The sequence below is a fragment of the Loxodonta africana genome, chromosome 9 (assembly GCF_030014295.1).
Source record: "Loxodonta africana isolate mLoxAfr1 chromosome 9, mLoxAfr1.hap2, whole genome shotgun sequence".
Taxonomy (NCBI): domain Eukaryota; kingdom Metazoa; phylum Chordata; class Mammalia; order Proboscidea; family Elephantidae; genus Loxodonta; species Loxodonta africana.
The window spans coordinates 119,624,482-119,695,863 of NC_087350.1; the positions used below are offsets into that span (position 1 = coordinate 119,624,482).

A 71,382-nucleotide genomic window follows, 5' to 3' on the forward strand; every position below is an offset into this window, starting at 1 on the left:
TCCTGCTAACGTCCTCAAATCAGTTTAAATATTCCATTGAAGATTGTTCAGAAAATACCTTTGAAAGACAAGGGTAACTTTAAAAAAAATGGAAAGTTTAAAATCCATTTATGTTTTTATTACAAACAAAACTTAATTAAAAGTGTAACAAACTGGCTCCAAACTCACCAAGTGTCAGAATCACCAACAGTGAGAAAAATGGTACTCTACCATCCATTTCCTTATCAGAGTCCTGTTTCACTAAGGGTGGTGCTGGGGTCTGAACAGAGTTTATGATTTCTTTAAAAATCATAACATACAGGGATACCAATGGCCATGCCCCTTCTCTGTCCAGACGTGCTGAGAGAAACAACCCCACCAGACAAAGGGCACCAGCGCCCAATGCCCATGGCCATGACTGCCTCTCATGAGGGCTGGGAGAACTCGCTACGTTAGTCTTTTCTGTGCTAACTATGAGAACTGTCTTCAGGGAAGGAACCTTCCTGGGGCCCAGAGATCCCAGCTCCCATGAACCAAAGTCAGGTCGGGGGAGAGCCTGGCTACACTACCACCACTCCTGGCCAGCTGGCTGCTGGCAGCCCTGGCCGGTCCTCTGGAGGCTGGGGGGGCGAGGTATCGCCCCATGTCCGCCTGGAAGGCCAGCCCTCGCATTCTCGGCCAAAGCGTGATGCCCAGGGCTTAGTCAGGCAGCTGGGGCAGCCCTGCACTCAAAGGCCATTCGGCTGCCTCTGGAAAAGCCAAACCAAACATAACCTTCTGTTAAACTCTGTATATTATTATTATTTTTTTACAATAGAAAGTTAAAAATCAAGACTTAGATTTACTATACACTTTTTTTTCTCTCTCAGATTACAAAGTTTATATTATATAACTGGGGGTTCCCTAAATTGATCTCTTTTAAAACAGTCCTAAAGAGGCCAAAAGTGAGTACAAAAGAACAAACAAAATAAAAAAATTAGAACGTGCTGCAGCTGGAAGTTGTCTAGACCTGTAAGTCTCCAAACTTCGTACAAAAAAAACAAAAAACCCAACGGACCAAAGAGAAGAGCGCGCATACACAGACGTGACTGAGCACCGACACAGGAACAGGAAACGGTAGCACCTATAGGAGAGAAGTCCACCTCAGGTTCACGTCCAAACCACTTCAAAGGCCTGCGTCTCTGCGACTTCTTTTTTTTTTTTTTTTTAATGCATTTCTTTTGCGGTTTTGTTTTTTCTTTTTTCTTTCTTTTTTTAAAAAATGACCAATGATGTTAATAAATAAAGTATTTCTATATACACGGAGCTGGGAGAACGTTCCAGGATGTGCAGCAGCAGCAGCAGACCTAACGAGCTGGGGGCACACATGGGGCCAGACTGTCGTAGAAAATTGCTGAACCTTACAAAAAAGTCTTTTTTTTTTTAATCTTTTCTTCTGTTTTTAAGTTGAGGTAAAAGTTTCAGTGTATGGAAACCTGCACGCTGCCACACAGCCGTGGCGCTCCCTCCCAGGAGCTCCCAGCGTCACAGCAGTCAGGGAAGTCGCTGCTCCCCCGCGTGCCCTGCCCCCGCTGCCCTGGTCTGGAGCACCAGTGACCCCTTCCACTTAAGCCCAGCTGGGTTCCCTGGGGCGGGCACGCCTGGCCTCGCCCCTGCAGGAAGCGCAGACACGTCAGACGGAGGGCTGGAGACGAGGACCCCGCCTGCCCCAGGGCACTCGGCTCTCAGACACAGTACCATTTCAGAGAAATTTCCCGACAGAAGTCCTTCTGGAGCTACCGGCCAGGTCGGGCGTAAGAAAGGGGCTTTGCAGAACCTTCAGGCCACACCTTACGTGCTTTCTACGGTTACCAGGTTAGCTTCGAAGTTGTCATCTCCAGGCGACTGAATTCTGTTAGGAAGAGGACTCTGTGCAGCGCTCAGGCTTTCTCATCAAGTCTAGCGCCCACACACGAGGTCTTTGACCTATGAAAGCAAAAACTGGGAGAGATCATAACACTGAATTAAACAGGAAACCTGCACACCATGGAACAGAAGGAGTATATTAACCATAGAAGGGAACACTGCAGAGGGTTGGCGTGGGCGACGTCCACGTGTCGGGCTGCCTTTTGTTCAAGTCCAGGGTCTATTCTGAGTCGCTGCTGTCAGAGCTGGACCCGCTGGAACTGCTGCTCCCAGACTCCGAGGAGCTGCTGCTGCTGAGCCTGGATGGGCCGCCCGAGGGTGCAGGGCCGCCTTTCTCTGCCGGAAACACACGCAGCATGAGAGGCGCTCACCCGCCTTCACGCACCCCCACGAGCGGTCCTGGGGCAGCTACGGGTTCATGCCACCACGTGCCTGGCAGGGTTTACCCATTTCTTCCCCCCGCCCCCAGCTTAATCAATACTAATCAACATTTGTTGAAATGAATCGATAGAGTAAATTAAACTATCTAAATGTACTGGAGATGGAAAAAATTAAATGGAACCTGCTAAGGAGGCTGGTGGGATGTGGGGGAAGGCTGACCATCAGCAGCGCCCACCATCACGGGGCTGAGGAGCAGTAATGACACGGACACTTGCAGCTGACACCTCTGGAAGGCTCACTGCTCTGGACAAAGTGCTCAGCCCTCTGCAGGGCGATGCAGGGCGCACCCTCCCAGGCATGGTCACGACCCGTCCCCACACTGGCTTCATCCCCACAGCCGGTCACCCGGCCTCCCACACACAGCCTGCACCCCTCCAACCACTCCTTAGACTATTCCCACCGGGTTCTCAAAGGCCCCTCCTGGGGAGTCAGGAACAAAAACATCTGCTCTCCCTCCGGACTCCCTGGGTGGTACGAACAGTTACTGAGCTAAGGTTCCAGAAAAAGGAGGCAAGGAGTCAAATCACCTGCTCACCCAAAAATGAGACCCCAGGATTCCACAAAGCGGAGGTATCTGTTAAGCTGCCGTGGGGTAGTGCTATTGCCAAGGGGAGCAGCCAGCAAGCTCGCTGCAGGGGGCTGCGGCTGGAGGTGGATGGGCCGCTCCAACCGAGGAAGACCCAGCAGGGCTGGATTCTCCTCTCCCAAGCCATCTGCATCCAGCCCAAGACCACACCAAGCTTTTCCTAAGAGCCCTTTCCCACAGTCCACCCAGGGTGTTCTGGAACGTGGCACACACCCCTCATATCTGCACGGCCACCCCTCAAAGCCAGGGTTACAGCCCCAGTTAACAGATAAGGAAACCAAGGTTAAGGGGGTCAGGAGCCTCATCTGAGGTAGCCCAGCTTGTTAAGTGCGCAAGCCACAAGTGCACCCCTACTGCTGACCCCTCCCCTGTGGAGAGGGGACAGCTAGCCTGGAGGCTCCGAGGGCACCGACCACAGCCCTCCCCGCAGCCTCCTCTGTGCCCCGGGCAGGACGGGCAGACAGGTACCTTTCTTGGCGGGCTTCTTGTTGTTGCTCAGCTGCCCGCTGACGTCCTGTAGCCGCTTTTCCAACTCTTTCTTCTTTTCCTGAGCTAGCTCCTCTTTCGACTTGGCTGCCTGCTTTTTCCCACTGGTCGCTGTGAAGGAACGGGTGAGCTCTGAGATGGTGGGGGAGGAGGACAGGCAAAGGAGTGGGGGTGGCAGGCAGGCAAGCTGCCCAGCCCCCTTCTGGGTAGCGACCTCGCTCGCCTCGGCCATACCAGCAGCCGGGTCACACGCTGGCCTGTAGGCTGCGGCAGGCCCTCGGCAGCACCCAGGTGGCCGTGACCCCCAGCACTGATGTCTCATTTCCAGCCCTGCTCCCTCATACACATGACACCTGTATATACGAAAGATGTCGCCTAAATAACAACAATCGGATGGTAGATCTGTCACCACACCAGCTTTATTAAACCCCTGCTGTATGCGAATCCTTTTCTTTAACCCTCACAGACCCTGAGGTCAGATATGCCATTCTCAAGGACGCAGGTACTTGAAGACACGGCCATCAGTAGGCCACGTGAGGCAGAGCCGAGGTGTGAAGGCAGACCTGCGCACGGTGGACCTCGCCGTGGCCGCTCCTCTCCCTGCCTTGGCTCTGCAGCCCAGCTCTCAACGCCTGGACGTCTGGCCTTCACCTCAGAGTCAGTGGGTGATTCACCATGAGGCTAAGTGCGCTGTGACTACAGAAGGGTTACACAGATGCTCCATCCAGGAAAAGCGGCGCCTGCCCCTCCAAGGGAACCCACGGGCCTGTGCTTGAGAGCTGCCTGCAGGTCAAGGGTGCCTGGCCGCTCTGGACAGCCTGCAGGGCCTCAGCCCGTGGCTCAGTGCTGCCTCTACAGCTGACAGGCACACAGGCAGAGGCCCCAGGATCACCCTGGAGTCTACCTTTCCTCGCTCTCCAGGACCTACCAACTGGGAAGGGACCTGTCCTTCCCAGTAATCAGCAGGAGTAGGCCGTCAGCTCCCAGGGATCGTGGGCCAGGCTGGTCCGTCCTGGAGCCTCTGGACCCCCAACCCCTGGCAGGGGGCACTGGCCTGCTCTGGCAGGGTCCTGTGTGGAGGATCCCTACAGCCAAGGCCCCACATGGACCTTCCTGGACTGGGACCTGGATGAGGGACTGGGGTCCTCCCTGGGGTAGGGTGAGGGCTCTGGGCTCACCCTAGGGGCCGGGTGAGGCTGGCCCCAGCTAGGGTATCATGTGTGTGGGTCTCCACCTCCAGTCCGCTGCCCCGGCTAAGTGCAAGCAAGTGCGCCCCGGGGCGGGGGGGAGGAAGGGCAAGGGGAGAGGAGGCGTCCCTGCTCTTGTGGCTCAGAGGTGCCCGGTCTCCCACCCAGGGTTGAGAGGAGCAGAAGTGCGGGGCACAGGGTGCAGGGCAGCAGGGTATGGCACCACGCTGAGCCCAGACAACTTACAGAACGGCTTTCTCTGCTTTTTCTGTAAACAAGACTTGACATATCTCTCCAGTTCCCGTAAAGTGGTGGGTTTCAGAGTCTCAAAGTCAATCTCTATCTCGTCGGGGTTGGAGTCCCTGAGCGAGGGCTCCCGCGACTGAATAATGTGCACCACGCGGCCCAGCTTCTCCCCGGGTAGCCGGTTGATGTCCAGGCTGAGCTGGCGCTTCTCGTCATAGCTCATGGGCAGGCCCTCCTCCTCCTCCTCCGAGTCATAGGAGGCGGACGCCTGCTTGCCACCCTTCTTCGGCTGCCTGAGGCAGGAAACAAAGAGTAACTGGAGTTGAGCCCCCGGCCCCACCTGGCTCCCATCCTCCCTACAGCAGACTGTTCTTTGGGTCCAGCCTCTCTTATCCAGGGTCCCACCTAAAGCAGACCCCTGAGATAGAAAAGCTAGGCAGAGTGTCTGAGGATTTAAAATGTATCTGCCAGAGACATGAAGGTCAGGGGAGGCTGCTTCCAGCTAGGGGCCTGGGGGTGTTTCCAGGCCTCAGCCAGGAAACAATTGTAGTGGTCAGCTCCCCTAAATGTCCCACAGGGCTCTCAAACTCAGGTCAAAAACTCATCTCCATATTTAAATAATACAAAAGAAGGTAGAAAAGGGGAACAGAGAAACAAAAAACAGGGGACAAACAGAACTGATAGAGCTAAGTCCAATTGTATCGATAATTACATTAAATATAAACAGTCCAAACACGCCAATCAAAACAAAGAGATGGTCAAATTTAATAAAAAAGACCCAACTTATATGCTGTCTACATGAACCCCTCTTTAGATATAGTGATACAGGTTAAGTTAAAAGTAAAAAGATGGGGGGAAATACACCAGGCAAACACTGCTCGAGATAAAGCTAAAATGGCTCTATTAATTTCAGAGAAATCGACTTCAGAACAAGGAATGTTACCTGGAAAAGACAGGAGCATTACATAACCATAAAATCATCAATTCACCGAGAAGATAATCACAATCCTAAAAGTGAATGCATCTAAAAACAAATGAAGCAAAAACCGATAGAACTGAGGGAAAAACAGAAAAATCCACAACTACAGTCGGAAATTTCAGCAATTTTCTCTCCATAATTAACAAGACAAGTAAATCAGCAAGGATACAGAAGACCTTGACATTATCAACCAAACTGACCTAATAGACATTTTTTGTCTGTTTGGAGTTTTTAAGATTTTTTTTTTCCTGATTGACACTTACATGACACTCCATCTAACAACAATAAAATACACATTCTTTTCAAGTATACATGGACCATTCACCAAGATAGATCACCTTCTGAGTCATAAAACAAACATTAACAAATTTAAAATAATTAAAATCATACAATGTTCTCTGATCCTAATGGAATTTAACTAGAAATCAGTAACAAAGATATCCGGAAAAATCCCCAAATATTTGGACACTAAACAACACACTTTTAAACAATCCAGAGGCCAAAGAGGATGTCACAAGGGAAATTTGAAAGTATTTTGAACTAAATGAAAATGATAATACAACATATCAAAATTTGTGGGATACAGTCAAAGCAGTGTTTAGAGAGAAATTCATAGCATTAAAATGCTTATAATTAGAAAACAAGGTCTCAAACCAATAACCTGAGAAGATAGTAAAAAGAGAGCAAATTAAATCCAAAGCAAGCAGAAAGAAATGGTAAAGATAAGACTATGAGTAAATAAAATTGAAAATACACAAATAAAACCAAAAGCTGGTTCTCCAAAAAGATCAATAAAATTGACAAATCTCTACCCAAATTCACCAAGAAAAAAGACACGAATTACCAATATAAGGAATCAAAGAAAGGACACGTCACTGTAGGCCCTACAGACGTTAAAAAGATGATAACGGACTAGTATGAACAAATCTTTTTTTTTTTTTTTATGAACAAATCTATGCCTCTAAATTCAACACTTGAGGTCAAATGGACCAATGCCTTTAAAGACACAAACCACCAAAGCTCACTCAAGAAAAAATTGATAACCTGAATAGTCCTGTTATCTATTAAAATAATTGAATTCATAGTTAAAAACATCCCAACAAAGAAAACTCCAGGCCCATATGGTTTCACTGGTAAATTCTACAAATATCTAAGATATAATACCCATTCCGTAACTCTCATCCAGAAAATAACAGAGGAGGAGGGAACACTTCCTAACTCATTTTTTAGGCCAGCATTACACTGAAACCAAAACCAAGCAAAGATAATACAAGAAAAACTGATTTCTGTGTCCTGTTGAAAAAGGAAGGCGGGAGGGGGAAGGAAGGAAGGAAAAAACACGGACTATTCCCACTGCTCGCCAGCTGGATTAACAGCATCACCGTCCACCCAGCTGCCAAAGACCAAACCCAGGGCTCTACATGCTCCCCTTCTCTGTGATTCCAAAAACCAAGGCCTGTTCATCCCACCTCCCAAACAGTTCTCTAATCTACTTCTATCTCCACTGCCCCACCAAGGTCTTTTGCCTAGATAAGCACCATAACCCCCAAAGGTGTCCTTCCTTCCATTTCTGCCTCCCACCAATCCATGCTCCTCAACAGCCAGGACAGGGCCATCATTTTGCTTAATCCCTTCAAGGCCCACTTCACATGCCCTTAGAATAAAATCTAAACACCTTCACGAAGCCTAGCCAACCTGCCCCACTTCTCTGGCTCTTGGTGGGAGCCAATGACCCTGCCTTAATTCCTGAAGGCAACACATTCTACCAGCCTCTATGGCTTCATGCGTGTTGCTCCCCATTCTGGAAACACCCTCCTCGCCTCTTCGGGCAGGTCTCAGCTGAAGCACGTCCTCTGCCCAGAAAAGGTGCCCCAACTCTGAGCTCCACAGCACCTCGCTCCTTCTCCGTAAGACTGATCTCACTTTACGGTCACTGCATGTCCGCAGCATGGAGTTTTCAGGACAGGCTGACATGAAGCATGCGTACACAGAACATTCACCACGTATGGACGAGGAGCTGAACCTGTGCCCAGTCACAGTCTTCCACTCCTGACCTTCTGCCCACTGGATGAGCCAGGAATAGAGTGCCAATGGCCCACGCAACAAGTCCCCAATGCCCCACCAATAAAAATCCCTGCCACAGATCAGGAAAATCCCCCAGAAACTGCCAGAGGCCGTGTGACAGCTTCAATGTCCCTGATCTAGGCCAACTCCCACCAGCAGCTGAAAGGTGCCCTCCAGAGCCCCCAACTTCCCAGGAGAGATCTCATTTGGTCCTCATGGTGTCCCTGCAGGGTGGGCAGGATAAGGACCATCTACCCCCCACCCTGTTCTCCATGAAAACCAGCCCAGGCTCTACATTACCCATGGGAGGGCAAGGCTCAGAGCTCAGACTCCAGCACTCCTTCCATCACAAAAGCACCCGTACTGTGCTCCACACTTGGCTGCCCAGCTCGAGGAGGGCCTAGCGGGCACAGGAGCCCACCTGTTGGCCGTGGTTGTGCTGTTGGCCTTCTTGACAGGAGCCTTCTTCTGCTGGACCTGCTTGGCAGGCGGTGCCACCTTGGCCTTCTTGTCTTCCTCGGACTTGGCCTTGTGCTTCTCCTTCTCCTTCTCTTTGTCCTTGTCCTTCTTCTTCTTCTCCTTCTCCTTCTTCTCTTTCTTCTTCTTTGGTTTGTTTACTGGGGCCTGAGACAGGGCGGCCAGCTGCTCATGCACAGCCTTCAGCTGGAAGAGAACAGCACACCCACCCAGGCAGCTAAGCAGGTGTCCATGGGCATGGCTCTGCACCCTCTGGGCTAGCTCTGGGCCAGAGATTCGGGGATGGGGGACTCACGGGCACCCCGCGGGGAGGGGAGCCCAGAGCATTTGGGCCATGCCCCACCCTAGGCCACCGGGCTGTCCTGAAGCCACACAGCCAGACAGGTCTAGGGCGGACTACTCTCGTCCCAGCTCAATTGCTCATCACCTGGGTGACTGCTGCCCAGTCACCTAGCTTCTGGGGCCTCAGCTTCCTCATATAAACCGGTGGTAAGGTCCCCATCCCACAAGATCAGGCTGGCGAATGCTTAGCCCAGGGCAGGTGACACAGTCAGCCCTCAATAAGCAGGAGCTAGGTTTCATGCTCAATTACTACACCCAGATGAGGAAGCCTCCAGGAGGTTAAACACCCACACAAAGGAGGTTTTCAACAGCCTCTGGGGAAGCTGTTTGGATATCACCCAGGCAGGTCTACAGGACCGAGATCATCTGGTACCAACAGCCAATACTTGCTCAGTGCCTGTGTGTGCCCGACAGGTCCAAGGGGATCTGCGTCTCCTCATTCTAAGCCACTGCCCAACCTCCATACAAGCTTCGAGGTACTGGAGGCAACAGTCCCTCCCAGCATCTATGTGGCCCAGGCACAGTCACACAGCTGGCAGGCAGAAGAGCTGAGACTGGTGTCCCAGGATCCCCAGAGTCCATGCTGGTACAGGGAGACCTGCCTGCCCCACTGCCATCCCTCACGGCTGTCTTTTCCTGCAGTCTGTCATCATCTCAAGACGCTCAGCTCAGGGCCAATGTTCAGGCCCATGGTGGTGACCCCAGGGCCTCTAACTGGACCCTTCCCTCTGACATTTACGTCCCTTCATCCTGACCTAGCTGCCTCTGCTCTCCTACTGCCAGAAATCGAGCCAGCCAGCTGCCAGGTGCTCAGGGAAAACTATTTAGATTTTCCTCACTTCCTCCTCGACACAACTCAGAAGGCAGCAACATCAGTCCCACCTGCCACCAGGGAACATGAAGCAGGAATGGGGAGGGGGCTGCACCAGCCTAAGGCAGAGACGGCGGGCCACCCCCCACCCTACCACAGGACACTGCTCCCACTGCACTGGGGGCTCCAGTAGCCTTCCAGGCCTTTCTACGAGGCATGGCATGGTCACTGCTTGAGCCCTACCCCCCCGGCCCACAGGGCCCCTGGAGCGTCCAGGACACTATGGGGCCACACGTGTGTACCCGCCCATCAGGCTCCACTGCCCCAGGCTGCAAAGGCCCAGCACTCGGCGCTCAGACCCTCCCCATGACCCCCTCCAAGAGCATTTCCATGAAGGAACGCTGCCGGCTGCTTGGGGAAAAGAAAAAGAAGGAAAACGGGTGGATAACTCTCGGGTTGGGGCGCCTGGCCAGTGGCGGTGGGGGCAGGCCTGGGTGATGGTCCCGCCGGGCTGACTGCCGGCCCGCACCTGCTCCTGCAGCTCCGCCAGCCTCGTGGCCCGCTCCTCCTCTGAGTCTGAGCTGCCGGAGTCTGACGAGCTCTCCTCGCTGCTGCGGCAGCTCTCGGCACCCTTGCTCACCACCGGGGCTGCAGGCGCAGGGGGCGCGGGTGCCTCCACGGGCTCGTCCGGCATCTTGGCAAACCTCATCTCGAACACGTCCTATGGGGGAACAGGGGCCGCCTTGAAGTCCTGCTCACCTGCACAGGCCCCCCTCCCTGGGCTCACCAGGCTCCTCAGGGGCCATGACTCCCACCACGCCCTCAAAGATACACCCATGGCTTCTCCAAGATCAGGCTCTGCAAGAGACCAGACCCGGGGTGCCCCATTTGCTCCCACTTCCTCCCTCCCAAGCATCCCCAGAGTCTGCCACGTGTAGGGCAGGGGATACAGGAACATCCCAGCCCCGGCCCCAGCCTTCTAGGAGCTCGCAGACATGTCCTTTACTGAGTACACACTCTTCTCAGCCCACGCTCCAGAGCACCCCCTACTGCTCTGCAGCTTTGAACCTGTATCGGCTCCAGCCAGGGAGCCTGGGTGCCAAAGCTCACTGCCCCATCCCTGCATCCTGGGGATAGTACCAATCTTACTCTGGAGCACGTACGTCCAAAGTGAGCTAAAACTCTAGTCCTGCCACAGCTGGTTCTGCGAAGTCCACAGGCAGCTCCTACGTGGCCAGGATGTGGGCCCCTGACATGCCTTTCAGCAGAGGTCCCTGCCCTGGGGACGAGAGCCAGGCTCATCGCAGGCAGGACGAACAGCCTGAGAGGACGATATACACGACAGGACTCCACTGGCTGGGCTCTAGAATCTGAACCATGGGGATGAAGACACCCCGGATATATGGCAACCCCACAGAACTACTATCTGCGAGGTCGCTGCTCAGCCTGCCCCAGGTCCCTTCAAACAACTTCAGTGCTGGGCTCCGACCTCACAGCTCCACGTACCAGCCTAACAGCGATAATGACTAAACAGTTGTCGGTAGTTCACATCTGCCCGCCTCTGTGGCACTTCCTAAAAACCTCTTTTCTTGCTGAGGAGCTGAGCAGAGCCGTTCACCTCAGCGCTGGCCTCTGCTCGGTTCGCTGCCAACACTGTTGGCTTCCTCACCGGGTTCAGGCGCGCCCCAGGGCAGCGGGCTCAGGACCATAGCGTACAGCAACCACGGTCTCAGTGTAAAACCGGGTCCAGCGGCCTCCCCAGGTGGCTCTGGGATCTCCAGGGCCACCCTCCTGAGCGGGACCCTGTACCAGCACCACCAAGAGGCAGCAAGCAGAAGCCAGGCTGGGAAAGGGCCTTCGCAAGGCCTGCCCACAGGAGGCGGTCAGAAAGGGTAGCAGGACCCAGTGACGTGCCTGCCGCAGCTTCTCACTCCTTTCTGTTCCCCATTTCGGTCCCGTTTAATTACAGGTGGTACTATGAGCTACTTCACAGAGCTTTCGAAATGCTTCCGAGCAAAGGACTCAGAAGCACGTTTTACAGAACAAACGCGCTGGGTCCTTCGAGAAGTCAACAGTCCAAGCTCCGGAAGACGACACACATCCACAGTTTTTGCTTTTTCCTCTGAAGGTCTTTGAGGAATTTAACACTTAGAATAGCAGCCTTGTCATCTGTGCAAACAAACACCTTACAGGACCGAACATAAACAAGAAAGGATGGAGCCTGGAGGACCGACCTGCACAGAAACCCGTGAGGAGCGCCAGGACTTGGGCAGAAAAGCACACACACACACACACACGTGTACATCTCTGTGTTGGCTACAGCTCTACGTTTCCCCAACACACAGCTTGCCGTCACTTTGTAAAGCACCCACAGGCTGTGACAAATACCCCCGGGGCCCAGCGAGACCACTGGAACCTACCATCAGGAAGGTGGCAGGAGGCTGGACTTTCGTCCTCACCATCCCCCACCAGGACAGACACAGGCTGCTCGAGGCTGAGGACCACCAGGAGCACCAACAAACGAGGAACCCTAGGATCAAGCCTGGAGCCTGGCAGGTACCCAGCCCCGCTCAGGAAAGCCCTGAGTGTGAACAAGGCACCCGCAGCCTTCCCTGGCCAATGCTCTCCAAGATACTGGTGTCTCCCAGGGACCCATCCCATGTCAAGGCAAGCTACTAGTCCCCCTGTACCCAGGAGGCCCCTCTCGCCCCCCAGAAGCCTCTCTGCTGATGGTTACCTGCAGCTTCCGGGCCATAGCCACCACCTCGTGGTCTGGAGGGTTGTATTTGTAACAATTGGAGAACATTAACCGGATGTCAGCTGCGAAGCTCTGTGCATCTGGGTACTCGCGGCTATCCATCTTCTTCTGTAAACACACAAGTAACAGCGGTGAGGGGACATGGCCCGCGCGTCTCTGGCACCCAGCCAGGCCCTTCTTGGTGGGCACAGAATCCTCGAGGCCACGGCTGCCACTGCCATGCACGTGATGGTTACACCTGTTGGCCAGGGACCTTGTGCACGGGCTCACCGAGCAGAGGGTGGGAGACAAGCGCTGGCTGGAAGGACAAGGAAAAGCGGTGCTCAGCACAAACACGCGGGGCTCCCAGTAGCTGCCACACGTTCCCTTCTGGGATCAAAGGTTCCAGCTCCACACACTGACCTCTGATGTCAGGGGCCCGGGGGACAGGAGCTTCTGGTGAAAACGTGCTTCATTAACAACTTTTGGGCAGTGCAAACGGGTAAGCACTCGACTACCAGTCGGAGAGCTGGCAGCTGGAACCTATTCAGAGGTACCCTGGAAGACGGGCCCGGCAGCCTGCGTCTAAAACGTCACAGCCTCGAAAGCCCTGTGGAGCAGCTCTGCCGTGACACACACGGGGTTGCCGTGAGTCAGAATCGATTCGGCAGCATCTAACACCAACACAATACCCAGTTCGTAGAATTTTTCCTGTGAATCTCTTATCACTGTCACCAGCCGGCTTCCCACAGAAGAGCCCAAAGGCTGAGCGGCCCCAGTTGCTCTGGAAGGGCCCATCCCGTCCCAAATGTCAGCAGGGTGGAAGGTAGTAGGGCTGTGGGGTCAACGCCAGGAGAGGGATCCTGTGTAAAAACCACCTTAGACTCTATGTGGCTTTGGCAAATGGCGAGTTGAGGCTGAGGCCCAGCGGGAAGTGAGGGGGTCACACAAGCCCCCTGTTTGGGTGAGGCTCAAAGGTGAGGCCCCGTGGTCAGGGGCAGGGGCCAGGATGAGAGGGCAGACTCTGAGGAGCACAGCTGTGTGGCTGCCAGGGACAACTCCAGGCAGCAGGCTGGGCTCAGCTGCGACAGCCTGAGATCCGGCTCACGCAGGGAGCTGCTGGGCAAGCGCTCCCCGCTGCCCGGGCTCAGCAGAGACAGAGGAGGCTCAGTGGCCTGGGGAGGGGGATAGACACAAGGCAGGGTGGGATCGTCCTGATACCTCCTCAGAGCTCAGGACGCCCTAGGTCCAGGTGCAAATGAGACAAAGTGGTGGCTCCAACCCACAGGGTCCCCCACGGTGGAGGCGGGCCTCCGACCCCAAGACCCGAGGGCCCGACACGACATGCCTGGGAACCACAGATGCTCCTCAGAGCCAGCCTTCAGGTTCTGAAAGTTTCCTCACATTGAGGCAGACTCACACTCGTTTCCAGCACAAATGCCCCCCAAAAGCTCAACCTTTAAAATTCGCAAAATTCAGGAGACATCTAAGTCAACTGGCATAATAAAATCTATTAAGAAAACATTCTGCATCCCACTTTGGAGAGTGGCGTCTGGGGTCTTAAACGCTAGCAAGCAGCCATCTAAGATGCATCAATTGGTCTCAATCCACCTGGATCAAAGGAGAATGAAAAACACCAAGGACACAAGGTGATTATGAGCCCAAGAGACAGAAAGGGCCACATAAACCGGCGACTACATCATCCTGAGACCAGAAGAACTAGATGGTGTCTGGCTACAACCGATGACTGCCCTGACAAGGAACACAACAGAGAACCCCTGAGGGAGCAGGAGAGCATTGGGATGCAGACCCCAAATTCTCATAAAAAGACCAGACTTCATGGTCTGACTGAAACTAGAAGGACCCTGGGGGTCATGGCCCCCAGACCTTCTCTTGGCCCTGGACAGGAACAATTCCCAAAAGCCAACTCTTCAGACAGGGATTGGACTGGACAATGGGTTGGAGAGGGATGCTGGTGAGGGGTGAGCTTCTTGGATCAGGTGGACACTTGAGACTACGTTGGCATCTCCTGCCTGGAGGGGCGGTGAGAGGGTAGAGGGGGTTAGAAGCTGGCGAAATGGACACGAAAGGAGAGAGTGGAGGGAGGGAGCGGGCTGTCTCGTTGTGGCGAGAGCAATTAGGAGCATATCCCACTGCTGTTGAGTTGGTTCCGAGTCATAGACACCCTATAGGACAGAGTAGAACTGCCCCATAGAGTTTCCAAGGAGTGCCTGGCAGATCTGAACTGCCAACCTCTTGGTTAGCAGCCGTAGCACTTAACCACTACACCACCACAGTTTCCTAGGAATATATAGCAAGGTGCATATAAGTTTTTATGTGAGAAACTGACTTGATTTGTAAATTTTCACTTAAAGCACAATTAAAAAAATTAAAAAATCTGCAACGTTAGCTTTAAAAGCAACAGGCCGCATGCTCTCTTTTTCTACGGCTTGTCCCTAAGAGAAAAAAGCAGCCGCAATGTCCTGTGACTTCGGAGCAGCGCTTGACACATGCTGACCAGCCGTTTGCCCAAGCTGTGAGAGACCTAAAATGCTGAGCAAAACCAGTCATGACTTCACAGCGAACGACGTCTCTCCAGCCTCCTTTTTCTGGTTTCGGGGCACATCGAACCCTTTAACCAAAATGGAATTAAACTGAACCTCATTGCAGCCCAAACACAGGAAGCCCAATGATGTTTCGGAAGTCCCTGTTGGTGCAGCAGCAGTGGGGACACACAAACCCAGGCTGTGGAGGCTGGAAACTGAGGCTTCCCACAGCTCCTGCGCTGCGTGGCTCCGGCCCTCGGTCAGCCTCCCGACCCCCAGGCAGTCTTGCTGTACCCCTTCCTAGGTGGGTGGCCCTGGGTGAGGCACTTCGTCCCTGAGCCTCACTTCCCCCAAGTGAACAAGGGCTGTGACAGGTGGCCTGGAGCTCCGAGTGGAGGTGAGCCCTCAACAAGCCATCATGGTTAGTGAAGCCTCCAAGCCGGGGAGGAGACCTGAGCTCAGCGGCTCCCCTCCAAGGCCTGAGCACCCAAAGGCCCAGATTTCAGGACCAGCTTTCTGACAACTCACTCTGGGTGGGCCCGCAGCTTCTCATGGCCTCAGTTTCCCTGCTGCAGTCGACAGCAGTTAATAGGAGAGTGCTCTACATTCTAAAAGGCCCCAGTCACTGCCCCACCTACTGCTCCTGTGTCCCTCCTAGGTACAGGGGCTGGGACGCCTCTTTCCTCAGAGAGGGAGCAAGGGGGTATGAGAACCACCACACAGGCCCACACCAAGAGGTGGGTGCATAGGCCTCGTCAGAGCAGGGGAACGGCCAGCCGACAGCTGCAGCCCCAGAGCCAAGTGAGGAAACCACCTACGTGACATTGCGGTCACTGTGCTCCAGGCCACAACATGTGGGCCCCACGTTCCCCAGTACCCTGCCAGGGTCACAGGCCCCACAATCAAAGCTGCCCGGCCACCAGCCTGAGATGGGAGCTGTGCCACAGGATTTACACAAAACTCACAAAAGAAATTACTTCTGGGAAGAGGAGGAGATGAGGGCCACTCCCGGCCGACCTCTGCTCTGCTCCCATCTTTGTGCGCTGTCATGGATTGAATTATGTCCCTCCAAAAATGTATGTATCAGTTGGGGTGGTCCATGACTCCCAGTATTGTGTGATTTTTCTATATGTTCTAAATCCGGCCTCTATGATGTTAACGATGGAGGATGGGCAGCAGTTGTGTTACTGAGGCAGGACTCAGTCTACGACACTGGATTGTGTCTTGAGATATAAAAGGAAAAAGCAAGCAGAGAAACAAGGGGACCTCATACCACCAAGAAAGCAGTGCCGGGAGCAGGGCGCGTCCTTCGGACCTGGGGTCCCTGCATGGAGAAGCTCCTAGTCCAGGAGAAGACTGACGAGAAGGCCGAGAGAGAGAGAAAGCCTTCCCCTGGAGCTGACACCCTGAAAGTGGACTTTTAGATCACTTTACTGTGAGAAAATAAACTTCTCTTTGTTAAAGCCATTCACTTGTGGTATCTCTGTTATAGCAGCACTAGATGACTAAGACACGCACCTACCTCTGTGTTTCGCTCACACAGTTCGAAGATGTCCAAAGGAAAGCTATGGTATTTACTGAGCTCTTGGGGGGCAGGACTGCGGTGGCAGCCACAGGGGATTTCCTAACGAGAACACAGAACTGCTGGGGAAGTGTACACTCTGCCTTCACTGAGTGAGAGCCCCAGAGAGGGCAGGGAGCCTGCTCCCAGCTGCAAAGCCACAGCCCACCCAGGACGGCTGCCCCCAGGGCCCACCCAGGACAGCTGCCCTGAGGCACTCCACCTTGGTAACCAGCTCAAACCCACTCCGTTGGGACCAGGTGAGCTTGACCTTGGCGGCCATGCACACGCAGCCCCAAGGGAGATCTCTGCAGCAGGAAGACCCTGACATGGGGACCTGGAAGCCTGGATGGTCTCGGCTCTGCCACCTCCTCCACCCTCCAGGTACACTCCTATCTGGGGAGGGCGTGGGCCGTAGGAGCCCCAAGCTCTAAGGCAGCAATCGATGGGGGAGGTCAGAGGCCTGGGCGATGGCAGCCACCTGCCCCCATGTGTCATCTCGGCAGCTACCCATCCATATCCTGGGGTTTGGAGGGAGCTATCTGCAGCATGGTTGGCCACGAGGCAGAGCACTGCAAAGGGCCTCCTGGCCAGAGGTACAGAGACCCGCGATTCCACGTGGATGGGCAGATGAGAAGGAAGGGACATAACAAAACAGGGTTGAACTAAAGCAGCTGAGGGTGGAGCCACGGCGCCAGTGCCCAGTGGGCAGGACCACCCCCTCACACGGACCACAGCTGGGGCCAGGGGGCCGGCAAAGGAGGCAGAAGAGAGCAAATGTCAGAGGCCCAGAAGGTGTGTCTGCCCCAGGGACAGGGAGGACACTGTTGACGCCCAGACCTGCTCCCCAGGTCCCAGCACCAGGCAGCAGACCCTCGAGAAGCTAGTGGAGCGGGCAGTGGACTGAGCCCCAGGGGCCACCCTAAAGGGTGGAGAGCCACCCACGGCCTGGCCTGGACGTAGCCTGCTCCCCCGCAGCCCACCGCACGCACCTTGACGGTGCTGAGGTCCATGGGGTGCTTGATGATGTCATGGTAGTCATGCAGCTCCAGGGCCTCCGCGTCCACAGGCTTGTAGAAGGGCCAGGCGTAGGCCGCGTGCTTCTTGGACAGCATCTCCTTGAGGATGCTGTCACAGTAACGCAGGTGCTCTGACAACTTGCCCTTCTTGCCCGCGTGCTGCGGCACCTCGCCGTCCTCCAGGTCCTTCTTGGGCGGCTTGATGGGTCGGCCCCCACTCTCCCGCCGCGCCACCACCTTGGCCTGCTTGGGGTCCGACAGTGGCGGGGGCGACTCGCCCCGGCCCGCAGTGATGGCGGACGTGGTGGGCGTGGTCGTGTCTGCTTTCCGCTTCACGCCCTTTTTCTGTGACAGGGGAAGAGTCAATGAGGACAAGGCACCGGCAGCAGGAGAGCCTGGCCCCACAGGCCCCACGGGGAGCATTATCTCCTGTCAGGCACTGAGCTAAGCGCTGAACATGCACAGGCACGCTCCCTCTGCCCACCACCTGCTGCCGAATGAGGACGCCAAGGCGCGGGAAGGCGCAGGGTCAGGGCGCCAGCCCAAGGTCACACAGCTGGTCGTGGGGGGCTGGGATGTACACCCAGGCTTAACTTGGAAACCTGCGTTCGGACCCTGCCCCCCAGACCTCCAGAGCTCAGCGGTCACAGGAGCGGGGATTCCCTTATCACCTACTGGGCTGCAACATGCAATTTACCAACACTAACGAGCCCCCCAGGCTAGGACCCTGTTAGCGTGACCAAGATGGCACGGTGGCCAGGATATCGCCAAACAGGACCCGGCTCGGGGACAGCAGAACAAGTGGCTTCCTGGTCCAGGGGAGAGCAGACAGTCCCAGGGGACGGCACCCCGGCTGGAGCTCCAAGAACAAACAGGACAGCGGGGCAGCCTGACAAGGAGACAAGCAGCAGCAGGGGCAGGGCTGAGGCCAGGGGTCCAGGCAGCTATAGGAGGGAGCAGGTCTGGACCGCCCTGAGGGCTGTGGGAGCCATAGCAGGGCTAGCTCTACACAGAGGGCAGTGCAACGACCAACAGCTGTCTGCAGGAGGCCCGAGCAGACACCGCCCAAGGGCGTGAAGGCAAGCCTTAACGTGATGGGTCCCTAGCAGGGACTCGGGGGCCGCACCATCAGCCCCCGCACTCCCTGCACCCCGGCACATGGCGGCCCAGAGCTCGGTGTGTCTCCTCATCTTAGCTCAGGTGGGCAGAGGAGCAAACCGGACCCCAGCCCACGGCCGTGCTGCAACCTGCTGCCTCAAGCCACCCACTGCCACAGCCACGCCTCTCCCGGCTGGCAGGGCCACGAGCCGGCTCTCCACAAACACACCACGTGTGCCCACCGGTGCCCAGTGCCAAGCGTGCCTGCAGTGGCCCAGGGGTGCAGGCCCAGCCCATGGGCTCTTCCTGCTATGGCAAATGGGACATGCTCCAAAACCTGCCCGCGCCACGAGGCAGCCAGGGCCAGCACCACCGGGCGTGCAGGCAGTGAAAGCCCCAGAGGCAGGAAGCACCAAAGTGACCGCTTTACCTGGGGACAGCCACTTAACCCTCTGAGCGCCCGAGGCCTCATCTGTAAGATGGGGGATACTGTCTGCCTCAGGGGGGTGCTGTGGGGATCAAATTAAAGAGGATAACACATGTAAGTACAAGCACAGCGCGGCCGGGGGGAGCAGAGCAGTCCTCACCAGCCCCAAACCACGCAGGGCCACCCACCCAGGCGGCGCCAGGCCTGCCAGGCCGGGCCCTGACCTGAAACGCCCCAATCGAGTGGGGTAGAGGGGACAGACGTGCAGGCCCCTCAGTCTACGGTGGGCGGAGGTGGTCCTAGCCCTGGGGGACACGGCGGGGTGGGGCAGGCAACACACCCAACTGCTGTCTACTCCTACCTCATGCTCTCCCACGCCTCTCCCAGTGTCCTGGGAAGGCCAGGGCTCTGGGGCCAGGGAAGCCTGGGCTCAAGTTCAGCCCCGCCCCACCAGCTGTGTGACCTTCAGCTCCCTCAGCCTTGGCCTCCTCATCTGCTGTGAAACAGCAGCCGGGCCTCACTGCTACAGAGTGACGCACGCCAAGTGCTCAGCGAGCGGTTACATTAGCAAAGAGACAGCAGAGCCCCCCATCTGCCCTGTGCTCAGACCCCATGAGCTGGCCCCGCTGAGCGGCCTCAGACACGGGCTCCCATCGCACGGGCCCCAGGGCACTCACCTTGACGACAGGCGGCGTGGGGGGCACCACGGGGATGATGGGTGTCGCAGGAGGCGGTGGGGCGGCAGCAGGGGGGACGGGGACCGACGTGACGTTTGCGGTGATGGTTGGCACAGGGGTGGCAGCAATGACAGGCGTCTGGGAGACAGCAGGAGGGACGTTCTGGAAGGGGGTCGCTGGGGACACAGATGACACGGCCGCCACTTGCTGCGTCCCTTGAAAACGAGGAAGAGAGGTTAAACACACGGGCTCTCTCAGCCAGGCAGAAAGAACACCGGTATGGCCACAGGCTTCCAGAACCGCCCTCCAGAACACCAGGTGCCAGCCACGATGGGCCCAGATCCCCACCGGGATCCCAGGGGCAGGGGTGCCCAGACCCACCACCTCCCCTGAGAAAGGCTAAAGGAGTTAACCAGGACAGGCCACACAGCAGGCGTCCGAGAAGCCTGCATCTAACAGACTCCACTAGTAACTGACTGGGGGAGCCAGATCAGAGCCACTTGGTCTCCTAGGCACACACATCTACAAGCGGGGATGGCAGGCCACCCAGCCAGCCTTCTCCATCTTAACACAGGCCAGGTAGACCACCAGGACCCTGTGACCACCATCACTAAGCTCCCTCCAGCAGATACGCCCACACCATTAGGGAGCAGGTGACACCAACATCACAGAGACACGGGCACTAAGAAGCCAGAGGCAGATGCCACATGCTAGCCCCACGGCTCCACAGACGAGGTGGTCTCCGAGCCAGCTGGACAAGGAGAGGCTTGGGGAGGCAGGGAGCAGGGAGGCGGAAAGCCACAACCTCTTTCCCCAGTGGGTCAAATGACGAGGAACATGGACACGCCCCACCCCCGCCAGCTGTCACTCAAACAGTGCTAAAACTGGGCACCTGCCCTCTTGTGGTGACACTGTCCCGGCTACAAAGGCTACTGCTCAGGGGCCAGGGGCTGTGCCTGAGGGCCCCTTGGCCTATCAGCAAAGGGGCTCGGCCTGGAGTCCAGATGGGCCTGACCCAAAACCCCCTCTGCTTACAGTGAGCCCACCATGAACCCTCCACAGAGACGCCGCTGCTGTCCACCTCCCAGCCCACCTACCCACAGGTGGACAGGTGGGGCAGAATGGTCACCCCCTCATCCCGTCCTCACCTGCATCTGGGCCCTACAGCTGGTTTCCCCACCCCTGCCTCCCCTTACCTGCCTCTGGGTCCCCCCCACCTGCCTCTGGGTACACCCCCACCTGCATCTGGGTCCTCCCACACCTGCATCTGGGCCCCCCCCACCTGCCATCTGGGTCCCCCCACCTGCATCTAGATACACATAAAACTGCATGTGGGTCCCCCCCATCTACCTCTAGGTCACCCCCTCACCTGCAACTGGGTCCCCCCACCATGGGCCTCTGGGTACACACCCCTGCCTCTGGGTACACCCCCACCTGCATCTGGGCCCCAAAGCAGGATTCCCCACTCCTACCTCCTCTCACCTGCATCTGGGCCCCCCTTACCTGTACTCTGGGTCCCTGCAGCCGGCTTCCGGCCTTTGCCCTTTGGAGCGGGGGGCAATAATTCAACTTCCTCTTGGGGCATCTGGGCCACTTTCTGCAGAAAAATCTTCTCTAAGGCTTGGGCCATGAGCACTATGTCATCTGTGGGCTGGAGACAGAGAAGCAACGTCACACACCAGGGAGGGGCCCGCATGCCCGCAAAAAGCAGTGTCGGGTCGAGGGTTAGAGGTCTCGAGGGCGGGAGGGGGCAGAGGGAACACGTCCTCAGTGAGGACAATCTTAGAGGAATCCAGAAAAGCACAAAGAATAACACCACTCCTCATCCCCGTCAACAACTAGGCGTTCCTGCCTAACACTACCTGTCACTACTCCACAGGCCAAAACCCACAGCTGGAATCTGAGGGACCGGTTTGCCCTCCTAATCTGCCCTTCTCACTAACAGCTGTTCTGCAGACGTCCCCCGAGTTGCGCAACGCCGCACCCTTTCTGAGGCTGCACCTGGGATTCAAGACTGGTTAACCCCATCTCCTGTCGCCAGGCACCTGGGCTGCCTAGTTTTCCATGTCCAAGACCCTGTACTAATTTCTCTAGAATTTCTACAAGTAGAGCTTCTAGGTGTGAGAGGAAGCAAGCTCTAAAGCTTGCTATGTACCAACTTCTTCCGAAAGAGGTGCTACAATTCCACGCCAGCCGTAAGAGGTGGGGTTGCTGTAGGGTTTCCTAGGCCACGACCCCTCTTGGAAGAAGTACAGCCAGAATGCTCCTTAGAAGCAAAGATGATGAGACCACACCTCACATACTCTAGACATATCATCGGGAGGGATCAGCTCCTGGAGAACATCCTACTTGGTGAAGTAGAGGGTCAGCGGAAGAGAGGAAGACCCTCACAAGATGGACCGACACAGTGGCTGCGACAATGGGCTCAGCCAACAACAATTCTGAGGATGGTGCAGGCCCGGGCAGAGTTTGGTTCTGTTGTACACAGGGTGGCTATGCGTCGGAACCAACTTGACGGCACCTAACAATGATGACAAATCTTCATGGGAGCAGGTTGCCAGGTCTTTTTCCCTCCAAGCAGCTGAGGACTTCAAACCACCAACCTTTCGGTCAGCAGCCAAGTGCTTGTTTGCTGCAGAACCAGGGCTCCTTCTTTGGGCCTTAGCACTTGTTATTCTATGTGGAATACTCACCCCTCAAATGTCTACAGGAGGTCTGGTTGTGCAGTGATTAAACGCTCCGCTGCTAACCGAAAGGTCAGCTGTTAGAGCCCACCAATCGCTCCACAGGAGGAAGATGTGGCAGTCTGCTGCGGTAAAGACGACAGCCTCGGAAACTCTAGGAGAGGGCTCTCCTCTGTCCTGTACGGTCACTAGGAGACGGAATCGACTTGACGGCACCGGGCTTAGACATCTGCGTATCCTTTGCCATTAAGCTGATTCTGACTCATAGCAAACCCACGTGACAGAGGAGAACTGTCCCAAAGGGCTTCCTCGGCTGTGATCCTTACTGGAGCAGATCGTCAGGTCTTCCTCCCGTGGAGCTGCCGAGGAAGTCTGAACCACGTACCTGGGGGTCAGCAGCCGGGCGCTTAACTACTGCACCACCAGAGCTCCTCGGAAATGCTCCCGCTCGAGATGAGCCAAGCTGGGACTTGTGGGTAAGGACCAAAGCACGAGGGGCCAATATCCGGGAGCTACTGCAAAGCCACCCAGCCCAGCTGGCAGCAGCTGGCCGCATGTGCCAAGGCCAGCCCAGGGCAGCATCCTCTCCCCCATGCCACTTCCCCTGAAGCAGCGGCAGCAAACCCTGTGCCCCAAACCTCAGCCTGAGCAGCTTACATCAAGGGCATTCAGGGCCTGGCACCCCCTTCTCACCTTGTCATATACGTAACATCAAGGGCATTCAGGGCCTGGCCGCCCCCTTCTCACCTTGTCATATACGTAACATCAAGGGCATTCAGGGCCTGGCCGCCCCCTTCTCACCTTGTCATATACGTAACATCAAGGGCATTCAGGGCCTGGCCGCCCCTTTCTCACCTTGTCATATACGTAACATCAAGGGCATTCAGGGCCTGGCCGCCCCCTTCTCACCTTGTCATATACGTAACATCAAGGGCATTCAGGGCCTGGCCGCCCCTTTCTCACCTTGTCATATACGTAACATCAAGGGCATTCAGGGCCTGGCCGTCCCCTTCTCACCTTGTCATATACGTAACATCAAGGGCATTCAGGGCCTGGCCGCCCCCTTCTCACCTTGTCATATACGTAACATCAAGGACATTCAGGGCCTGGCCGCCCCTTTATCACCTTGTCATATACGTAACATCAAGGGCATTCAGGGCCTGGCCGCCCCCTTCTCACCTTGTCATATACGGGCATTCAGGGCCTGGCCGCCCCCTTCTCACCTTGTCATATACGTAACATCAAGGGCATTCAGGGCCTGGCCGCCCCCTTCTCACCTCGTTATATACGTAACATCAAGGGCATTCAGGGCCTGGCCGCCCCCTTCTCACCTCGTTATATACGTAACATCAAGGGCGTTCAGGGCCTGGCCGCCCCCTTCTCACCTCCTTATATACCTAACATCAAGGGCGTTCAGGGCCTGGCCGCCCCCTTCTCACCTCGTTATATACGTAACATCAAGGGCGTTCAGGGCCTGGCCGCCCCCTTCTCACCTTGTTATATATGTAACATCAAGGACGTTCAGGGCCTGGCCGCCCCCTTCTCACCTTGTTATATATGTAACATCAAGGACGTTCAGGGCCTGGCTGCCCCCCTCTCACCTTGTTATATATGTAACAATTTGTAAACATGGTATTGAAGTCCTGCATGCATTCACTGGCGCTCCAGTAATAACTGTTCTCTAGTCTCTTCTTAATAGTCCCCATATCCATCGGGTTTTTAATTATTTTATGATAGTCCTAGGAAAAAGATTTTTAGAGGCGTTACTAAGGTACTCCACACAATTATCTTCACCGTTCCCAAGCACGGCAATCACACACAGAGCAGGCTTTGTGAGCAGGCCGGGGGTCAGGGCTGGTCACCTACGGGCAGGTGGCATGCGGTCTGGGGTGATGACCTGGTAGCACCACACACTTGACCAGCCCCTCATCAGACATGGAGTTGGCAGGAGGGTGAGTTGTCGGGGACACACAGACTGGTGGCTAGGCAGACCCCCGAGCTGGTCTACACTCTGGAGGTGGGGCCAAGCCCCCTCCAGGGATTCCAAAATGCGTTTGAGGCTCTGCAGTCCATGGGGTGCGGGCTGGGCCCACGACTCCCCTCGCAGTACCCCAGGGTTTTTCTATTTGGGCACAAACAGAGAAAACAAGCACACAGCCAGGTGCAAGCCCCTGGACAGACGTGACAGCTCTCAGTGTCTGACTGCAAGGCACAGCCCACGTGTACACAGGCCACTGAGCAGACAGACGCTGGGGGCAGAGGCCCAACCCCTGGACATGCACAGCCCTCCTTGGCAGCCTGCACCTGGGGCAGCTGCCCCATCCTCCCCAACCTAGGTGGCCCCTTTGCCCTTTTGGCATGTGGGTGATGGGCTGATGCCTGTCTGACTCTGGCTTCCTGAGGCTGCATCTGGCTCCCCAGCGCCCGCCCCAGCTGGTACCGCCTGGCCAAGGCTGGGGGGCAGTGTTTCTGGGTCCAGGCCACGTGAGAGACGGCAGGGTGCGTACTCACAGGCAGATTCAGCTTGATGGCATCTACAGGCTGGTAGAAGGGCCAGGCGAACTGGTGCTTCCACAGCGTCTTCACCACCACGTTCTGCATGTACTGCAGCTGGTTGGTCTTGCGGCCAGGCTTGCCGGGGTTGGAGACCTCCGGTGGGGGCGGGTTCACGGGACCCGGGGCCACCGGGATACCCGCAGAGGCGACCGTCGTCGTGGACATCCTGAGCCACGTGCTCACTTCCTGTCACAGCCGCAACCTGCAGGCGCCCGCTCTCCCTCTACGCCCCCCGAGGCAGCTCGGCAGCCCATCTCCGGGCCCCACCGGGCAATGACTGTGGACAAAAAGCCAGTCAGCACCACCAGACCCCCATCCACCTTGCCCGCTCCGGACCTGCCCCTCAAGAGCCAGTGCGGGCCAGCTCACTCATGCCACCTGTCTGCCTGCCTGTCCAGGTACGTCTGTCAGAAAGACCAGTCCAGTCAGCCCTCACCTGTGGCAGACGGCGTGCACACTACTGCCTGCTCAAACCAGGCACTGGGAGATGCCAGGAGACAGCCTGGGCCCCTCGGCTTGTCCCCCCAGCCACCGCCTGCTGGTTGGCAGCTGATTGTCCCAGTACCGGCTACTCTGTCCTCAACCCTGGCAACTTCCCACAGGGACGATTCACGCGCAGAACCAAGATGTGCAGGCCGAACCGGCAGTAAACCAGCTGTTCCCAGAACCACGCGCACGGGAGCTGGGTTGCTCGAGCGAGCCCACTGAGGTTCCACGTCACCACGAGAACCCCAGGGGGTTTGTGATGGCAGCAGGCTGGCTGTGACACATAGCCTCAGCCAATCAGACCTAAGTCAGGCCCGCCAGCAAGGCGAGAAAAAGATAGTGCTGGCGTGCCAGGTGGTGCCTGCATGCCTGCGACATGTCCCTGGGGAGGAGGGAGCCCCGCAGGCCAGGACGATTGTCACAGCTGCTGAGACACACATGCAGAGCCCCAGGAACGTAATGTCTGGAGACACCAGGCCGGGCCTGCGTGGGTCCCACCATCGGCAGGGAGACACACGGCAGTGATATGTACGCCACGTGGTCCATTTGCCCTGCGGAGGCACGAACTTCCAGCTGCCAGTGGGCACTTGCACTTCATTCGTGTGCCTTGCTGCCATCTAAGCTTGATCACGTACTTCACGGGTGCTTTTTACCCATCAAAAAGGCTAGGAGGCTCCCCACCACCACATGGGGGCCTGAGAAGGCCTTCGGGGGGACTGTGGTGTGGTGAACCAGCTTGTTCCAGCTACTCCCGCTGACTTGCATGAGCAGATGGTTAAATCTTCCAGACTCCTGCGAGCTGGTTAACAGAATGTTGGTGGCTTGAAATCTGCCACAGTGGGTGTGTTGACACCACAGAAACCGGCAAATCTACACATCAGGGCTTTCCCGAGAGCTGGCTGCGACACCGTCACTGCCTCCACGGGCCACACCAGGGGGCTCCCAGCAGGACCCCTGCCCTGGCCCGTACAAAGGGTCCCAGAGATTACGGTGGACCCATGTCACCCACTATGCAAAACTGCTGTGAGTGCTCTCCATCCAGGGATGCTCCCGAACACCTGACCGTGTGCCCCACCTGTGCCCCCCGCAGAGCCAGGCAGCAGTGTCGGCACCTCTGGGACCACAAGGGGTTTCACTTTTAGCTTCCATTTCTGAACAGCTGGGATGTTTCAAATAACAAACGCGAGTTGTTTTTGTAAAAAGGAAAAGTAAAAAGAAATTTCTGTTTTGAAGAACTATTAATTAAAATGCAAATAGACAAGCCTCGGCCAGCAGAGCCCGGGGTTTCCAACCAAGCTCTTGGCCAGCAGCTGAGCACCTCAGAGGTCTGGTATCTCCTCCTGCTTCATGTAACTCTCCCAGCCTTCCTCTGGGGGCCAGACACGGAGCTGGGGTCTGAGAGGAGGCATCAAGTCCCCCACCAGAGGAAGGAGCTTGTGCTGGGACACAGGGTGTGAGCCGCCGCATTAAGACCCCTGCAAGCCCACCTCGTGGGCTGCTGGTGCTGGGGTCCAGCTGGCCACACTCGCACTGCACAGCCTGCCTGCGATAGCTGGCAGGAGCACCCCACCTCTCAGGATGAAGGACAGAAGCTGAGGCCAACACAGCTCGCAGGCTTCCTGGGTGTGGGGGGCGGGGGCAGGGCCACCCTCAGAGAAAGAGAAGGCAAGTGCCGCTTCCAAGAACTAAACCACCCGCTGACCCGCTGACCTGCTCCCAGGGCTCCGCTGTGAGCTGAGGGGCAGAAGGTTTTAAGTGACGTCAAAGGCAGCGTGCCGTGTGGTGTCCCGCATCAGCTCCTGGCTGCCTGCGGTCTCTGGTGCACTCAGGGCCAGTCCTCCCAACAATGATGTGACAAGGAGCGCTGTGACATGTCCAGGGGTGGCGGATAGACACTTCCAGCTGGCACCCACCTGCATGCCGTGCAAGGACAGAACAAGCCCTTGCCCCCACCACCCTGCAGCCCAGACCTCACCCCACCCCCCCGGGTGAGGGCAAGTGTGAACACACGAGAGAAAAATCCCCAAGGAATACAGGGACTGTTGTCCACCTTTGCTCAAAGTGAGACACCACCTGACTTACACAACAAACCCACATGATCATCCCATTGTACAGATGGCAAAGCCGAGGCTCCTTTGCGCCTAACTACTTCCCAAGCACACTGTGTCTCTGGGGGTTCAGGGACGCAGCCGTTCGGCGGGGAGTGGTGGCAATGACGCTGGGGCTCTGGGGAGAGGATTCAGCAGCTAAACACCCAGCCAGGAAGGGGCCCAGCACGAGCCTCAGGGCTGGCAGCGTCCTCTGGAACTCAAGGTGTGACCCCAGTAGACCAGGTGCTGAGAGGACAGGTCCCAAGGCCAGGCAGGAAAGCAGCGAGGAGGTGTGTTATGGGGCCCAGCATGGCAGGGTACGAATCCCCCCACCCACCGGCGGCAGCTGACCTCATCGAGCCCAGGGTTCTCGTCAGAGATTAAAGTTACCTTCATTTAACCAAACGCCAGTCCCTGTCAAGCCCACTCCCACTCGGGGCAACCCCGTGTGTGTCAGAACAGAACTGGACTCTACAGAACCTTTAATGGCTAGTTTGGGGAAGCAGACAACCAGCAGTCTTCCCGTCAGCACGCAGCCGCACTCCCAGGGGCTCTGAAATGCCCCGGGCCACCACCTTCAAACAGGTCAGCTCTCCCCCACACACTGCGCCCTAACCCTGGCTCAGGGTCCCACACCCCCTACCCCCCACCCATGAGATCCAGGGGACTGCAGCCATGCTCATCGCTCCCTGCCTGGGCCCGGAGAGCAGACCTCAGTAGGGGAGGGTGGGAGAAGGGACACAGTGAGCAGAGACATCACCAGAAGGGTGACACCCCTTAGGGCAGAGGAACGGGGTGCCAGAGAGATCTCAAGGCCTGAAAGCCAGGCATGGATGTGTGACTTCTGTGAGCTGCAAAGCCCCTCCGCCCGCCCCGTCCACCTTCGGCACCAGAAGGGGCCTGGTCTTCAGACTGAGGAGTAAAGTGATTGGGGTGGGGAGGCAGGGGCTGTGGGCTGGTCCTGAACTCACTGGCTATCAGTGTCTGCAGGCGCCTCAAAGCTGGAAGGGCTAGAACTGTTCTAGAAGGCGAGCCTGGAGGTGTGTGAAGGCATAGGGCACAGGAACACCACCACCACCACTGAAGCTCCGCAGAATGGGATCCCTTGGCAATCTGCTCCCCCAGCTGTCAGCACGGCGCTCCCCACGCACCCTGCTTCACTCCAGAAAGCTGCTCACAGCGCACACAACACTCCCATCCATCAGGGGGGCGTGCCCACGGAAGCCTGCCATGTCCAGCCCCGAGCCTGCTCTCCCAGATGGAGTGGCAACCCTCCAGGGAACAGGCCCAGGAAGCTGGGCATGCCAGGCAGAACAGAGAGGGAAACCGAGGCAGCATGTACCAGTCCTGACGAGGACCTCGCATCTCACACAGAGGACCCACACCGCCTGGGGCGGGAAGCACACAAGTCCTCCAACACCAGGTGGGACCCAGAACCCAGCGGGCTCGAGGGGGATCTTGAAGAAGGATCCAGAACACTGGGCAGGGACAGCCAGGCTAAGCTCACCCCTACATGGAGATCCTGAATCCACCCAGCCTCTGCGAGGGGCTGTGGTGGAGTCTGGGGGCTGGAGGGTCTGGTCCCTCCCTGCAGATGGTGGACAGAGATGGCAGGGCCTGAAGGTAGAGCTGGAGCTCCAGGCTGCCAGGGCCAGGCGCGGGTTCAAGTCCACCTGTGCCCATCTCACCTGTGGCCTTGGGAAGGCCTCACTCTCCGGCCTTTATTTTCCTGGCTGTTCTCTGGGGGCTGGCCTGAAAGCTGTGGGGCACATGTCCCCGGACCCAGCCTCTGGGACCCCCTTCCTTCCACTGCAGGAACTTAGGCACTGAACAGAAGGCCCAGCTCAGTGAAACGCATCAGAAGATACCAAGTCCGGGGCGATTTCGAGGCCTTGGACAAAAGGGGGGCAGTGGGGGCCTCTGTCCAGATGCCACATCAGGAAAACACCCAGGGATGGCAGCAGAGACCCCCAGGCTATCGCAGGAGCGCCTTTCTTCTCTCCTAAAATGAGCTGGGCACTCAGGGCAGCAGGCACCCGGGCAGTGGTGGGATCACCAGCATGTGCTAGCACCAGCCTTGGCCTTCAGGGTGCTCCACAAAGGGGTGGAGGAGGAGGCTGGGAAGATGGGCAGAGGCCAGACCACAGGGGCATTTCCAGAGCAGGGGCCTCATTCAGGGTCCAGGAGGGAGGAGCCACAGCCCTAGCAGAAGGGGGTCAGGAGGCAGTTTAGAAAGCCCTCTGGCTGGTGAGGCGAGGACAGGAGGCTGTCCCAACTCTCCAAGACTCGACAAGGCCTGGACCTGAGAGGAGAGGAGGGCCTGGGGCCCTGGCATTTATGGGAGTGGGGTCAGAGCAGCCTTCAGCTGATCACATGCAGCAATCAGCATGAGAAGACCAAGCAGACTGTGGACCTCAGTGCTGATTGTGGGGGCAGCTACACTGGCCTATGCCACCCCTCTTCTCTGCTCCAATCCTCCATCCCACCAACAATAAAAATGGCCTTCAGAATTCCTCAGAATGACCATTCTCCAGTGAAAACCCTCTTGGGACCATGCATCCCCAGCCTGCTGCAGCCAAGCTGGTGTGAACTAGGGAGGAGGGCAGTGTGGCCACCCCCCAGTTCTGGGGTCATAGGCAGGACTGCCCCTGAGGGAAGCTGGATGTTGTCCAGGCTCACAGTCCAGGTCAGTGGTGGCCTCTAAGATCAGTGGGGGGTGGGCCTGGCCATCCGTGTCTGCTGCCACCACCCATGGGACCCCCCCCCAGCCTCGTCTCCCTGCCACTCTGTCCTGGCCTGGCAACAGGCTGAAGGATCATGTTAGCTCTATTCTCTAGGTGGGAACGGGGAGGCTGAGGGTCAAGGGGCACAAGCACAAGGTTACCAGTGAGGAGGAGCCAGAGCCAGGCTTAAGCCCAGGCCTCCGCCCACCCCAGACTGCACGTGCATCACCTCAGGGTGCCCTCACCTCAGGGGACTCTCGTGGGGATCCTGCGGGAGTGCATTATTGCTGCATGGCACTGAACGGTGGGTTGGAGTAGGTGGGAGGACATGGGCCCACTGCTCCCGTCTCGGCGGGCCAAGGGTGCTGCCAGAGCTCACACCCAATGACCAGACCCCTCCAGCCTCGGGATGCTGGATCTGCAATACCAGGCTGGCTCCAGTGACAAACGGAGTCGACTGCTTCCTGAAGAAACATGTACTGCCTTCCATGGGGCAAGGCGGGCAGGGGGCAGGGAACAGGGTCTCAGAGGCTTGAGGCAGGCAGAGGGGCAGGTGCAGGGCCCAGTGAAGACACTCAGGTGTGCGGACCCAGCTCAAGCGGGAGCTGTGTGGAGCGCAGGCACGGCGGGAGGTCCAAGCATGGTGGGGGCACAGGCACAGTGGGGGCGCAGGCACAGCAGGGGCTGCACATGGCTGGGGTGAGGGCACAGTGGGGGCATGGCTGGGCTCTGCCAGCCTCACATGAAGGGGTTGCGCTCACCCCAGTCCAGGTCACACTCCTTTCCAGCAGCTGCCCAAGCCCCTGCTGGGCTGCATCCCCCCCTCCCGTGTCCTCCTGGCTCTGCAACCACAGAACCTTCTGGACTCTTGGGCCTACTGCCCCATGAGCTTCTGACCCCACCTCTCCCTACAGCCCCCAGCCTCGAGAACGCTGGCCTCCGTGAGGTGTTCCCTTATTGTCAGGACATCAGCCTCTGGGTCAGACACCAAGACAGACACCCTGTTACTGTCCACACCGCCAGCCCTTCCGAGTCAGCCACGGCTAACAAAAAGAACACGAGACATACTCTAAACCAGTGACTCTCCCAAGGGGTGTACAGCTCCCTGTGGATGTTTGGAGGGGACATGCAGACATGCATGAGCACACACACATACAAACATGCATGCACAGACATGTACCCACACACACACGCATGTACACACATGCACCCACAGACCTGCACACACACATGCATACACGTGCACGCACACATGACGTGCACGCGCACACATACACACAGACACACAAAGCAAATTCTGAACCTAGCCCCAGCAGAGCCTGAACACAGCGTCACCTCTCTGAAGCTCTCCAGGGACATGAGACCCAGGCTCCTGGCTACACTGAGTAACTCCCCTCTACCACACAGGGAGCGGTGGGGGACAAGAGACCCAGACTCAGGAAGGGGGACCTCTTCATAGGCACCCAGTGCGTGAAGGAGGATGGCCTGGAGAGGCTCGGGGTGGGAACACCTCCTCTAAATCAGTAGGTCCTGCACAGGGTCTCAGAACGTCAGAATGCTGGAGATTGGAAACCCATGCACACACACACGGGAGGGCTCCAGGCTCCCCCATTTACTGAAGGGAGGGAACAGGCTGGGGCTGAGTGCCCCTCCAACCCAGCACCTCCAGGATAGTCCCAACCCACAGGCCTGAAGCTCAGGCACAGGAAGCAGCCCTGTGCACACGAAGGCTTGGCGCCCCTGACCTCCACCGAGTGCGGAGCTTTCCAGAACAAAGCTGCGTCAGGGTCCACCCAGCACACACTAGCACCCCCTGCTCTGCCTGTTCAACCACAGGAATCAGACGAGCACAACAGAACCTTGCTCCTTAAATGCACCAACAAGCGCTGGACTTGTCTCGCGTGGGCGTGGCTCTTCACAAACCCACTGCTCTGCAGACTTGGAAACATCCTGGTGCAGACCCGTGAACTGAAGCCCCCCCAAAGGGAGGCCGCTACTGCCGCAACGCCCTGCACCCACTCACCCATTGCCAGGCAGGGGCGTCTCCCGGCGTGCCTCGCCTTTCCCCTCAAAACCCACCCCTTCAGAGTGCAAAGGATGGGGCAGTGGGGACTTCCTCCCCGCCCCCCGCCCCAGTCAGCTCTCCATTTTCAAGAGCAGAGACCCAAGTTGCAGGCCTTACTCACCTTCGCCCACCTGCCCTTATAGCCAGCCTGTCCCTGATCCCAGGTGACCACCGCATGGTCACCTCTGTGGTTACGTTGACCCCAGGACCGCAGGGTCCCGAGCCCGCCAAACCAAACAACCCAAACCCACTGCTGTCGAGTCGATTCCGACTCATAGCGACCCTATAGGACAGAGTTGAACTGCCCCACAGAGTTTCCAAGGAGCACCTGGCGGATTCGAACTGCCAATACTTTGGTTAGCAGCCGTAGCACTTAACCACTACATCACCAAGGTTTCCCCAAGCCCGCCAGAAGGCTCCAAATAGAGCCTTGGCTGCACAGCCAAGATAAGAGCTATATGACCTGCTCTGAGCAGTGGCCTGCATGCCCCGGGCACCAAGCTGGCACAGCCCACACCAGTAAACACTGTCAGGGCGCCATCTGATGGGAGTTCCGGCACAAAGACAGCAGTCAGGCCAGAGGCTTGCTTTTCTACCTGCCTCCCCCCCCAATATTGCCTCCTCAGAGGGGCACCCCTCGACCACCTGACAGTCCCCATCTAGAAATGACCCTTCTTCCTCCTGTTAAAGAAACCCTGGTGATGTAGTGGCTAGGCACTCAGCTGCTAATCGAAAGGTCGGCGGTTCCAACCCACCAGCCGCTCTGCTCGAGAAAGATGTGGCAGTCAGCTTCTATAAAGATTACCGCCTTGGAAACCCTGTGAGGCAGTTCTATTCTGTCCTACGGGGTCACTGTGAGTCGGAATAGACTTGATGGCAGTGGGTTTTTTGGTTTTGGTCCTTTTGTTAAAGGGTTACAAGTGGGTACCACCACAGCCCCATGTCACACGGGATTGCCAATGGCAACTAAAAACCACAATGATGCCTGGCACTGCTTATGTGCCCCCAAACATGGGCAGTGACAACCGCGAACACCACAGCTACCGTGGGCAGGTGCCACCATGAGAAGTGCCTCCTTTGATCCTCAAGGGAGGCTGAGGAAGGGCCGGTCCCCAGGTCCCAAAGCCCCATAAGGGCAGGTCAGAGCCCGGACCCACATCAGTTCCCCAGCTTGACATGACAGTTTGGCACATGTGACACAGGCACTGCCGTCCCCCACTCCAGGCCCCACGGGTGCTCCCCTCTGCAGACCCCACTTCTGGGGATGCTGGGATGTCATACGTGAACACTGGCTACCAGACACGACTCGCCAACACGCGGCAGGGTCAGAGTAGGAGGTGCCCCTGCAGGAAGAGGGCTCTCCCCACGACCTTGCTAACTACCCAGCAACCTTACCACTGTTTCAGGGGCTTTCTCCAAAATGCATCTTTCTCCTGGGCCCATTCCAGGTCATAAAGGTCCTGAAAGGAGGGGGGGCTGAGACGTGGGTGTCTCACAGAGAAACACACACAGTCAAGCACAAAAATAACAGAGTGGACGGCCTCTGGGTGCATGTGCGCGCGCACACACACACCATACAACATACACACGACACACAAACCATACAACAGACATACACACAGACACCACACACACAGACACCACACACACAGCTACATACACACCACATGTACCACACAGACACACCAGATACGCACACCACACACCATACAAACACATACGCCACAAACACACACACCACATATACTACACACACGCCACACACACACACTCTTACACACCAAATACGTATACCATACATAGACATACACACCAAAAACACACCACACACACACCGCATACAGACTCATATGCCACACACTCACACACACCACATACACCACACACTGACACACATCACACATATAGACACACACCCTAGAGACACACTACCACACACACCCCACGAATACAGACACATATACCACACAGACTCACACACTAGACACACATACCACATATACACACACACAAACACATATCACATACACAGACATGCACGCATACCATACACAACACACACAGACACAAATATACCCCACACACACCACATAAACACAAATATACCACACACATACATAAATATACCACACACACCACAAAGATGACTCACAACACACAGACACACATACCACATACATCGTACATACCACACAGAGCACAGAGACACAACTCGCATGCACACACACACCCCCCTCCACCATAAATGTGCACCAAGGTAGCCAGAGGATCGTAAACCATTCAATTGGGAGTGACCTCAAAATGTGCTCTCTGCCTTAAAAAAAAAAAAAAAAGCCCACAGATACCCCAGATGGCCAGAAGAGGGGTTACCCAGGGCAGGACATAGGCACCCATGGGTTCCATGAAGATAAGGGCGCTGGGAACATCGAGTGCTCTGTCACCGCACAGGCACCGAGCAGCAGCTGATACAGGTCAGGGATGGGGGGAGGGGGCCAGCGGGGCACTGAGGTGCAGGGTTGTTCTTGGCAAAACCCGGCCCAAACACACCAGGTGCACCAATGTGGCTCTGATGCCCGTTGGTCTCTTCTGCTGAAACCAAGGACGCTGCCTCCCAACAGACCCGACTTCCCAGCCCACAGCCACCCTTCGGCACCACTCCCAAAGTACACACTGAAGTAAAGTAAAGGGCCGCTGGTGCAGCGAAAGGCCTTCTGAGACAGGTATAAAGGACCCGTGAAAGAAGAGTCCCGCCCGTTGCAGCCAGATGATCACCCAGGGAGACTAGAAAGCAGGCTCAGGCTCCTAACCCATCAACACTACCGAGTAGCCAGTCGTTTTCATTACTTCGAAAATCCAGAGACCTGTGGAGTGGCCTTGGGCAGGTTCCAGACTGCAGCCATCTCCCGAAGGCGGCCTTGTAGTCTGGGTGGGCCCTGCTCCTGACACAGCCCCAGATCCCTTGTGGACCCCTGGGCAGAACCCGCACCCCACCAGTGGCTGGGCAGAAAGCCTGACAAAGCCACAGCTGACAGTCACGGAGCTGGGCGTCCCGCTGGTCTTGTACCGATGACTGGGCCTGGGCCGCCTTGGGGCCCCCCGCCAAGGAGAGCACTACCCCGGGCACCAGGAAGTGGACACAGCGGCACAAGCTGCCAGCTGCCCGGGCTTGGGGCCGGCGACTCCCCAGCAGGGCAGGAGGGGGCGCAGAGTCGCATTTCACTTTTACACCCTCACCCAGGCTTTCACTTTCTGGTGCTCACAGACCGTGAGCCAAGGCGGGAGCCCGCTTACCATACCCGTCCTGTCTGCAAAGCTCACTTCCCAAGTACGAGTGAGCTCTTGTCAAAGGATCTGCTCTGCAAAACCAAACAAACTCCAATCCCTGCTGACTGCCTGGCAAGGCCCGAGAAAGCTCCTGAACTCCGTTCTCCCTGCTGGCAGGCCAGTGGCTCAGGACACCGCCACAGCCAGGGGCTGTCCGAGCGGTCTTGCCAGAAGCATTGAGCTAAGGCTTCAGGCCTCTGAGGTTACGTGAAAGGTCAGAAAGAAATGCCTGAGTGTCCGTAATGCCATGTGCCCTATCTTTCCTGATCTGTAACCATGGGCACACATCAAGGCCTCAAACTGGAGAAGGGCAAACACCAGCTTTATTTGCAAATGAGAGGCCACCTCCAGGGCTGCCGAGTAAGGACGCAGGAGAAAAGAGGTTCCTAACTCCTGGAGACCAGGTCCCTGCAGAGCTTCCAGGCCTGGACTTGGCCCCTCTGAAAGCCGGTAAAAACTACGGACCCTCTCCCCAGAAAAAACGCCACCGAACTCTGCCCGCCTGCCAGCATCTGCCCGCAGCCACTCCGTGGGCCCAGGGAGAGGACCCCACGTTAATGGACAGTTATGGAAGAAAGTCTACAAGACAACACATCAAAAGAAAACCATTTCTTCTTCCATGTCACTAGAGAATGAAGGGTATGGAAGAAGGGTAAGGGATGATTCCCGTACTTAGCTTCCTCTTGTCCAAAGCTCCCGCTGGGTGTCTCCCTCCTTCCCTCCCACCCGCCCCCCCCCTCAAAAACAACTCTGCAGTCGTAACCAAGTTTAACGTAAGGGGGAGGAACCCAGCTAGGCACTTCAGAGCAGAAAACGTTTAGCCAAAACGAAGGCTAGCACCACGCTCGCGCTTTGGCCTCAATGGAGGGCAGTCAGGATGGGCCCTGGCCCCTCCTGGGGGATCTTGGAGGACGCGTGCTGTGCTGCCTTCTTCACGTTTCCCAAAATGCCCCCAGCCCTCGGGAAAGAAGTCCGCCCAAGGCCTCCATCCTCGCCCTGCCCCCCGTGTGCGCAACTGGTGGGGAGAGAGGGAGAGAGAAAACTTCCCCCAGGCGCCCAGCTTTATTCGCAGCGGGGCCCAATGAGACCAAGAATATGTACGAGAAGGTTTGGGGTGCACATTTCTCCCGAGGGGCTTCTCCCATATTGTCATGCAGATGGTAACCGTATGTGAGAAAAAGGGGGCCGCCTCCCACACCTACTAAAACCTCGCTGGGGCTAGGCGCTTCGCAGGGTGATTTCAAAACGACACCTGGGTCTCCTCCGGGCTGGCCGCAATAATGCGGTCCCTCCAAAGGCTCAAGTCATCCCCCGGCCCAACACTCTGGGAGAAAGCCCCACCCCAGCCCACGCCGCCAGCTCTGGGGATCGGCCGTGCAGAGTCGGGCCCGGGCTTGGCCGGCGACTGTCCCCAGACACCGAACCCCAGCGGCGGCCGAGACCGAGGGAAAGAGGGCAGAAGAGCGGGCGGGGACCGCGGGGCGAGTGGCGCCCGAGCGCACGGCCGCGGGGCCCAGGGCGCCGCCGCGCACCTTCCCCCTCCTCGTCCTCCCTATTTCCCCCTCGAAAGATGGCGGGCAGAGGAAAGCAGAAAAAAATCCCTTCCGTGAGGGAAGGCGCGCGGGAGGCTGGGCTGGCGCGGGGCGCGCGGGCCGTGCCAACTCCGGGCTGCGCGCCCCGGCCACGGCGACGCCCCCGAGCCCGGGACGGAGGCGGCGGGTGGCGCGGGCGGAGAATGCAGGGAGAGAGCCCGCCGCGACCCCGGGCGGCCGCCGCGCTTTGTTACATGGTGGCCGCGCACAAAGGCGGCGGCGGCGACGGCCCCGGGCGCCCGGCTCCCCGGACGCGCCGTCGGCCTGGTGCGGGGTGCTGGCCGCGCTCCCGCCCCGCCCGGCCCGCCGCCCGCGCCGCCCGCCGCCCGCGCGCGCAAGGAAGCAAGAGAAAGGCGTACTTGGCCTCGGCGCTCCGGCGGCCGTCCCTCCCGGCCCGCGCGGCCGGCTCCTCTTTGGCTCGCCGGCCCCGGCAGCATAATAGACGCGCCGAGCCGGGCAGGGCTCATGCGCTGCGCCGCGGCGCCTGGCGGGAGTCGTAGTCCGCGACCGGGCCCTCGCCGGGGCCGCCCAGGGGAGGCCGCGGCGCGCGGACTACATGTCCCGGCCCCGCCGGCGCCACCGCCGCGCCCGCCGCCCCGCGCGCCCCCGCCCCGCCCCGCCGCCGACCCGGCCGCGAGCGGGCCCGGCCGGGGGGCGCGCGGGGCGGGGCTGCAGCGGCGACGCCGTGGGGAAGGCGCGCGCGCTTTCTCCCCCGCGCAGGGACGGGGCGCCGGCGGGTGGGCGAGCGTCCTGGTTCTACAGGGAGGCGCGGAAAAGGCGGGAACGCAGCGCGGCCCCTGGCACCCACTGCGGTCCCGCACCGGCCCGCGTGGCCGCCCCCGAAGCCCCGGCGCGCGCTGTCGGGCGGCGCGCACCTGCCGGGCGCCCAGTGTTTGTAAACAAACCGCGCGGCTAATTAGCCCGGCGGGGGCGCGCGGGGGCGGAGCGCGCGGGGGCGCGCGGGCGGGGGCGCGGAGGTCGGAGGGAGCGCTGAACCTCGGAGTTGGAGGAGCCGGGGCTGTTCCTGGCTCCGCTTGGAGTCCTTGGCGCTCTGTGCCTCAATTTCCCCACTTGCCCTGAAAAGGCGCAGAGTGAGATAGAAGGTAACTAGCCTGAGCTTCCAGGATGGGGCGACAAAGGTAAAAAGGCAGGACCCTTGTGGTGCTTTCTGAAGGTGGGCACGTTTCACCTCTTTTTCTGGGTGGTGATGACTCAGGAGTAAGCATATGTAAACTTTATTGATGGTAGCCTGAGGGGGATGTAGACCGTGTGTTAGACCCCAATAAAACATCAAAAGCAAAACAAGTCCTGAGTGCCACTGAGCCTGCCACCTACAAGGTGGGCTTCACCTCTGTGCCTGGACCCATCCCAACCACAGGCCACTGTTTGGCTTCAGGTGAAGCAGGGGCTGCCCTGGCTGAAACACCCCGCGTTTGTAACGTCAATCAAGTGTGCTTCAGCGCCCAGGGTCATGCGTTCCCACACCCACCGGAGAGCAGGCGTCCAGTCCTAGGTTACAAGTGAGGTAACCTGGCCTCTGGGAGGCAAAGTGACTTGCTCTGGGTCACAGAGCCCATGTGCAGAAGAGCTAAGACCCCAAAACCCAAGATGCCTGGAAACAGTTTGCAGGAGGCCAAAACCTTTCCCAAACCGCTTCCTGTGGGCCTTATGCCACGAGCAGTTTACCCCTCAAGCCCAAGCCTCCATAGTAAGGTTTTCTCATGCTTGTTTGCACAGTGGGAGGAGGGCAGATCTGAGGCACAGGAAGGCCAGGGAAGGCAAGTGTGGGATGCGCTGACCACCATCCTGGCTACAGCCCTCTTGAAGGCTGAGCTTGGTACCCGGTTTACAAACTACTGCTTCATCCACCCCAAGACTGCATCATGTTCCTGTGAGTTCCAGTCCCTCAGACATCCTGAACACTCTGGCCCCCAGGATGAGCCCCCTCACCTCTTTAAAAGAACCCACTGCATTGCTTCCGAGTCCAAAACAAAAGGCCATCCAGACCAGCGAGGCTGTTTGAGCTGCAGGCCCAATGCCCAGGACCAGGATGCCCATCCTCGGGCCTCCCACTGACCCGAAAGGCTCCCAGGAGTATGGCAGGAACATGGGCCCTCCCTGGAGCTTGGCTTTGATGGAAGGGCCCTGTCCCTGCCTTTCCCCACCACACCCACCTATCCTGCCTGCCCACTCATGCCTGGCCCAGGTGGCTCACTGAGTGGCCTAACAGCTGAAGAGGGCTCTGGGGACCAGGATCAATAATGGAACTTGAATATGAGCCTCAAATTTTGCAGTGACTCATCCCTGAAGCAAGGGGCAAGCAGGCAAGGGCCAGCAGCAGTGCCCTGGGAAGGCACCTGGGAGGCTCTGCCTGTACTCTGACCCAGCATCTTCTCCCTTCCCTGGGTTTCAGAGGCTGGGCCTCCAGGGACGTCGAGGGCCCTGAGTGAGGCCACTTAATCTCCCAAGCCCAGTGTTCTCACATCAAAGGGGGATGAAAATAGGACATGCTTCTGGGCAGCGAGAGGGGAAGGGCATGCAGAAGGCTGGACTGTGGTCAGGATCAGGCCCCCACCTTCTGCTTCACTGCTACCTTTCTACCTCCATGTCTCACTTACTTGGTCTGTTTGTGGGCTGTTCCCCCTCCTGCATCCAGCTCCATGGAAGCGGGGTACTTGGTCCACAGCTATATATCCCTGGGGCCTAAAACCATGTCTGGCACCTAGTGAGTACTCAATAAATATTTATTCAAGGACTAAATGTTTTCTTGCACACTCCTGCCCCACCCCCCAGCTGCCTTGCAAACCTCATTGTAGCCTCGATGCTCAAACTCATGCAGGGGACCTAAGGAGCCCACCATGTGGACCTTTCAGTATTCGGTCTCGGAGCTGCAATCCAGCCAGGCCGGGGCCCAGGACCTCACCTGCCTCCTCCTTCCTCCCACTACCTTCGTCAGTCCACCCTTTGAGGCACAGAGTAGTTATGCCATTGCATTAAAGTTTATACATCAGTCTCTTGAAAGTTTAGTTATTGTGAGTCTTTCCCCAGAAGACTGATTAGCTGCTAGTACAACAACAAAATGGAGTTTCTGTACCAAGAAAAGACCAGGATATCAAGAGCTCTGGAGAACGGAGGAATAGAGGTTTCTAGCTATGTAATAATTTGAGCATTTACTAGGTACCAGAGTATTTACTGTGTCCAGAGATTTATATATGTGGTGCAATGTATTACTTAATATGGCTTTTCCAGCCGTGCATGGTCTTGTGACACCTACGAAACGACTGGGGCTATGCAAATAAGGTGCTAGTGCTAGTGGCCTACCACGGGAATTGCTGATAACGTAAATAAGGTGCCTGGAACCCTTCAGGGGTGCAATCATGCAAATAAGGTGTATGGAACTCTAATGACTGGATTGGCCTGTTTTGCCATCCCACTAGGCTTAAGGAAGCCAATCCCAGAAGTGAAAGGGGAAACCTCACTACCATCAAGAAAGAAGAGCTGAGAGTAGAGCATGTCCCAGGGTCTCAGTGTGCTCAGAACCTGCTAGGCCCGGGAGACAGAGAGAGAGCTACAACACTGGAGACGTGCAAGACTGTGAGAAGTGAGATGTCAAGAAGCGGTGGCAGAGAAATGGCAGCAGCAGAACCAGGAGACTGATGCAAGATGGCTGCAGAAGGCTTCCCAGCCCCCTAAGCGAGGTGGCTGCGGTGGTATTAGGGATTGAATTGTGTCCCCCCAAAATAGGTGTATCAATTTGGCTAGGCCGTGATTCCCAGTATTGTGTGATTGTCCACCATTTTGTCGTCTGATGTGATTTTCCTCTATGTTGTAAATCTTATCACTATGACGTTAATATGACATTAATGAGAGGGATTAGCGGCAGTTATGTTGATAAGATCTACAAGATTAGATTGTTTTAAACCACTCTCTTTTGAGATAGAAAAGAGAATCGAGCAGAGAGACATGGGGACCTCATAATACCAAGAAAGCAACGCTGGGAGCAGAGTACCTCCTTTGGACTCAAGGTTCCTACGCGGAGAAGTTTCTACTCCAGGGAAAGATTGATGACAAGGACCTTCCTCCAGACCCAACAGTGAGAGAAAGCCTTCCCTGGAGCTGACACCCGGAACTTGGGCTTGTAGCCTACTAGGCTGCGAGAGAGTAAAATTTCTTTGTTGAAGCCAGCCACTTGTGGTATTTGTGTTATAGCAGCACTAGATGACTAAGACAAGTGGGCAAGAGAACTAAGCTTATTCCAGCAGGAGGCTTACTCGTGGAGCGGCGTGCCTCTGGGCTTATCGGCAGAGCTTAAAGCTCTTTCTAACACTTGCCCGAGCAGGGTAGAGGCCAGGCCCATGCAGGGCCAAGGGTCAGGAGAGGAGCCTGTCCTCTGGGGCGCTGAGAGGAGCCCTGCATGGTCCAGAGGAGCCAAGAGAGCTGTCCTGCACTGAAGAAGGGAGATTTTGCCTGCATGCGTCCTGATCCTGACCTTGATCCCAATTTGTTGCTTGTTGTTCCTGATCCTGAATTGTAACCTGTTACTTCCCTAATAAGCCCCACGATTGTGAGTATGGCCTTGAGTTCCATGCGGCCATTGCCATGAATTACCGAGCCCAGCAGAGAAATAGGGAGTGCCACGGGAGGGAAGGCTGGTGTCAGAATGGGTAAAAAGGCTGGAGAGAGGAGGTATGTGTGACCTCCATCTCATGGGGGTCAGCCTTGGGCTGCTCTCGAGTCTCTCCGCTCCCTGTTGTGAATTTAGAGGAAGTCGAGGGCGCACCCCGCTCCATCCTTATAACATACGTGATTTCGCTGAATCCCCAGAGCGCTGCACAGACCTGGCTCCTGCCCTGCTCTGGCAAGTGTTAGAAAGAGCTTTTATCATGCCTGTTTTTCTGGTGAAAATGGAGGCACAGTGAGGCCTTAGTCTGAGCTATGGTGTGAACCCAGGCATGCGTTCGGATTTCACCTGCAAAATATGTGCCAGGAGCCTACATTTTGGCAGGGGAGAAGTATGTACTCGTGGGAGCAAATATCCAAATCTGAGCTTCATTAATTGGTTCTTTTAGAAAAGGTTGGGGACCCCCCACGGAGGGGATGGCACCCAGAAATGCGCCTTCTTGCTTTCTTATTTTTCCTGCCCCCAAAATAGAAGATCATTTGCACGAAAGTAGTAATAAAGTCCTTAAAATCGTAGAGCAGACACATTGTGAGTTTAACCCAGGGGCTCCAGTGAGAGAGAGTGTTGATCTACAGCTGGTAAACGTGGCTTCAAAAGGTGGCCAGGAGCAGGTGGGGTGAAAGCCGGGTGGCCGCCTGCCTCCCCTGGTCTCAGTTTACTGTAGAATGGGGACAATACCTACGTCATGGGACTGTTGCGAGGACGAGATAGAAGAGCTAGCTCACTCCAGACAGCACATTCATTCGTTCATTCCTTCCACAGGAACGATGGAACATTTTATTAGGAGCCAGATAGGGCCCCTTCCTGCCCTACGGATACACCTGTGAACGAGACAGAGCCCCAGCCATTGTGCAGCTGACATGCTGCTAAGGACAGATGGACAATCATAAAGAAGTAAAATAGATGGCGTGCCTGATGGTGCTCAGTGCCATGGAGAAAAGTAAAGCAGGACAGGGGCCAGGGGAGCCAGGCTGGTGTGATAGTGGCAGCTAAAGATGGGTAACCATATTGTGAATAATTTTATTTTTCCTTTTCATTATTGGTATTTTCCATTTTTCCATGGCAAACAGGTATTATTTAGGTAATGAATATTAAGTTTTATTTGAAGAAGCGGTGACGGTGATATTGTGGAATGAGGGCTGGCCTGGGAGTGTTCCAGGTCTCTGGGTCTCCTGAACCCCTTGCTTAAATTGTAGGCACCCCTGGTGTTCTTGGGCTCTGAGGGTTTAACAGGTAATGGCACCAGCCCCTCTTGGCTTTGCATCCATGTGAAAGTTTTGATGCACCATGGCCCTGCCTGCATCCCCTCCCCGTCTCCCCTGCCTCTGAGAAGGAATCCCAAGACTATAAGATATGATTTTAAAATAATCGAAGACATACAATAAGTAATTTTCTAAAAGGCTAAAAAACTTGAAAGATGACATCACCAAAAATGGCAGAGTAGAACACTCCAAAAATCTATTTCTACACTAATGCAACAATTAAGTTGACAAAAGCTGTCAGAACCAATGTTTTTAGAACTCTGAAGTATAATTAAAAACTTGCAACAACCAGGGGAGTGCTTAATGAAGAAAGAAGCCGCTAAATTTCAGTAAGAGGTTGGGAGTTTTTACTCACCCATCCACCATCCTCCATTCCCCAGCTCAGAGGCAGCCATGAAGATGATGGCTCTCGTTCCTGGAATGGCTTGCTGGTACAAGAGAGGGCAATATGGGCCTCATTCTCAAAGAACTGTGGGTGTGTGCTTTGACCTGTCTGACAGCTCCCTGAAGACTAGGCTGTAGGACTTGCCTTTGTTTGGCACTCTCAGAAGTTTCTCAGGGCTGAAGTGGCCTACCAGGTGGCAATTGTCAAAAGGCTTTAAAGGCATAGACCAGCCACAGCCTTGTCAGGAATAACAGACAGGACTAGGGACAGACAGACTGAAAAGCTAGGAAAGAAGAGGCTAGGGAAGGAGGTACAAGGGAAAGTAAGACTTGGTAAAGCTCCTGCTTATGCCAGGGAATCTAAAAGATCACACGCGAGCTAGGCACGTGCTAGGCTCACAGTCAGCAAAAACCTGCGAAGACCCTAAACTTTTATCTCTGGCTGATCTTTAGGCTAGGGGTAAGCAGGAAGTGAAGGATAAGGCAGAATTAGAAATAGTCTGGCTAAGGAGTGAAGGAGTACCAAACGCAGAGCCAATCTGCAAACAGTAGGAGAGTACTGTATTTTTTTTTTTTTTTGGCTCTCAACAGTTAAAGAAATCTCTGTGAAAGCACTTTGTTGTTGATGTTGTTAGGTGCCGTCAAGTCGGTTCTGACTCATAGCGATCCTATGCACAACAGAACAAAACACTGCCCTGTCCTGAGCCATCCTTATAATCGTTGTTATGCTTGAGCTCATTGTTGCAGCCACTGTGTCAATCCACCTCGTTCAGGGTCTTCCTCTTTTCCGCTGACCCTGTACTCTGCCAAGCATGATGTCCTTCTCCAGGGACTGATCCCTCCTGACAACATGTCCAAAGTATGTAAGATGCAGTCTTACCATCCTTGCTTCTAAGGGGCATCCTGGTTGTGCTTCTTCTAAGACAGATTTGTTCATTCTTTTGGCAGTCCGTGGTATATTCAATATTCTTTGCCAACACCACAATTCGAAGTCGTCAGTTCTTCTTCAGTCTTCCTTATTCATTGTCCACCTTTCACATGCATATGATGCAATTGAAAATACCATGGCTTGGGTCAGGCGCACCTTAGTCTTCAGGGTGACATCTTTGCTCTTCAACACTTTGAAGAGGTCCTTTGCAGCAGATTTGCCCGATGCAGTCCGTCTTTTGATTTCTTGACTGCTGCTTCCATGGCTGTTGATTGTGGATCCAAGTAAAATGAAATCCTTGACAACTTCAATCGGTTCTCCATTTATCATGATGTTGCTCATTGGTCCAGTTGTGAGGATTTTTGTTTTCTTTACGTTGAGCTGCAATCCATACTGAAGGCTGTGGTCTCTGATCTTCATTAGTAAGTGCTTCAAGTCCTCTTCACTTTCAGCAAGCAAGGTTGTGTCATCTGTATAACGCAGGTTGTCAATGAGTCCTCCTCCAATCTTGATGCCTCTTTCTTTTTCATATAGTCCAGCTTCTTGGATTATTTGTTCAGCATACAGATTAAATAGGTATGGTGAAAGAGTACAACCCTGACGCACACCTTTCCTGACTTTAAACCAATCAGTATCCCCTTGTCCTGACCGAACAACTGCTTCTTGATCTATGTAAAGGTTCCTCATGAGCACAATTAAGTGTTCTGGAATTCCCATTCTTGGCAATGTTATCCATAATTTGTTATGATCCACACAGTCAAATGCCTTTGCATAGTCAATAAAACACAGGTGAACATCCTTCTGGTATTCTCTGCTTTCAGCCAGGATCCATCTGACATCAGCAATGATATCCCTGGTTCCACATCCTCTTCTGAATCTGGCCTGAATTTCTGGCAGTTCCCTGTCGATATACTGCTGCAGCCGTTTTTGAATGATCTTCAGCAAAATTTTGCTTGCATATGATATCAATGGTATCGTTCTATAATTTCCACATTCGGTTGGATCACCTTTCTTGGGAATAGGCATAAATATGGATCTCTTCCAGTCAGTTGGCCAGGAAGCTGTCTACCATATTTCTTGGCATAGACGAGTGAGCACCTCCAGCGCTGCATCTGTTTGTTGAAACATCTCAACTGATATTCCATCAATTCCTGGAGCCTTGTTTTTCACCAATGCCTTCAGAGCAACTTGGACTTCTTCCTTCAGTAGTTGTTGTTAGGTGCCGTCAATTTGATTCCGACTCACAGCAACCCCGTGTAGCTTACCACTAAGCTAACAAAACAGAGATGTTAGTGACCACACGTGACAAAGAAATAGTTAAAAGAAATTAACAAAATTCCTGAAGAAGTCCAGACATGGGAGTTGTAAGACCAACTGTCTTCAGTACACTCAAAGGACTAAAGGAAAGCATGGGCCAAAAAAGAAAAGAAAGGAAACCAGTAAAATGACGTCTCACCAAATGGAGAATATCAACGAAGAGATAGAAATTATAAAAAGGAACCAAATAAAAATTCTGGAGCTAAAAAATACACTAAACTGAAATAAATTCATGAGAGGGGTTGACCGGCAAATTTGCACACGCAGAAGAAAGAATCAGAGAACTTAAAGACAAGTCAATTGAAACTATTGCGTCTGAAAAGCACGAAGAAAATAAAGTCTAAGGGACCGTGGGACACCGTCAAGCGTACATATAATGGTAGTCCCAGAAGCAGAGGAGAGAGAAAATGGGGCAGAAAAAATATTTTAAGAAACAATGGCCAAAAAATTCCTAAATTTGATGAAAGACAAAATTGACAACTGAACAGAAAAACAAATAGTTCTACAGTAATAGTTGGCAACTTCAATACCCTACTCTTAATAATGGGTAGAATAGCTTGACAGAAGACCAGTAAGGAAATAGAGGACCAAACAACACTTTGAACTAACTAGACTTAACTAGGCATGTACAGAGCACTCCACCCAACAACATGAGAATATACATTCTTCTCATGTGGACATAGGACATTCTCCAGGATAAATCATATGTTGGACCACAAAACAAGTCTTGATAAATTTTAAAAGATTTAAGTCATACAGAGTATCTTCTCTGACCACAATGAAATGAAACTGGAAATCCATAACAGATGGAAAACTGGAAAATTCACAAATATGTGGAAATTAAACAACACGCTCTTAAACAACCAATGGGTCAGAGAAGAAATCACAAGGGAAAACTTTGAGACAAATGAAAATGAAAACACTCTTATGGGATACGCTGAAGGCGGTGCTCGGGGGAAATTTATAGCTGTAAATGTTTACATTAAAAAAGAAGAAAGATTTTGAATTAATAACCTAACTTTACAGCTTAAGGAACTAGAAATAAAAAAGCAAACTAAACCCAAAGCTAGAAGAAGGAAGGAAATAATAAATTAGAGCAGAGGTAAATGAAACAGACAATAGAAAAAACGCAGAGAGAATCAACAAAACCAAAATAGGTTCTTTGAAAAGAACAAAATTGACAAACCTTTGGCTAGCCTAAGAAAATATACATATATATATTTGTACATGTGTATATGTATAAATATGTATAATATAAATACACATATGTATGTGATTTAAATTAGTTAAATCAAGAATGAAAGTGGGAATATTATTACTGACTTTATAGAAATAGGGATTATAGTAGGACGCTGTCAATAACTGAAGGAGTCCTGGTCGTGCAGTGGTAAAGCACTTGGCTGCTAACCAAAAGGTCGTAGTTTGAAGCCACCAGCCACTCCACAGCAGAAAGATATGGCAGTCTGCTTCTGTAAAGATTACAGCTTTGGAAACCCTCTGGGGCAGTTCTACTCTGTCCTATAGGATCATTATGAGTCGAAATCGACTGACAGCCATGGGTTAGATTTTTTTGGTTTTACCAATAATTTTACAACAACAAATTAAATAGCCTAGGTAAAATGGACACATTCCTGGAAACACACAAACTACCAAAACTAACTCAAGAATAAATAGAAAAGCTGAGCAGACCTATAACAAGCAATTAAATCAGTAATGAACAATCTCCCAACAAGGAAAAGACGGGGACCAGATGGATTTACTGATGAATTCTTCCAAACATTTAGAGAAGAATTAATACAAATCCTTCTCAAATGCTTCCAAAAAATAGAACACTTCCTAACTCATTCTATGAAACCAGCATACCCTAATACAAAGCTGGACAAAGACATTGCAAGGAAAGAAAACCACAGACCAATATTCTTTATGAATATAGATGCAAAAAAATCCTCAAGAAAATACCAGTAAACCAAATGCAGTGGCATATTAAAAAGATCATACACCATGACCAAGTGGTATCTACCCCAGGAATGCAAGGTTGATTTAACATCTGAAAATCGATTGATGCAATATACCATATAATAGCATAAAAAAACAAAACAACACGATCATCTCAATAGATACAGAAAAAGCACATGACAAAATCCAACACCCTTTTATGACGAAAAAACTGAGAACAAACTAGGAATAGAAGGGAACTTCCTCAACTTGGTAAAAGGCATTTGTGAAAAACCCACAGCTAGCACCATACTCAATGGTGAAGGTTTGAAAGCTTTCCCCGTAAGATCAGCAACAAGACAAGGATACCTGTTTTCACCACCTCTTTTGAACATTGTACTGGAAGTTCTAGCAGAGCAATTGGGCAAGAAGAAGAAATAAAAGATATCCAAATTGAAAAGGAAGAAGCAAACTATCTTGAAGACACGATCCTATATATAGAAGTGCTAAAGAATACACACACACACAAACTATGAATTCTGCAAAGCTGAAGTATATAAGATCTACACACAAAGTTGTATTTCTATACGCTAGCAATATGCAATTCAAAAAAGAAATTAATACAACAATTCCATTTACAATAGCATCATAACGAATAATATATTTAGGAATTAATTTTATCAAGGAGGTGCAAGACTTGCACACCAAAAACTATAAAACATTGTTGAAAGAAATTAAAGACCAGCTAAATACATGGAAAGGCAGCCCGTGTTCGTGGACCGGAAGACTTAATATTGATCAGAGGGCCATACTCACCTAAGTGACCTACAGATTCAATGCAAGTCCTATCAAAATCCCAATGGCCCTTTTTTCAGAAATATAAAAATTGATTCTAAAATTCATATGGAATTGCAGGAGATTGTGAATAACCAAAACAATTTTGAAAAAGAAGAACAAAGTTGGAGGACTCACAGTTGCCAGCTTCTAAACTTACTACAAAGCTACAGCAATCAAAACAGCGCATTAAGGATTGGCATATCAACCCACGGAACAGAAGTGAGAGTCCAGAAATAAACCCATAATCCATGGTTAACTGATTTTCGACCAAAGTGCCAAGACCACTCAGTGAGGAAAGAATAATCTCTTCAACAAATGGTCCTGGGACAACTGGGATATCCACATGCAAAAGAACGAGTTGAACCCTTGCCTGAGGCCATGTACACAAATTAGCTCGCAATGGATCAAAGACCTAATACGTAAGAAATGAAACCATAAAATTCTTAGAGGACAACATATAAGTAAATCTTCAGGACCTAAGAACTGGCAATGCTTTCTTAGATATGATACCAAATACATAAGCAACAAGAGGAAATGATAAATTTGGACTTCATCAAAATTAAAAACTGTCAAGAAAGTGAAAAAGACAAAGTAAAAAGACAATCCACAGAATGGGAGAAAATATTTACAAATCGTATGTTTGATAAAGGTCTAGTTTCTGAATATATAAAGAACTCTTACAACTCAACAACAAAAAGACAACCCAGTTAGAAGTGGGCAAAAGACTTGAATAGACATTTCTCCCGAGAACATACAATCAACAAGCCCATAAAAGATGCTCAGCGTCCTGGCCTGCATTCCGTCCTCAGCTCTGCAGCAGGATCCCCAAGTGGTGGGGCCTCGGATATGTGGAAGCCTGGGAGAGAAAGGCACTATGCGGGCTGCCCTCTGCTTTCTGCAGGAGAGAGGTGGGTGGCAGATGTGTGGGTGGCCGGCACAGTGGGGACCAAGCTGGCAGAGCAGATGTGACTGGGAGGACGAGGAAGAACAGCAGTGGTGTCACTGTGTCAGAGCTGCCCCGCTGCCCCCGCCGTGCCACTCCGTGTCCAGCCTTCAGCTGCACAGCCCCTGGTGCCAATGTCCACACCTGGCTTGGGGAATTAGGCTGCTCCACTGGTTTTACTCTTGGCCATAGACTAGAACAGGGCTGGGATGGGACGAGGGTGGGGTGAGCAAGGCCCTTGTCTTGGGCATAATACTTAAGGGGACGCTCATACAAGAATTTTATGGCAGCATTGTTCACAATAGCCAAAAAATGGTTGCTGTCGTTAGTTGCCGTTGCATGGATTTCCACTCATGGCAACCCCGTGTGTATAGAGTATGACTGCTCCACGGGGTTTTCAAAGCTATGACCGTTCAGAAGCAGATCTCCAGGCCTGTCTTCCGCGGTCTCTGGGTGGGTTTGAACCGCCAACCTTTGGGCCAAAAGTTGAGCATTTAACCATCGGTGCCACCCAGGGACTCAACATCAGGCGTTAGACACCATCTATCTGCTAGGTGCTTCGTTAGACACTGAGAGGCTGTAAAGATGATGTAAGGAGGTTCCAGCCTCCACAGAGGTACACCAGCTGGTGAACTGAGCATCTGAGTATGCGTACGATGGAATACTAACTGACAATGAAAAGCCACAAAGTACTGACACAGGCTCCAACACGGAGGAAACTTAAAAACATGTCACAAAAGGCCACATATTTTATGATTCCCTTCATATGAAATGTCCAGAACGGGGAAATCTATAGAGACAGAAAGTAAATGAGCAGACCCAAGGCCCAGAAGGGAGAGTGTTGACATGTCGTGGGGTTGGTAACCAATGTCACAAAACGATACATGTACTAATTATTTAACGAGAAGCCATCAAGTCGATTGTGACTGATAGTGACCCTACCACTGTGAGTCAGAACCGACTCAAATGGGTCATCTGTCATTAGGGAAATGCAAGTCAAAACAACAACGAGATCCCACTGCACACCCACTAGGATGACGACCGTAAAAATAGGATGGCTGTCATTTTTTTAAAAAAACAGAAAATGGTGAGGATGCGGAGACCCTGGAACCCTCATGCAGTGCTGACGGGAGTGTAAAATGGCACAGCCACTGAGGAAAACAGCTTGGCCGTTCTTCAGTTGAGCATAGAATTAATTACCTCATGGCCCTGCAGTTCCACTCCTGGGGATACACCCAAAAGAACTGAAAACAGGTATGTAGACAAGAAATTGTTCACGGAAGCACTATTCACAATAACCAAAAGGTGGAAACGAACCTCAATGTCCGTCAGCCAACGAATGGAGAAACAAAATGTGGCTTATCCACCCTATGGGGTATTACTGGGCTGTAAACAGAAGCAAGTACTGCTGCGTGCTACAACATGGATGACCCTTGAAAACCTTGCGCTCAGTGAGAGAAGCCAGACCCAAAAGTTCACATGTTGTATGATTTCATTTATAGGACACACCCAGAATAAGCAAATCCATGGAGAAAGGAAACAGCTTAGTGGGTGCCAGGGGCTGGGGGTGGAGAGGGATTGGGAGTGACAGGGTAACAGGTCCAAGGTTTCCTTTTTCTTTTAAACGTGATTCTGGTGAAAAGTATACCTAAGAAAACACACACCGTCTGAACAATTTCTGCACGTATAATTTAGTGACGCTGGTTATATTCTTGAAATCATGCCACCATTCTCACTATCCTTTGTCTAAATTATTCTACTACCATGAACAGAACTCAGTGTCCCCGGGCAAAAACTTCCCCATTGCCATGGAGTTGACTCAGTGGATTCCGACTCATAGCAACCCTATAGGACAGAGTAGAACTGCCCCGTAGAGTTTCCAAGGAACACCTGGTGGATTTGAACTGCCGTCCCTTTAGGTTAGCAGCTGTAGCACTTAACCACTATGCCATGCCACCGGCGTTTCCCTCCCAGGCTTGGTAACCACTAATCATCTTTGGTTTCTGTATATTTGCTTATGTCATCGACATGAGATCACAGGGTCCCTTCTGGGGCGATGACGACGTTGTGGAGCTCGGTAGCACAGGAGGTGGTACAACGCTGCGAATTACTGTCACTGGACTGTGCGCTTTAAAACAGCAAAAATGGTAGATTCTTTGTTATGTGTATTTTACCGCACACACTAGAAAAGTAACTTGAAAACAAGCAAACAAACAGAAAAGACAATTTTGGAAAGGAATTCTGGAAATAAAAAATACTGGCTACATGGAGCCTATTACTTCCCTGATAAACCACATAGCCGCGGGTATGGTCTGTGAGTTCTGGAGGGCCACTGCATTGGATTATCCAAACCAAACCTGACTCTCAGGAGGTGGAGGTCAGACCTATCTCCACTCAAGCCTTTTTACCAATTCTCACACCAGCCGTCTTCCCTAAGCCACTCACTACTTCTCTGCTGGGTTCGATAATCCGTTGCAGTGGACACACAGAACTCACAGACCATACTCACAATTAAGTGGTTTCTTAAGGAAGTAACAAGGTGCCAGTTGGGATCAAGATCAGGAAGCATGTAGGCAAAGCCTGGAAGGCTCCCTGGAAGTGGTGAGCACATCCCTCCCTTCTTCGGTGCAGGATAGCTCTCTCAGATCCTCTTGGCCGTGCAAACAAGCAGGCCCTTCTTTCTGCCATGTACATCCCCTCTCAGCTGTGCAGGCCTCTCTGCCTTTGGCCTCCATGATGGTGCCTCTCCACCGCCAACTGACCCAACTCATAGCCAGCGTAGCAGTTTTGTTCAGCCCTTAGGTGCATTCCTTGCAGGTTTCTGTGTACAGCTCTTTCAACAGGTTCCTTGCCTCTGCTTCTTCTCTCTTCTCATGTCACTTGCCTTTTCTCCTTTCAGAAACTTCATGGGACTGGCTGTATAGATAATAAGCAAACTCCTCGTCAGTTTTAAGGCATGGCCGTCACTGCAGAACCAAGAACTGGCCAATCCCCTTGGTGGACCACGGTTACTTTATTTGCGTAGTTGATTGACCTGTCCCTGCAAGGTGCATACCAATCACAGGGCAAGCTGCAGCCCAGGGCCAGACAAAAACCACAAGTTGTTTACGGTTTTCCCAGGAAATGTCAATCAATCTGGACAAAAGTAACAAGCCCTCTGGGGTAGAAAACTAGGGCAAAGGTAACCCCTCAGGACTTAGGGGAAAAGTCTCTCAAGCCGTCTTTCCAAGGAACCAAGGCAAAAAGGCCACATAAACGAACTCGTGTCACCACACCAGCAGAGAAGTAGAGAGTACCGTGGGGACAGCTGGTGTCAGCACTGGTAAAAAGGTGGAGAGCGGAAGTGTGTTTGACCTCCACCTCATGGGAACCAGCTTTCCAATGATGGTGATTCTCCTCTCCCATCGTGAATTTAGAGGACTTACCCTCTCCCCCTGGCCTTTACCCTGGACGTTCTGTAATTATGATCCAAGTGGCTCCAGAACATGATGGGTGCACCGTTGTATTGGGTGTGTGGCAAAACTGCTTATTTGATGCTCAATAAACAATTTTTTTAAAGAAAAAAATATGTATAGGCTACATGGAAATTGAAAACTCCGGGGATGGGTTTGACAGCAGCTTAGACACAGCTGAAGAGACAGATAGTTCCCTGAAAGTTTAAAAAACAAAACAAATCGGTTGCAACTCATGGTGACCCACGTGTGTCGGAGTAGGACTTGCTCCATAGAGTTTTCAGCGGCTGATTTTTTGGAAGCAGATCACCAGGTCTTTCTTTTAAGATGCCTCTGGGTGGACTCAAACTGCCAACCTCTTGGTTAGCGGCTAAACGCTTAAGTGTTTGCACTACCTAGGGATGCCCCTCGCTGAAAGATAGATCTGAGTCAATCAGCCACAATAATGCTTAGAGAAACAGAGTGGAAAATATGAAAATTGGAAAATTCAGTTAAGAAACAGGGAAGACGTGTTCCGTCTTCCCTATAATAGGAAGAGAGAGTGTCTTCCTCAGTCATTAAAGGCCTGGACCCACGAGGGTCTGGTCATGAGGCTTCCCTGGTAGACTACAGTCTGCACCGTCTCTTGCAGCTGCCAGTGGCTACTAGGATGGGAATAGGCTTGGGCAGCGGCCGTTCTGGGAAGGCTTCTTCCTTCCTTCCTCTTCCTTGCCCCGCTGGAATGGGCCAAGCCAGCCGCCATCTTGGACCATGACGTTGGAGCCATGTGGTGTTCGTGCTCTGCCGTTTTCAAGAGACAAAGAGCCTCGCCCAGCCGGCCCTGGCTACTTCCCGCTGGGCTCTGTTTCCACAGGAGAGAAATAAAGTTCTGTTTCGTTTATGACACATTTCTTTGGTTTTCTCTCTCTCAAAGAAACCCTGGTGGCACAGTGGTTAAGAGCTAGGGCTGCTAACCAAAAGGTCGGCGGCTCGAATCCACCAAGTACTCCTTGGAAACCCTATAGGGCAGTTCTACCCTGTACTGTAGGGTCACTATGAGTCTGAATCGACTTGACAGCAATGGGTTTGGATTTGGGAAGATGAGATTTGAGCGCTGCAAAGTCTTTGTGTCTCTAAACACGCAAGAGGATAGAAGAGAGAGTAGCTCAAGGAAATATGCCTGTTGAAATGGTGAGGGTAACCGCTGAAGTAATAGCAATTTAACAGAGAAATTCCAAACCGCGGAAAGGATGAAGCCACGCTTTATCTAACACACACACACACGCACACATACACACGCTCGTGCCCTGTGCTGCTTGCCTGAGGGTCAGTGAGGGTTTGCAGTGGAATTCCCTGGACATTCGTTGTTGAGAGGCAGCCCATGCAGCCGTGAAGGGAGTGATTTTAGGCGTCAGAGATGAGTTTGAATCTTAACTCTTCCCCTCATGGTTGCTCAGCAAGTTACTTCACCTCGGGGCACGGCGGGTGCTTAGTTTCCTCATGTGTGCACTGGAGATAGTAACAGTACCCACATTGGTCCTGGAGGTCAAAGGAGACATGTCTGGCTGTGCCAGGAGGGGCCCAGGTCATAGCCCTGAGAAATGGGCAGAGGTGCAAGGAGGACGGGGGGATTAGGCCTACGGTAAGGGGGTTGTGGGAGGCGGTACATGAAGGGAAGACCATGGGGCTCCCTGTCCCCCAATGCCCCAGCCAAATTAGTGTTACCTTTGACCTCGGTCATCCCCACTCCCCACGCCCAGCTGGCCACTATGTCCTCAGAGTCTGTCTACTGCATAGCCCTCCAATGTGTCCAGTCCCTCTGTTTCCTGCACATCTGCTGTAGCCTCCCGGCTTCCCTGGAGCAGCCAGAGGGAACACGTCATCCCTACTGACAGCTGCCAAGGCTCTCAGTGTCCCCAGCCCAGGCTGCAGCTCCAGCATGCAGCTCCAGCCCACTCACCTCTCCACCTCATCCCCCACCACATCCTGGCCACACTGCCCGCCTCCCAGGTCCCCAAACCTGCCAAGCTCCTTCCTGCCTCAGGGCCTTTGCATAAGCAGTTGTCTTTGCTTGGAGCACTCTTGCTGTCCTTGGCCCTGCTTTTCCCTGCCCCTTTGTCCCCTCAGGCTCCCAGGGGTCACCTCCTCTGGGCAGCCTGCCCTGGCCACGCCCACTCATTTCAGCTGCCTCACTCTCCACAGGACTGTCCACCGCTGTGGATCTGCAGTCACGGGCAGCATTCTTGACTGTGTGCTTCCTCCCAGACTTGGAGCTCCCAAGGGCTGGCTCTGCTGCTCCCCAGTGCTTGGCACAGATGACAAGCTCAGAAAGCAATGTTCGGGCTGACCAGTTAGGTGTGGGTCCCAGCTGCAGGGGTGTGATCCTGGGTCGGCACAGCCCTTGCCAAGCAGCAAAAGAGGACACCAGGAGCCATACGGTTGTGTCTACTTTAATTGTAATAACTGCTTGGTTTGGAAATAAAAATTTTAAAAACTCTTTGAATTACTGCCTTAAATTTGGCCCAAATAGTAGACCAATATCTTTTCTTAAGTAGGAAAATAAATCATTGTCCAAGCCCCTCTACACTCCCTGGAGATGCTTTGCAGTTTCGGGGGTAGGGAGGGGGTGATGCTGTGCTGAACGTTCTTTGACAGAAGTGGGTCCACGGATGAGAGTGTGCATATGTGTGTTTGTGTTTGTGGATTGTGCACATGTGAGATGCACTTGAACACTGTCTTTGTAGAGCATTGGGGAGAGATAGAAAGGAGATTTGTGGGGAGAGTGGAGGGGGCAGAGAGCCTCAGTTTCTCCTCCTACTGGCATGCGCTCCCCTGAATGAGATGCACGTGACCAGAGCACCCCACTCATACAGCACTGCCATGTCTGGCCCTGGGCCACCATCATTCCCAAGTTTCCTCATTTGGCCCATGCCCTCTGCAGGGTCTACGGTATGGTCCTTGCTTTACACGTGAGGAAAATGAGGCTGAGAAGAGAGGTACGGTCAGCCAGTGGCAGAGCCAGGATTGGCCACAGGCTGGTGCCAACACCTGGGGGTTTGACCAATAGGTTGCCCTGCCTTGAGCCCTTATGTACCAAGTTCTGCACACAACACCAGGGGTCCACAGAGGCCTTAGGGTGCAGGGACCTCATGTTAAGAAATGAGTCAGAGAGCAGAGTGGTGTGTGGATACACGCATCATCATGGGGACCCCAGAGCCTTGTGGGGCTAGGTGACACTGCAGAAGGGACGGGTTGCACCCAGGGCCCAAGGCCACCAGGGCATCTGTGTCAACTAGCAGACAAGGAAATGGGAGCAATGGACGCCTCCCCGTGGAGTACCAGGACTTGGCCATAAGCAAAGACTCCCCAAGATTCTCTCCTGGCCAGACAGGGCCGTATCCTGTCTTGCTTTTTTTTGTTTGTTTTTTTAATTTTATTATGCTAATATAGTGTCACTATGAGTCAGATTCGACTCGACGGCGCTGGATTTTGGGTAACATAAATACAATAAAAAGCTCGCCATTTTAACCATTTTTAAGTGTCAAATTCAGTTACATTAATTTTTTTGCCATGGGGCGCTGCTATCACCTCTAGACATTTACAGATGTTTTACATCGCCCCAAACAGAAGTTCAGTACCCCTGCAGCACACCCTCTTTTTTAAAATAAGCTTGTTATTTTGCAATTGTTTCAGATTTACAGAAAAGTTGCAAGGGTAGTTTAGAGTGTTCCCAGAGACTCTGCACCCCACAACATCCCCACTGTTACCCCTGTGTGAACTCGGGGCATCAATGCTTTATGGTGAGCTAGATCCCAGACTTTACGGGAATTTACCAGCTTTCCCACTGCCGTGCTCTCTCTGTTCCAGGACCTGGCGCGTCTCCTCCACTCCCTCGAAGCTCTCAGTCTTGGTTTCCAGGACTACGGGAGTGTCAAGAAGTACTGGTGAGGTGTCAGGTGTTTTCTCACAATTCGACTGGGGCTGTAGGCTTCAAAGGGGTCCTGGTGGTGCAACGGGTAAGTACTCGGCGGCTGACAGAAAGGTCTGTGGTTCAGACTTACCCAATGGCTCCACGGGAGAAAGACCTGTCTATCTGCTCCCATGAAGATTACAGCCTACATAACCCTACGGGGCAGTTCTGTCACATGGAGTCACCATGACTGGGAATCGACTTGATGGCACCCAAAACAACAATGGGTTTTGGAAAGAAGACCACAGCGGCAAGGCGCCCTTCTCATTACATCCCTGAGGGGCATGTGCTAACCCTGTGGAGTCTCAGTGACAACCCCCGTCACTGCTCAAGGTATCCTCAGCCAAGTGTTTCCATGTAAAGTTACGATCGCCCCTTTCCATCCTCTGTTCTTTGAATGGAGTCACTAAGCACATTCCACCCTCAAAGGGGGAAGGGGACTAAGCACCCCCTCCTGGCGGGGGCAGTAACCACATGCATTGCTGGGAATTTTTCAGAAAGGAAGTTTGGTCTTTTCTCCCATCTATTGGTTTATTTGTTTGAACACTTATTTATGTCACTATGGACTCATGCCTATTGATTTCATACTTTGGGTCTTAGCCCAATACTATGTTATTTACTTTTTTGCTGAAGTTGTTCCGGCTTTGGCCACGAGGAGCTCTTTCCAGTGGCTCCTAACCCCCTTGACACTCTCTCCGTTCATTTGCTGTCTGATCACTTTCTTCCTTCCTATTTCTTCTTTTAGTTCCTCACTTTCTTGCAGTACAAGATGCTCTGGGCTCTTCTTGTATGAAAAGCCGTCGTTTTGACTCTCCGGTTAATTAACTGGCTCTTTCGGTAAGTCATCATAAAGCACCTGGTATAGGTCACTGTGAGTCAGAATCAACTCCATGGCAACAGGTTTGGGTTTTTTTGGTTATAGATCTCTGGAGCCCTGGTTGCACAGTGGTTCAGAGCTTGGCCACTAACCTAAAGGTTGGGAGTTCAAATCCACCAGCTGTTCCTTGGACACCCTATGCGGCAGTCCTGCTCTGTCCTATAGGGTCACTATGAGTCGGAATTGACTCAACGGCAATGGGTTTGTTTTGGTATGTGTAGGTCTCTGGTTGGTACAAACAGTTTGCGATCGGCTGGTAACTGAAAGGTTGGTGGTTCAAATGTACCCAGCAAGCACTGCAGAAGGAAGGCCTGGCAATCTTCTTCTATATAGATAAAAAAAAATAATAAAGATTACAGCCAAGAAAACCCTATGCAACAGTTCTATGGGGTCACCATGAGTTGGAATCAGCTCGCCAACAACGGGTTTGAGGTTTTTTGGGGGTTGGTATTTTTTTTTTATAGCTAGTACTGTAACAGCGCTGGGAATATAGTTGGTGTTCAAACAGCATTCAGCCACCCATCTGCTCATGAAATGAGTATTCACCGACCTAGGGTTGTGTCAGGCTTGGGCGTTCTGGTGGACACAACACCATAGGCCTCTGCCCTCACAGAACTTGTACTTCGGAGGGGCAGACAGACATAAAGTAATCATACAGCAGTAACTGTTGTAACTGTGATGAGGTCTACAAAGAAGGAACTGGAAGGGAAAATGCGAGCTTTCTCGAGGACAGTAAATAGCAGATTCACACAGAATCTTTGGAGTGAGCCACTGTCATGGATCCTCTTGGCTGCTTGGCACTCAACAGTGTTTGGAGCACCTTTCCAGAGCCTTCTCTCATTCCTCTCTAGCCCCACTCACACAGATGAGGAACTGCAGCCTTTGTCCAGGACCTCAGAGCACTTGCCTGGGCCCAGCTCTCTAGTGGGGAAGGGGCCGGTGGAAGGACGTGCTGGTGGAAGGACATGCCAGCCTTGGGGGCCATCATAGGGCTTGCAGGGCAGGTCTTGTGCACCCTTTTACCCCGTCCCTCAAAGCTCTGTTCCTGTGTTTGCTCCCTTTGCCTTGCCCTTGGCAGGCCAGGTACAGAGTCCAAGAACAAGCCCAGGCTTCAGGACCCTGGGTTGGGATGAATCCTGAATCTCTAACTTCCTGACCTTGTGTCCTTGGCTCACCTGCCCCTATGTGACCCTGGTGAATTTCACTGCAGCGGCATCCCAGTTGCCGTAGCATGTAACCCTAAGTGGAACACTGTGTCAGAGATGGTGTCTTAGTTATCTAGTGCTGCTATAACAGAAATACCACAAGTGGATGACTTTAACAAACAGAAGTTTATTCTCTCACAGTCCAGTAGGCTAGAAGTCCAAATTCAGGGTGTCAATTCCAGGGAAGGCATTCTCTCTGTCAGCTCTGGAGGAAGGGCCTTGTCATCCATCTTTCCTTGGTCTGGGAGTATCTCAGCACAGAGACCCCAGGTCCAAAGGACGCGCTCTGCTCCCAGTGCTGATTTCTTGGTGGTATGAGGTCCCCAAAAATATGTGTCAACTTGGTTAGGCCATAATTCCCAGTATCGTGTGGTTGTTCTCCATATCATGATTGATGTAGTTTTCCTATGTGTTGTAAACCCTAACCTCTGCCTGTGGTTGATAAGGCAAGGTTGGGTTATGTTAAAGAGGATTAGGGTGGGATGTAACACCGTTACTCAGGTTGCCCCCTGATCTAATGTAAAGGGATTTTCTCTGGAGTGTGGCTTGCATCACCTTTTACCTTACAAGAGATAAAAGGAAAGGGAAGCAAGCAGAGAGTGGGGACCTCATACCTCCAAGGAACAAGAGCCAGAGAATAGCACATCCTTTGGACCCAGAATTCCTGTGTGGAGCAGCTCCTAGTCCAGGTGGAGATTCATGACACGGACCTTCCTCCAGAGCCGACAGAGAGAAAAACCCTTCCGCTGGAGCTGATGCCCTGAATTTGGACTTCTAGCCAATTAAACTGTGAGAGAATAAACTTCCGTTTGTTGAAACCACCCACTTGTGGTATTTTTGGTGACTAAGACAGACTTTGGTAGCAAGAGTGGGCTGCTGTTCTAACAGATACCCAGAATGTGGAAGTGGTTTTGAAACTGCGAATGGCTAGAGGACTCAGAAGGAGATGAGGGGAGCTGCTGCACCGGAGACAACGCAGACAGTGACAAGCGGCAGCAGCAGAACCAGGAGGTGAGTGCGAGACGTTACTGTAGCCAACTCACAGATCGGGAAAGCTGAGTGGCTTTGTGCAGGAGGCTTCCTGGTGGAGTGGGGTGTCTACAGACACTTACCAGTGGAGCTAGGCTTGCTGACCCACAAAGTAAAAGAACTGAGTGCCTTCCGGCCAAAGTTTACTGGTGGAGTGAGGTGCCTCCAGGCGCTTGTTGGTGTAGCTACAGAGCTTTAGAACACTTGCCCCAGCAGGGCAGATGGGGGCAGGTGTGAAGCCCGATGGGCCCTGAGGACAAGGAGCCAGGAAGCAGAAGCTAAAGAAACAAGGAACACAGGAAGCAGAGCTGCCTTAGTCTCAAAGGGTATGGCCACGACCTCTGGGGTCTCAAAGGGTGGAGCCACGGCCTCTCGAGTTTCTAAGGGTGGAGTTGCCACTCAGATGGACTAGGAGAATGGGGCCACCACCTTTGAGGGAGCAGAGTTGCTGTCCCAGTGGGCCTGAAAGGCAGAGCTGAAGCCCAGGGCTGAGGGGCCTCCACCCAGAATCCAGAAAGTGTGGCCAATACTTAGAGGCTGGAGGGCATGGCCATTGTGTAAATGGTTTCAGAGAACAGAGGATTATTTTCGAAGCCTTGGGGGCTGTCTTAGTCATCTAGTGCTGCTATAACAGAATACCACAAGTGGGTGGCTTTAACAAAGAGAAGTTTATTTCCTCACAGTAAAGTAGTCTTAAAGTCCAAATTCAGGGTGTCAACTCCAGGGGAAGGCTTTCTCTCTCTGTTGGCCTTCTCATCAATCTTCCCCCAGCTTAGGAGCTTCTCCTCACAGGGACCCTGGGTCCAAAGGACATGCTTTGCTTCCAGTGCTGCTTTCTTGGTAGTACGAGGTCCTCCCTCTCTGCTCGCTTCCCTTCCCATCTCTTGAGAGATAAAAGGTGGTGCAGGCCCCACTCCAGGGGAACTCCCTTTATTTTTGATTAAGGGTGTGACCTTAGTAAGTGTGTTACAATCCCGCCCTAATCCTCTTTAACATAAAATTACAATCACAAAATGGAGGACAACCACACAAGACAGGAAATCGTGGCCCAGCCAAAGTGATACGCACCTTTTTTGGGGGAACAAAATTCAATCCATAATAAGGGCTAATGTAATGTGTTCTGCTGACTTGCTTGGTACCTGTTACCCCTTCTTTCCCTCCAATTTCTCCCATTTGTAATAGAAATGTCTAGCTTGTGCCTGTTCCACCGTTGTACTCTGGAAGCAGATAACTTGTATTCTAAATCTCACAGATGAGGAAGAATTTTTGGCTTTTGGACTTGGAGTCGATTTGAGACTTTTGCTGTGATGTGATGGGGTGGATACGTTTTACATGTGGCAGAGACATGAGTTTTTGGGGGCCAAAGGGTAGCATGTTATGGATTGATTTGTGTCCCCCCAAAATATGTGTCAACTTGGTTAGGCCATGATTCCCAGCATTGTGTGGTTGTCCTTCATTTTGTGATCGATGTAAGTTTCCTATGTGTTGTAAACCCTAATCTCTGCCTGTGGTTAATGAAGCAAGATTGGATGATGTTAAAGAGGATTAGGGTCCTTACTCAGGTCACGTCCCTGATCTAATATAAAGGGAGTTTCCCTGGGGTGTGGCCTGCATCACCTTTTATCTTACAAGAGATAAAAGGAAAGGGATGTGATCAGAGAATGGGGACCTCATACCACCAAGAAACAAGAGCCAGGAAAATGGTGTGTCCTTTAGACCTGGGGTTCCTGTGCTGAGAAAAGCTTGTAGTCTACAGGAGGATTGATGACAAGGACCTTCCTCCAGAGCCGACAGACAGAGAAAGCCTTTCCCTGGAGCTGACACCCTGAATCTGGACTTCTAGCCAACTAGACTGTGAGAGGATAAACTTCTGTTTGTTGAAGCTGTCCACTTGTGGTATTTCTGCTATAAAGACACTAGATAACAAAGACAGATGGTAAGCGAGACATTAGCCTGATGCTAACACAGGAAGAATCTCTAGCAGACTCCCTGCCCTCTGTCCACTCTCCATGCTCACACACTTGACGAGCGCAAACTGCACTGTCCCAGGAAAAAAATCCTCAGGGCTTGGCACCAGGAGAGAGTCCAGATCCCTTTCTGACCAGCCCCTGGGCTCACAGCCCCCCAGCCCTCCCGGCCTGTAGCCTACACCCCTCCTTCCGGCCCTGGTGACTTCTCTTACTGCTTTCGGCCGGCCGACCCCTTCTTCTGCCTCAGGTCCCGTCAGCGTGAATCCCTCCGGGAGCCCACTCCCACACTGACCCGGGTGTTGCTGCCCAGCATCCTATGGCCCCCAGGGTACCCGTCATGGTGCTTTGTCAAGCCGTACCTCACTACCAGCTGAAGGGCTCTGTGGGCAGTGGGTCACATTGGTGCTGCACCCCTGACCTCAGTTCGAGGTTGGGTGTAGTGGGAGATGCCGACTGGGTTGACGGTGAGTCCTGCTCAGTTACCTACGGCGTTGGGACCTCGGTGAGCCTCAGCTTGCTCATCGAGACAATGGGCTGAGGTCATGAATGTACAATGATTAGTGCAAGGCCTGGCACGAGCAGAGCTCTGACCCCTGGATCTGTCCAATGCCCCTGGATGCTGGTGGAAGCAGGTGTGAAGGACAAGTCCACCTGGAAGCCAGCCATTGAGCCTGAGGGAGAAGCAGGGCCTGGCAGCAGAACCTGAGAACACCCTGCCTGGGTCTGAGTGGTCTGCTGGGCTGTCACCCGCCCCCGTCCATGCTCAGACCTGCCTAGCTTGCCGCAAAGCTGACAGTCTCCATGCTTCTCTCCCCAGCGTCATGTCCATCAGGACTGGTGCTAAGTGGGTGTCCATAAACAGGGTGGGTGAAACGGCATCAGACACTCTCACACACAGTGCTGAGCGAACAGAGCTCCCACCCACCATGGGCAGTGCATCTGGAGGTCAGGAGGGCAGGCAGCTCTGGAAGGTGGCAGGTTCTATTTGTCCATCCTCCCAGCTGCATGGGGATGGGGTCCCCATGGTTACCCTGGAGAAGGCGCAGGACTGGCTGGGAAGCTGGGTGGGGAGACCAGGCTGGCAAGTTGGGGCCAGTCCTTGCTCTGGGGAGTGTGGAGAGCCCGGGGACAGGGAGGCCCAGAAAGGGCCATTCGTGTCACCAGGTATACCTCATCTCCCACATAGGGTCTGCCACTGACGAGGTGGCCCTGGGCACACGGGCAGCCTTGCTGAGCCTCTGTTTCCTGTGTGTGGAGGAGAGCCCACGCCCAGGTCGCTGGAAGGTGAGGTAAGATCAGGTGTAAAGTGTGGTAACGTGAAGCCTAGGGTGCAGGGGAGCCCAAGGAGTAATCCGTCTGCACCCAGGCTCTGGCACACAGCAGGCATTCAGTGGGTGCCGGGAGGGGTTGTGGGAGCCAGGGGTCTGGGAGAGCCCCGTAGCCTGCTCACTCCTGGACACGAAGTTCTGGGGGAGCCTGCGCACACTTGTGACGGTGAATCCCCAAGTGCAGGATGGCCATGTGGGCAGAGAAGACATCACCATGGCAACCAGCCTCGGGCTTCAACAGCCCTTGGCCTTGTCAACCTCAGGCACCATAGGGCGGGAGCTGGGGCTCTCAGCAGAGCCACAGGGAGGGTGGGCTGAGGCCTTCACTGATGCAGGCGGCCAGGCCTAGCACCCTTCGAGGAGACCCAGGCAGGAAATGCGGGATTCTCATGGGATAAGACACTGACTCCCTGGAGATCAGTGGAAGATTCCATAGTTTCACTTGATGGAGGGAGTGCCGCCTCCATCTTCACTACGCAAAAGAGAGTGGGGAAGAGAGGAAAAAAGAGGGAGGGATGCACTCATTTGTTTATTAGGAGCTGGGGAAACTGAGGCAGACAGGGGCCAGGGTGGCCCTGTCTCCCTGGCTTGGCTGGGAGCTGGGTCTCCCCTAAATCCAGACTGCAGACTGCAGCCTGAGTCGGGAGCATTCCTCCAACCCCGGGAACACGGGTTTTCCCTCCTGTGTTCTTCCCCTAGTAGGTCTGGAATCTTCAGGACCTGAGGGGTAGGCATGGGGCAGGGTGAGGAGAAGTCACTGGTTCTGCCCGTTCAGTGTGACGGTCCATCAGGGCGAGGGGGGTCTCAGTCCCTTTGATGTCCGAGAGCTCCTCCTGTTACCCCATGCTTCCAGTTTATCACCAGCCCTGGCACAGGCCTCTGTCTTCACAGAGCAAACACCCCATCAATACGTGTGGAGGGCACCAATAGATCGAGCCTGGATCTTCACCCTGGGGAGAAGGTTCTGGAAATGTGCTAGCACCGGCTACTCTCAGGGGCAGGAAATCTCCAGACCATGCTCAGGATATTCTGACCTTAGCCATCTCCTTCTTCCTGAGAATTCCTTCTTGCAGCTTCAGCCAGTCGTGCTGTGCAGCCTACTTCTGGGGAGCGGTAGGGGACTCGGGTCCACAAACCAGGGGGCTCTGGGTGTGGGCTCCAGCTTGGCCCCACATCTTTCTGCTCCTCACTTTCCTTCTCTATCAAGGGGGAGAATTCCTTGTTTGAGGATTAAACAAGCTCACGTATGTAAAGCGTTTACCAGGATGTTTGGTAAAGTGGAAGAACTCAGTAATCGCTATTTGTACCAGATAGTCCCGACTTACGGTGAGTTTCCGTTCTGATGACTCCATTGTAAGTTGGTTCTGATGTAAGTCGAATACTTCTTTTTTTTTTTTTTTTAGTTTTCATTATTATCGCCGTCTTTATAAATCCAATCTTTATCTTTGGCAGTTGGAAACATTACATATAAACTTACAGATATATTTTAATACATACATTAAAAAAATACACAAAGCATAAAAATTTCCTCCAATGATGAAGAGTGGGGATGGAGTTTCTAGTCAGAAAATTAGTGAGAGTTGTCTGTACGGTCTTTTTTTCTTCGTATATTTCACAGTAACATCTCACTGCTTCCCGAATCTGCCTATCGACATTAGCAAAGCTACCTATGTTTGGGTCCATGTTTTCAAGCAACTGAAGTCCCTGATTTAGTTTAGAAAAAAATTCAGCTAATCCTTTCACTGTAAAATTTTTTGACAACTTCTCCCCTTCCTCTTCCTCATTATTTCTTTCTTCTTCAGCATGTCTTTCCTCTTTAAAATCTGTGAAGTCAGTTCCCCTTCTTGATGATGTATGAGCTATTCCACACGGGCAATATCAAGTTCTAAATTCAGCCTTCTTGCCACGTGGACGATTTTTCCACTGATCTCTTCCATCATATTATCCTGAACTAACGCTGGGAGTGTGTGCACATAACTCAGCAACTTTTTCAGTACCCCCTGCGTGCATTTTCCCATCACTTCCTCCCAGGAAGATGAAATGTTTCAGATACACCGAAAGATATTATAATTCTTCCAGAAATCGCATAATGTTACCATGCCTTCATCTGTTGCGGCTATGGCCTGAGCAAACGTAGTCCATAGGTATTACTCCTGGAAGGTGGCAACTGCACCTTGGTCCATAGGCTGAACCACGGCAGCCGTACTGGAAGGGAGATATGCCACTTTCACATATTGATTTAGACCATCTACGGGAGGAAGAGGTCCTGGGCATTGTCAAGTAATGGCTGTTGGGTATGCGCACAACTCAACTGTCATATGTCATTAGAGGTGAACATTGCCCAACCTTCTATCCCTTATGACTCCCAACACTGACACCAACCTCATTGTAGACCAGGCCATAGCCTGCTACATGGCAGTGTTTTGAACAGTAAATCATAACATTGAACATCTGCGAGTGAACATCTTAGAACGTCAATATCAGTGACTTACACACTGCAACATAGCGTGTAGTGTATGTCACTAACGATAAGACGTACCAAAAAAAAAAAAGATCGTTGTAAGTGCGGTTTGTCGTAACTTGAATGCGACGTAAATCGGGGAATACCTGTATCGTTACATCAAAACCTGGCTCTTCTAACCCTCTCCGTGTTTCCAGCTTTTTGTTGACAAATGGATCTAGTTTCCCACTAAGACCCCTAATTGACATCTGCCTTAAATTGAATTGAAATTCTAGCCCCTCCCTACACCATCACCTTCTTCCTGACCTTGATCTTTGCTTAATGGTTTTATCATTCTCTCACAATTGCCTTACAGGCACCATGGTTTCTTGCTTCTCCTTCTACATCAGGACAATCACTAAACCAAAACCAAACGCACTGCCATAGAGTTGATTCCAACTCACAGCGAGAACCTATTAATTCCACTTCTGAAAAGTATCTCCCTCTATCACTACTCTACATTTCCACCCTTCCAAACCTCATTGAAGAGACATTAGTCTCACCTGGACTGTGAACTGGCCTCTTAACAACTTTTTCTGCATTCCATCCATCCATCCACCCACCCACCCATCCACCGGCCCACCCATCTACCCACCCACCCATCCATCCATCCAACACTGATTGTTGCCTACAATATGCAGGCATGGGAACATTGGTAAGTCCTGAGCCTGTTTCTACCTTCACCCTTCTAAAGCAGACCTGAGGTACACTACTCCCCAGTTGAAGATGAACCAACAACATTTTGGGAGTTTTTTTTACTCGGTGGTATTCATAAAAATTAAACAACTTCTGCTTCTGGGAAGATATGGTAGACATATGCTTCCCTCTTCCTCCTACTAAATGTAATTAAAAATCCTGGACATTACACAATAAAACCTGTGAAAGTCGGAACCCGTGGAAGTTGGAAATCTGTCAGAGAAGGAAAACTCAAATATTTCCCACTAATTGAGACTGATAGAAAAGTGGTAAGACTGCACCCTGTCAAGGAGAGAAACTTGAAAGACCTGGAAAAACAAGGCGGTCCTGTCAAGTTCCAGCTCTCAAGCTCTCACAGATTTCACTGTATATAAAACAAACATAGAAAGCCTCTGCAAGTTGGAAATAAGGCAGCAGACCAGCTAGGGACTGTGGGACATAAGGAAGAACACTGTGGGTTCCCTGGGTTTTTCTTTTGCCCCATTTTTGTGGTTGAAGAAGCCAGCAATTTGGCAATGCCAATGGGCACAGACACAAAAGCTCTAACAAAAGCCAGTTTTCTCTAGCCAAAGGACCAGGAAACGGCACCTGGCAAGACAAGACATTTAGATAGTAACTGCTTCACTGCAGCCAAACACCACAGAAAAGACTGTGGATACACCCCGCCCATGCTAACAAGGACCAAGTGTGGGCCTAGACTTCCACCTCCACCACAAGGTGACAAGGTCATCCCCTCCTCACTGTGCCAGGACTCTTACCCCTCCTAGCCCGTGAGTTATTAGTGGAGGTTGAGTGAGGGGCCGTTACTGCCAGTAGTAACTAGAGGAGTAGTAGTACCAGTACTAGTACTAGTAGTAGTAATGAGGAGTATTACTACCCTGATAAAAACCTGGCAAAGACCCCTGGACACCCTTTTAACTCAGTACTAAAGTCACTTCTGAGGTTTACCCTTCAGCCAAAGACTAGACAGGTCTATAGGGCCAACAATAACACACATGAAATGTGCTTCCTAATTCAATCATGTATACAAGACTAATGCGCACACCAGACCAAAAGCAAAGACGAGGAGGCAGGAAGGGACAGGAAAACTGGACAAATGGAAATAGGGAACCCGGGATGGAAAAGGGGAGAGCGTTGACACATTGTGTGGTTGGCGACCAGTGTCACAAAATAATTTGTGTATTAACTGTTTAATAAAAAAACTAGTTTGCTCTGTAAACTTTCACTTAAATCACATTAAAAAAAGTATTAAATAAAATTCTAAGAAAACAGAGACAAACCTTCTGACAAAGGCAGCACAAGAAAATAAAACTATAGGCCCATGTCCCTCATTAACATAGGCACAAAAATCCTCAAAATAATTTTAGCAAATCAAATCCAGCAATACATAATAAGAATAATCCATTGTGACCAAGTGGGATTTATCCCAGGAATAAAGGGCCAGCTCAATATTTGAAAATCAATCAATACAACCTCGCATATTGTCATGGATTGAATTGTGTCCCCTCAAAAATGTGTATATCAACTTGGTTAGGCCATGATTCCCAGTGTTGTGTGATTGTTCTCCATTTTGTGATTGTAATTTTATGTTAAAAGATTAGGGTGGGATTGTAACACCACCCTTAACCAGGTCACATCCCTGATTCAAAGTAAAGAGAGTTTCCCTTGGGTGTGGCCTGCACTACCTTTTCTCTTAAGAGCTAAAAGGAAAGAGAAGCAAGCAGAGAGTTGGGGACCTCATACCACCAAGAAAGCAGCACCAGGAGCAGAGCGCATCCCTTGGAAACGGGGTCTCTGTGCTCGAGAAGCTCCTCGACCAGGGGAAGATTGAGGACAAGGACATTCCTCCAGAGCCGACAGAGAGAGAAAGCCTTCCCCTGGAGCCGAGGCCCGGAATTTGGACTTGTAACCTGCTAGACAGTGAGAGAATGAATTTCTCTTTGTTAAAGCCATCCACTTGGGATATTTCTGTTACGGCAGCACTAGATGGCTAAGACACATGTTAACAGATGAAAGAAGAAAAATGACATGGTCGTATCAATTGAAGCAGAAAAAAGGCATTTCTTTTAAATATAAATAAAAATAAATTAAAAAAAAAGAAAAAGCACTTGACAAAATTCAACACCCATTCATAACAAGAAACCTTGAAAACTGGGAATTGAAATCAACTTCTTTAACCTAATTACAGGTGTCTACAAAAAATCTGCAACTAACTTGATACTTAATGGTCAAGGACTGAGTGCTTTCCCCTAAAACCAGGAACAAGGCAAGGTAGTCCACTCTCATCTTTCCTTTTCAACATTGTACTGGACGTCTCACCTAGCACAATAAGGCAAGACACAGAAAGGAAGAAATAAAAATTTTCCTATGCACACATGATGTAATGATCTACCTAAAAAAATCCCAAGGAATCTACCAAAGAGTGAGTTTAGTAAGGTCATAGGATACAAGGTCAGCATACAAAAATATCAATCATATTTCTATGTACTAAACCAAAAACCAAACCCATTACTGTCGAGTCAATTCCAACTCATAGCAACCCTATATACCCTATACAGAGTAGAACTGCTCCACAGGGTTTCCAAGGAGCAGCTGGTGGATTCAAACTGCGGACCTTTTGGTTAGCAGCTGAGGTCTCAACCACTGTGCCACCAGGGCTCCTTTCTAAATACTAGTAATCAACAACTGGAAACTGAAATTTAAGATAAATATATTTAACATACACATAAACATGTATATATGTATAATTACATATACCGCTTACAAGTATTAAATTGTAATGTAGGATCTGTAGGAAATTATAAAAAGCTGACGTACGAAATCAAAGATAACCTAAATAAATGGAAAAACATACTGTGTTCATGGATTGAAACACTCAACATAGTTAAGGTGTACATTCTCCTCAATTTGGTTTATAGATTTAGCACAATTTCAGTCAAAATTCCAGGCCCCCCCCCCCTTTTTTTTGTAAGTATAGACAAGCTGATCCTAAAGTTTATATAGAAACACAAAAGAACTAGACTGGCCAAAACAATGTTGAAAAAGAAGAGCAAAGTCAAAGGACTCACATGATCTGATTTTAAGACTTCTTATAAAGTTACAGTAATCAAAACAGTGTGGTATTGGCAAAAGGAAGATTATAGATCAATATATGGATCAGAAGAGAGAGTTCAGATATAGACCTACAGAAATAGGTTCTATATATATATATATTTTAACAAAAGTGCAAAGATAATTCAATAGGGAAAGGATAGTTTTTTCAACAAATGGTGTTGGAACAATTGGTCATCCATTACGTAAAAAATGAACCTTAATCTATACCTCACACCTAATATAAAAATTAACTCAAAATGGATAATAGATCTAAGTAAAACTATAACGCTCTTCAGTGAACAACATAGAAGAAAATCTTTGTGACCATGGATTAGGCTGAGTTCTGAGATATGACCCCCAAAACACCATCCATAAAAGGAAAAAGTGGTAAATGGGACTTCACCTGTCTTTGTCATCTAGGGCTGCTCTAATAGAAATACCACAGGTGGATGGCTTTGGCAAACAGAAGTCTATTCTCTCACAGGCTAGCAGACTAGAAGTCTGAATTTAGGGTGCCAGATCCAGGGGAAAGCTCTCTCTCTCTGTCGGCTCTGGAGGAAGATCCTTGTCATCAATCATCCCTGGTCTGGGAGCTTCTCTGTGCAGGGACCCTGGGTCCAAAGGCACTACTTTCTTGGTGGTATGAGGTCCTCCTGTCGCTCTGCTTGCGTCTCTCTTTTATATCTCAGAAGAGATTGATTCAAGATAAAACCTAATCCTGTAGACTGAGTCTTGCCTCATTAACATAACTGCCTCTAATCCTGCCTCATTAACATCACTGAGGCAGGATTTAGAGCATAGAGGAAACTCACATCAGGTGACAAAAGGGTGGACCATAACACCGTACTGGGAATCATGAACTAGCCAAGTGGACACATATTTTGGGGGGAAAAAAAATCCATAACATCATGAAAATAAAAAGTCTTTGCTATGTGAAGACACCGTTAAGACAATAAAAAGAGAAGATACAGACTGGGAGAAGCTATTTATAAATTACATATCCTACAGAGTCATTATACCAAAAAGAATTAGTCGATGTTCAACCATTTCAAGAGGTGGCTTATGATCAGGAACCAATTACTGAAGGAAGAAGTCCAAGCTGCTCTGAAGGCATTAGTGAAAAACAAGGCTCCAGGAATTGATGGAATAGCAATTGAGATGTTTCAACAAACAGATGCAACGCTGGAGGTGCTCACTCTTCTATGCCAAGAAATATGGAAGACAGCTTCCTGGCCAACTGACTGGAAGAGATCTATGTTTATGCCTATTCCCAAGAAAGGTGATCCAACCGAATGTGAAATTATAGAACGATATCAATATCACACGCAAGCAAAATTTTGCTGAAGATCATTCAAAAACGGCTGCAGCAGTATATCAACAGGGAACTGCCAGAAATTCAGGCTGGTTTCAGAAGAGGACGTGGAACCAGGGATATCATTGCTGATGTCAGATGGATCCTGGCTGAAAGCAGAGAATACCAGAAGTGTGTTCACCTGTGTTTTATTGATTATGCAAAGGCATTCGACTGTGTGGATCATAACAAACTACGGATGACACTGCGAAGAATGGGAATTCCAGAACGCTTAATTGTGCTCATGAGGAACCTTTACATAGATTAAGAGGCAGTTGTTCAGACAGAACAATGGGATGCTGATTGGTTTAAAGTCAGTAAAGGTATGTGTCAGGGTTGTATTCTTTCACCATACCTATTTAATCTGTATGCTGAACAAATAATCCGAGAAGCTGGACTATATGAAGAAGAAAGGGGCATCAGGATTAGAGGAAGACTCATTAACAACCTGCGTTATGCAGATGACACAACCTTGCTTGCTGAAAGTGAAGAGGACTTGAAGCACTTACTAATGAAAATCAAAGACCACAGCCTTCAGTATGGATTACACCTCAACA

The 71,382-nt window shown here is 52.4% G+C and overlaps 1 protein-coding gene across 2 annotated transcripts; it reads right to left on the minus strand.

Moving 5' to 3' along the window:
• Positions 1-1,167: 1,167 nt before the first annotated feature.
• BRD3 (bromodomain containing 3) lies at positions 1,168-37,543 on the minus strand. 2 transcript variants are annotated; one of them, XM_064290625.1, is made up of 12 exons: positions 37,448-37,543; positions 24,764-25,085; positions 23,854-23,991; positions 21,072-21,219; positions 19,569-19,783; positions 17,340-17,711; positions 12,241-12,369; positions 10,033-10,224; positions 8,295-8,536; positions 4,831-5,123; positions 3,380-3,508; positions 1,168-2,220 (listed from the first exon to the last, which is right to left on the minus strand). In XM_064290625.1, the coding sequence occupies exons 2-12, from the start codon at positions 24,971-24,973 to the stop codon at positions 2,105-2,107; spliced, it is 2,184 nt and encodes a 727-aa protein (XP_064146695.1). In that variant the 5' UTR covers positions 24,974-25,085; positions 37,448-37,543; the 3' UTR covers positions 1,168-2,104. The 2 variants fall into 2 exon arrangements, with proteins under 2 accessions (XP_064146695.1, XP_064146696.1); XM_064290626.1 differs by lacking the exons at positions 23,854-23,991; positions 24,764-25,085; positions 37,448-37,543 and adding an exon at positions 23,746-23,777.
• Positions 37,544-71,382: the final 33,839 nt, after the last annotated feature.

Coding starts and splice junctions, on each gene's coding strand:
- BRD3 (XM_064290625.1), bottom strand. CDS start 24,973: ATGTCCACGACGACGGTCGCCTCTGCGGGTATCCCGGTGGCCCCGGGT. Junction 12,370..17,339: donor TGGACCTCAGCACCGTCAAG/GTGCGTGCGGTG, acceptor GTGTGTTTACAG/AAGAAGATGGATAGCCGCGA. Junction 10,225..12,240: donor CTATGGCCCGGAAGCTGCAG/GTAACCATCAGC, acceptor GTTCCCCCATAG/GACGTGTTCGAGATGAGGTT.